Source organism: Engystomops pustulosus, chromosome 6 (genome assembly GCF_040894005.1).
Source record: "Engystomops pustulosus chromosome 6, aEngPut4.maternal, whole genome shotgun sequence".
NCBI lineage: Eukaryota > Metazoa > Chordata > Amphibia > Anura > Leptodactylidae > Engystomops > Engystomops pustulosus.
In genome coordinates this window covers 178,676,577-178,748,665 of record NC_092416.1, presented here as the reverse complement: position 1 = coordinate 178,748,665, position 72,089 = coordinate 178,676,577, and the positions used below count along the sequence as shown (strand labels likewise).

The 72,089-nt window shown below is 43.5% G+C and overlaps 1 long non-coding RNA gene across 1 annotated transcript; it reads right to left on the bottom strand.

The window, feature by feature from the left end:
• Positions 1 to 23,367: 23,367 nt before the first annotated feature.
• On the bottom strand, positions 23,368 to 59,955 carry LOC140066191 (uncharacterized). The gene is made up of 3 exons (XR_011848155.1): positions 59,837 to 59,955; positions 56,320 to 56,437; positions 23,368 to 23,447 (listed from the first exon to the last, which is right to left on the bottom strand). It is a non-coding gene; the product is annotated as an uncharacterized lncRNA (long non-coding RNA).
• Positions 59,956 to 72,089: the final 12,134 nt, after the last annotated feature.

The following is a 72,089-nucleotide window of genomic DNA, read 5'->3' as shown; positions in this document are numbered from 1 at the left end:
GACCTTTACAATGAAATGCCACATCCCCCGGGGATGCACTGATTAATGCGCCAAAGGAGGAGAAATTGTGAATTCTTTAAATTTTTTATCACTTTTAAATTAATAAGAAAAAATATATATAAAGTTTTGGAGAGGGATAGCGCTTATTAAATCACTGAAGGATTCAGACGTGTGACAGGATATCGACATTATCGATATTAGACTGTTTGCGTCTAATACTGGTTTACACTCACTAGAAAATACCGCCATATATAATATATACATTCCAGTCATTATCTTATCAACATCAAAAATATAATTATTAAAGTGAACCTGTCACTAGGAATGTGGAAGTTTCCATTAGCCGGTGCTATGCAGATAAGAGCAGTGTGTGGTGAGTCCCAGGGGAGGGGCAGCTGCAGCCTGTGTGTGCCTGTATCTCCTCATACAGTCTTCCTCTTCTCTATACAACCTCCCCCCCCCACCACCACCTTCTGAATGTACATGACAGGAAGTGCATGAGTGTGAAAGAGAGAAGACTGACCCAGGTTGCAGCTGCCCCTCCCCCAGGACTCACTACATGCTGCTGGAAGGGAGCCAGATGATATGGAACAACCTTACATAAATGACAGAAATGATTCAGAATTGCCGACAAAGGCATTTTTACAATCAGGATAGCATAGGCTAGTGGAAACTGTCAGCAGCCAAAAATGACATTCCTGGTGACAGGTTCCATTTAAAAACCTTATGCAGCATAATACTGTACAATAGTTTATAGGGTTGAAAAAAGACACATGTCCATCAAGTTCAACCAAGGAAAAGAAAGAAGTGGAATAGGAAGGGATTTAAAGGAAACCATTCTATATTACATAACTATTTATGTTATCTAGGAATAAAAAGGCATCTAGACCCTTCTTGAGGCTTTCTCCTCTCCCTGCTGTGACCAGCGCCTGAGCTCGGCTATTCCACAGATTGACAGTTCTCATAGAAAAAAAGCCCTGTCACCTCCAGTGATCAAACCTTGTTTTCTCCAGACGGAGACAGTGCCCCCTCGGCTTTTGATTTGATTAAATCTAGAATGACTTTCCACCAGATTTTTTGTACGGACCATTCATATACTTATATAAATTTATCATGTCCCCTCGTAGTCGTCTCTTTTCCAGACTAAATAAATCTAGTTGTTTTAATCTTTCCTCATAACTGAGACCCTCCATACCCCTTATCATTTTCGTGGATTTTCGTTAAACACTCTCCAGCTCCAGGGGCCGAACCATTGCCTTGTACAGCGCAATATCCCGAGAGTCCATACCTCCTCTGATACATTACAAGATATAGATGGCTTTAGAAGCAGCTGATTGACATTGTGCTGTTATTTAATTTAGGATCTACTAGTACCCTCAGGTCCTTCTCAACAAGGGACTCTCCAAGATTTACTCCGCGAAGGACATATGTTGCCTGTGGATTATTAGCCCCCAGGTGCATAACCTTACATTTATCCACATTGAACCTCATTTGACAGATGACAAAAGACTCATCCTGCAGTTTATGAACCTCCCCCATATACACTACACAGACACAATGGCCGCACTTACTAAGAACAGTGCAGTGTCCTGTGTGCAGTTAGCCTGTGTAGTGTGCAGGGGGCACCAGATTCAGAATTTCAAGTATATAACTACTATAATACTGCCCCCTATGTACAAGAATATAACTACTATAATACTGCCCCTATGTATAGGAATATGACTACTATAATACTGCTCCCTATGTACAGGAATATAACTACTATAACACTGCCCCCTATGTACAAGAATATAACTACTATAATACTGCCCCAATGTACAGGAAAATGACTACTATAATACTGCTCTCTATGTACAGGAATATAACTACTATAATACTGCCCCATATGTACAGGAATATAACTACTATAATACTGCCCCCTATGTACAAGAATATAACTACTATAATACTGCCCCCTATGTACAGGAATATAACTACTATAATACTGCCCCTATGTACAAGAATATAACTACTATAATACTGCCCCTATGTACAGGAATATAACTACTATAATACTGCCCTCTATGTACAGGAATATAACTACTATAATACTGCCCCTATGTACAGGAATATAACTACTATAATACTGCCCCCTATGTACAAGAATATAACTACTATAATACTGCTCCCTATGTACAGGAATATAACTACTATAATACTGCCCCTATGTACAAGAATATAACCACTATAATACCGCCCCCAAGTTTAAGAATATAACCACTATAATACCGCTCCCAATGTACAAGAATATACCTACTATAATACTGCTCCCTATGTACAAGAATATAACTACTATAATACTGCCCCCTATGTACAAGAATATAACTACTATAATACTACCCCCTATGTACAGGAATAAAACTACTATAATACTGCCCCCTATGTACAAGAATATAACTACTATAATACTGTCCCCTATGTACAAGTATATAACTACTATAATACTGCCCCCATGTACAAGAATTTAACTACTATAATACTGCCCCCTATGTACAAGAATATAACTACTATAATACTACCCCCTATGTACAAGAATATAACTACTATAATACTGCCCCCTATGTACAGGAATATAACTACTATAATACTGCACCCTATGTACAAGGATATAGCTACTATAGTACTGCCTCCTATGTACAAGAATATAACTACTATAATACTGCCCCCTATGTGCAGGAATATAACTACTATAATACTGCCCCTATGTACAGGAATATAACTAAAATAATACTGCCCCCTATGTACAGGAATATAACTACTATAACACTGCCCCTATGTACAAGAATATAACTACTATAATACTGCCCCTTATGTACAGGAATATAACTACTATAATACTGCCCCCTATGTACAAGAATATAACTACTATAATACTGCCCCCTATGTACAAGAATATAACTACTATAATACTGCCCCCTATGTACAAGAATATAACTACTATAATACTGCCCCCATGTACAAGAATTTAACTACTATAATACTGCCCCCTATGTACAAGAATATAACTACTATAATACTACCCCCTATGTACAAGAATATAACTACTATAATACTGCCCCCTATGTACAGGAATATAACTACTATAATACTGCCCCCTATGTACAGGAATATAACTACTATAATACTGCACCCTATGTACAAGGATATAGCTACTATAGTACTTCCTCCTATGTACAAGAATATAACTACTATAATACTGCCCCCTATGTGCAGGAATATAACTACTATAATACTGCCCCTATGTACAGGAATATAACTACTATAATACTGCCCCCTATGTACAGGAATATAACTACTATAACACTGCCCCTATGTACAAGAATATAACTACTATAATACTGCCCCTTATGTACAGGAATATAACTACTATAATACTGCCCCCTATGTACAAGAATATAACTACTATAATACTGCCCCCTATGTACAAGAATATAACTACTATAATACTGCCCCCTATGTACAAGAATATAACTACTATAATACTACCCCCTATGTACAAGAATATAACTACTATAATACTGCACCCTATGTACAAGGATATAGCTACTATAGTACTGCCTCCTATGTACAAGAATATAACTACTATAATACTGCCCCCTATGTGCAGGAATATAACTACTATAATACTGCCCCTATGTACAGGAATATAACTACTATAATACTGCCCCCTATGTACAGGAATATAACTACTATAACACTGCCCCTATGTACAAGAATATAACTACTATAATACTGCCCCCTATGTACAAGAATATAACTACTATAATACTACCCCCTATGTACAGGAATAAAACTACTATAATACTGCCCCCTATGTACAAGAATATAACTACTATAATACTGCCCCTTATGTACAGGAATATAACTACTATAATACTGCCCCCTATGTACAAGAATATAACTACTATAATACTGCCCCTATGTACAGGAATATAACTACTATAATACTGCCCCCTATGTGCAGGAATATAACTACTATAATACTGCCCCCTATGTGCAGGAATATAACTACTATAATACTGCCCCTATGTACAGGAATATAACTACTATAATACTGCCCCCTATGTACAGGAATATAACTACTATAACACTGCCCCTATGTGCAAGAATATAACTACTATAATACTGCCCCCTATGTACAAGAATATAACTACTATAATACTGCCCCCTATGTACAAGAATATAACTACTATAATACTGCCCCCTATGTACAAGAATATAACTACTATAATACTGCCCCCTATGTACAAGAATATAACTACTATAATACTGCCCCTATGTACAAGAATATAACTACTATAATACTATAACAGGTATGACCAGCATATGTGTGTTATACTGTTAGGCTGTGCAGTATTGTATTGTCCCCGGTGGGGCAGACGTGCAGTGACTGTTTGCCCTCTCGGCGGTCTGGCAGGACGCTGTGGTACTTTGCTTAAACAGATTGGAAGTGTCTCAAAAAAAGGTCATTAATCAAATGTGTGTGAGAATGTAGCCGGCAGGGTATTTAATAAGACTGAGGATTTCTATAATTTGTACATTCTCACTAGAACAATCAGTACGGATGGATCGGCAAACAAAAAAATAACGCAAATCAGCCGCTCCGAACGAAGAATAGGGGACTGCTGGGAAAACTCAAGCTAACACGTATTTACCCCAGAGCTCGCTTACTATTTGGAATATGTGATTTGTATGCAATTTAGGATTTTAACTTGTCAGAATTCTGAGCAGTCAAAGATTATGAGAAATCATAAATGTCATTGGGAGATGTTTTTATTGTGTTATTCTGGTCACATCCAGGACTCCAGGGGGCTTGGCCTGGCTGCACATTGATTCTGCTCCTGCACTCACCTCAGATTGCGACCATTGCACCCGTGTATCCAGCGGTCCCTCTCCTAATGGGTGCAAAACGGAAAAGGGGTGCCCGTGCCCCCTCGGTGCAAGTTAGATGTTCCTCCACTTCGAGGATCGGCAGATACTTGGCCGAGTTGGTGTCCACTGTGGCCATCTCCCAGCCTACCAACATTGCGAATGCCTCGCCACCTGCCTCGAGGAGCCGAGCAAAGCTCAATTGGGCTGGACAGAAACCTGAGCCGCTGGACGGCTCTAAGGACCAGGCCCTGCTCCCTGGTGTCGGCATCCCGGCGAGCCAGGGGTAAAAACAGGTGGGCCCTTGCTATGGCGACACGTGGCCAAGATGGCTTCTGCTTCGGAGGAATGCAATGGAGCTGCACACATGGAATGTCCGCAAACTTGCCTAAGAGAACGCTGATGGTTGAGGCCGAGGTACATGTTGCCCCATCGGATGGCCGTGAATGTGGCCCGGCTCAGATTCTAGAGGCTTCAGTTGCCTCCTGCTGCCCATTCCTGCCAGACCCTGTGCTGAGACACACGAAGGACTCTGCTATACAGCATCAGGTACTTGTCCCCTTCCTCCTGCTCCAGATCTTACATTGCCCAGTGCTGGGCTAGGGGGCCTGCCACAGGCTGCCCTGAGACTCTTAGAAGGGACATCTCCTCAGAGGTCTCCAATAAATGGCCCATCCTGAGAAGGTAGAGGCCCAATCTAGGGCCATGGGATGGAAGACTCCGCAGCATGACCCTGGGCAGATACCGATGTCGCCTTCCCAATCCCCAGTTTTATGGCCCGATCGAAGGATGAATGGCCAGCTACGCCCATAGCCCCATCTCCGGTTCCCTCTCCTATGCCCACTGGCCCTCTGCAGCCTCAGGGATTGGACTCTTGCTATGCTGTATATGCTGGACGAGACATGTCTCATTTAGTTTTCTCACCCGGGGGTACTCCTGGGCTTCAACACATGCTGCCCTCACAGGAATAATGGCGCTCTAGCTAAATTCAGTGGTCAGCAAGTCTGTCTGTGGTAGTGCTATTGTTATTCCCCCACAATATTATTGGTGTTATTTCTTTTCCTCTATTGTTATTACTCCTTTCTGTTCATAGGTAGGATCTGTTTTACCTTTCCCGTCGTTGTGACCCTGTTGTCCACTCTGTAGATCCTAGCCTGCCCTAGCCTCGAGGATCCAGTCTACCCCAGGTGTTTCGCCTCGGTAAGTGAGCCTTGCTCCATTGTGGACACTATTACGATCGGGTCGCTTAAACCCAGGAGAATGAATGTCCTACAGAAACGCTTCCAAATTTTATACGACATGCTCAAACAGAAGGTAAATATTCTTTTTGTGCAGGAGACACAATTCAGGTCTACAAGCGTGCCAAGAATACATGACTGCCATTACCCAAAGCCGAAGGGGGCTTCCAATGCTTTTCCTAAATCTCTGCCACATAAAGGTATTGGCTACAAGAGTAGGAGGCCCGTATGTCTTTGTGAAGGTTAAAATATGGTGACAGGTTCTCACTCTCGGTACCTGGTACTTGTCTAACCGCTTTCGGAATTTGCAATTGATAATAGTGGCAATTTTAATTTCCCTCCCTCACTAAACACCTCAGTAGTATCCCCCAAAATCCCATTTGTTCCATTAAAAAGGACCTATAGGCCCTACAACTGCTTGACATATGGTGAGTTCTCCACCCTGGGACCCGGATTATTCCTATTTTTTTCCTGCACACGGCTCTTATAGCCAGATTTATGTTTCTTATTGAGCCATAACACATTAACATGGGACCCCATGGCCTCAATTGCAAATATTCTTCTTTCTGATCATGCCCCTGTACACCTGAATCTCACAATCTTTCAAGGCTATTGCCCTCCATGGACATGGAGATTAAATGACAACCTTCTTTGTATGAAAGATTTTAGAGATCATATCAACTCCATATCAACACCATCCAGGCCTCGGGGGTTGATGACTTAAGAATTGCTGAAGAGCGATCTGCGGGGTATCTTTATCCGTCATGGCACTCGCCTTAAAAAAGAGAATTCAACCTGCAAAAATTGCTCTAAAAATCACAGATTCAGATGCTAGAGATACCTCACAAATCGTTGGCTAGAGATCCCCGACATCACTCGGAGAACAAAAATATCTTCAATATAGGACGCAGTTCTAGAGTTACCTATATGACCATGCCGATAAGTGTTGGAGTCCCCTGTCTTGTCTTCTGCATCCCCCCACTCAGGCATCCTATATTCCTAAAAAGGGACCTAGGGGAGTGGATGTCTTTTGACCTAATGGGGCTCATTTACCAAGGGTCCGCGATTGGCGCCGCATTTAACAGGGGACTTTGGCGCACCCGATCAGATTTTGCCGCATCGGCACTGGCTTGCACGTGACAGAAATCGGGGGGTTGGGCCGTCGGACAACCCGACGGATTCATACTACGTGCAGGAACTCGGGCGCACAAGCTACGTCAATCACGCCTGACTTCATCTTTGTTAGAGGGGATCGCGACAGGACCGGGTAAGTAAATTTGCTCCAATGTGTGAAAGCCTTAACTCCTTCTTTTCCTCGCTTTATGCTATAGACGACTCTAATTCGCTCCCGTGTATTCCCTCTCATATGGCTCATATCAGGGACACCGGCTTGGCAACTTTAGGCGAGGAGGTGGTTGGTCCCCCGGAGTAGGAGATTGGAGGGACGGAAGACCAATTGGGGGGACTTAAAGCTATAGAACAAATGTCGGTGGGCAAAAGCCCTGGCGCAGATGGCTTTACTCAAGACAAGCAGTTTTTGGATATCTTATCCCCATTTCTAGCCAAGGTATTTGATGCTGTCTCTAGAAGCCCATATTAGGGTCTTGCCTAAACCGGGGAAGGACCAGCTATAGTCGTCTCTCCCTAAAAATGAGGATGTCAAACTATACTCTAAAATGTTGGTGGAGAGACTGACCCCTCATTTGCTGGCGGTAATCGACACTGACCAGGTTGGGTTGGTCACTATATGTAATATAACACTTAGCCAATTCAGGAAGAATCCAAATATACGTGATATCTATGTAGGTCTTAGGCATTGCAAAGCTGCTTTGTATGCAGATGATCTGCTACTCTGTCTCCCAGGACAAAACCTCCTCCCCTTTCATTATCCAAGAATTTAAAAGATATGCGTGGTCAGTAATTTTAAGATTAATTACTCCATGTCTGAAGCCCTCAATATTTCCCATACCCCATTCAGAGGTGCCACGTATCAGGGATAGCTTCCCGTGCCGGTGACAGCAGTCTTCCTAACGTTACCTTGGGATCTCCATTCCAAATGATTTATCGAAACTCTTTGCCCTCAATTATCTGCCACTCTTAGAGCGCCCCCTGAGGGATCTATAAGCACATGACAAGAAAAAGTTGTCACGGTTCGGCAGAATCAATGTCTCAAAAATGGATTTGCTTCCCCGCTTCTTGTATATCTTTCAGGGTGTGATGATTCTTCCTCCGTCAAGCTTTATTTTTGTACCTTACGTAGGGCCATGTTATGTTTTATCTGTTGGATCACACACCCCAGAGTCGGATGGAAAAATATTAATTAGGCCTAAATCAATGGGTGGAGCGGGTCTCCCTTATCTTAGATAGTATCATCAGGCTGCAATTCTACTGCGCCTATTGGACTGGAAATATCATTCTGTGTCTAAGTGGTGGGAAGAGGTCCACTCTCTGGTTCTCCTAAAGCTTCTTCAGTGACTTCCTACAGTATTAGGCATTAAGGGGATCTTTCTGAGAGAAGTCCTACGTTTTGTGGAGACCATTGACCTCTAGAGTTTAGCTTCCTCACACCAATATTCCGGAATCCAGGTTTTCTTCCGGGAAAGGCTAGACTGTCGTTCTTAAGTTGGAAGCTTTTCAAGGACCTGTACATGTATGATATCCTACAGGGATCCTCCCTGCCTCCTTTTGGGAACTTCCATCCGCGGCAAGAAAATGTCACCATCTCTTGGTTTGAATATTCCCAGTTGTTATTGTGGGGTACACCTGACTGTTTAACCCTTTCAGGACCTGGCCCTTTTTTGTTTTTTTCATTTTCATTTTGTACTCCCCATGATCAAAAATCCATAACTTTTTTATTTTTCCATGTACAGAGCTGTGTGACGGCTTATTTTCTGCGTAACAAATTACACTTCATAGAGATGGTATTGAATATTCCATGCCGTGTACTAGGAAGCGGGAAAAAAATTCCAAATGCAGTGAAATTGGTAAAAAAACGCATTTGTGCCGCCTTCTTGTGGGCTTGGATCTTACGGATTTCACTGTGCGCCCCAAATGACATGTCTACTTTATTCTTTGGGTCGGTCCGATTACGGGGATACCAAATTTGTATAGGTTTTATAATGTTTTCATACATTTAAAAAAATTAAAACCTCCTGTACAAAAATTTTTTTGGGGATTTTGACATCTTCTGGCGCTAATAACTTTTTTATACTTTGGCGTACTGAGCTGTGGGTGGTGTCGTTTTTTGCAGATTTTGATGACGTTTACAATGTTATCAATTTTAGGACTGTTCGACCTTGTGATCACTTTTTATAGAATTTTTTAATTTTTTTAAATGACAAAAAAGTGCCATTTTCGACTTTGGGCGCGATTTTCCGTTACGGGATTAAACGCAGTGAAAAAACGTTATCATATTTTGATAGATCGGGCATTTTCGGACACGGCGATACCTGATGTGTTTATGATTTTTACTGTTTATTTATATTCACTCAGCGCGTGAGCTCTCTCCATGCACCCGCGGCCGACCCGTGACGTGCTATTACGTCACGGGTCGTGAAAGGGTTAAGGAAGGAACTCCTAGACTGGGGGCTGATGTTATTAGATGCAAAAGGGTTAAAAGTTTGGGTACTATTGCACTTTAATAGGGTTGGTGATCTGTGCCTTTAAGATGTGTTCTCCCCCTTCCCCTGTTACCTCATAACGTCCTCCCCTCCTACAGAATGTGGGGTTTATATGGCTGATGACTCAATGTTATCTCCCTCTTGGAGGCGACTCTCAAGCTATCCCACCCTCCCTCCCTCCCTAAGTTCTTGAGATGTTATGTTTTTTGTAATATTTTACCTTTGTATTTTATAGTTAATTTCAAGTCACCGCAGGCGAAATAGTGGAAGATTTGAGAAGGTGGTTGCTCAATTGGCCGACTTGCCAGCTGGGAATCCAGCTTCCAGAGCTCAAAAATGTGTGATTCTATTCCAAGTGCCTGATTTGGGGATATTATGGGTTAATATCTAAAAAAATTAAGCTGTGACCTAATTTTCCACCCAGCAAGAAGTGTCTGTCATATTTCGGAAGTTACTTATACGGTTAAAGTTTACTTATATTAGTGTTACTTGTAATTTATTAAAGTGCCCTTACCGGTGGTTTACATAAGACGTTGTGTTGCCCTCCAGTTGTACGAGTGCAAATCAGAGGTGAGACTGACTGAGGTCTGGGATTGTTCATATTCCTACTGTTTGTCTTGACATACCGCCAACAGGGACTCTGTATAGTTGAGAGACAGATAGGTTGAGGACCCAAGATAGGGTCCGAAGGTTTGTTCTTAAGTTGAATTTGTATGTAAGTCGAAACTATATATTTTATAATTGTAGCTCCAGACAAAAAAAATTTTGTCCCAGTGACAATTGGAGTTCCGAAATTTTTGGCTGTAATTGGACCAAGGATTATTAATATAACTTCATTACGGACACCTTGCAGCTGATTATTGCAATCTGGGACTATGAGCTTCACCAGACATCACAGTGGGCAGAACGGTCCGTCTTTAAATAGGGGTCGTCTGTAAGTCGGGTGTCCTTAAGTGGGGGACTGTGTGTATATAGTTTAATTTCTGGTTTATTGCTGATCTCCCGAGGTCATACCTATTGGTTATCTGTGTGGTAGACCTACAATGGGTTCCTTACCCTTGGGACCCTGATATGTATCTCTGTTGGTGGTCCTACATGTCCTGTATCTCATCAACTATTATCATGTCCTGTATCATCATCATCATCTATTATCTCATTTTATATGTTAATAAAACTGAATCAACATAATTAAGACTCCAGAAGTTAAAGGAAAACTCTGAGCAAACGTGACCCTGCTGACTGCAGCCAGTGTTAGGAATTGTCCCTAGGGGGATGTGTATGTTGTTAGTAGCAGCAGGACTGTGAAAATGGATTTAGATTCCACAATTGTAGCTTCTCCAAGTGCAAAGGGGGGATGTCCTCACACTGCTGTGCTCTGTGCTCCCTTTTACTTTGACTAGTAGTCTGTAGACGTCTCATTCAATGCATCAGACAAAGCAGAGGGTATGGACAGTCAAGCAGTTCAATGCAGGGAGCAAAGAGAACAGATGTGGACATTTTCCTAATGCACTTGGAAAAAGCTAAAGTCCTGGAATCAAATTCTGTTTCTCACTGTCTAGCTATGTAGTGGTAACAGCAGCAGCCAAATGGGAACATTATGTAACCTGATGGGCAGTGCAGGAGATGTCTAGCTGTGTAGTAGTAGTCACAGCAGTGCAGTATAGAGCATGAAGGACAGGACAGGAGGTGTCTGGCTGTGTAGTAGTAGTCACAGCAGTACAGTATAGAGCATGAAGGACAGGACAGGAGGTGTCTGGCTGTGTAGTAGTAGTCACAGCAGTACAGTACAGAGCATGATGGGCAGTGAAGGAGGTGTCTGGCTGTGTAGTAGTAGTCACAGAAGTACAGTATAGAGCATGATGGACAGTGCAGGAAATGTCTGGCTGTGTAGTAGTGGTTACAGCAGTACAGTTTAGAGCATGATGGGCAGTGCAGGAGATAGCGGGCTGTGTAGTAGTAGTCACAGCAGTACAGTATAGAGCATTATGGACAGGACAGGAGGTGTCTGGCTGTGTAGTAGTAGTCACAGCAGTGCAGTATAGAGCATGAAGGACAGGACAGGAGGTGTCTGGCTGTGTAGTAGTAGTCACAGCAGTACAGTATAGAGCATGAAGGACAGGACAGGAGGTGTCTGGCTGTGTAGTAGTAGTCACAGCAGTACAGTACAGAGCATGATGGGCAGTGAAGGAGGTGTCTGGCTGTGTAGTAGTAGTCACAGAAGTACAGTATAGAGCATGATGGACAGTGCAGGAAATGTCTGGCTGTGTAGTAGTGGTTACAGCAGTACAGTTTAGAGCATGATGGGCAGTGCAGGAGATAGCGGGCTGTGTAGTAGTAGTCACAGCAGTACAGTATAGAGCATTATGGACAGTACAGGAGGTGTCTGGCTGTGTAGTAGTAGTCACAGCAGTACAGTATAGAGCACGATGGACAGTGCAGGAGGTGTCTGCCTGTGTAGTAGTAGTCACAGCAGTACAGTATACAGCATGAAGGGCAGTGCAGGAGGTGTCTGGCTGTGTAGTAGTAGTCACAGCAGTACAGTATAGAACATGATGGACAGTGCAGGAGATGTCTGCCTGTGTAGTAGTAGTCACAGCAGTACAGTATAGAGCATGATGGACAGGACAGGAGGTGTCTGGCTGTGTAGTAGTAGTCACAGCAGTACAGTATAGAGCATGATGGACAGTACAGCAGGTGTCTGGCTGTGTAGTAGTAGTCACAGCAGTACAGTATAGAGCATGATGGACAGGACAGGAGATGTCTGGCTGTGTAGTAGTAGTTACAGCAGTACAGTATAGAGCATGATGGGCAGTACAGGAGGTGTCTGGCTGTGTAGTAGTAGTCACAGTAGTACAGTATAGAGCATGATGGACAGGAAAGGAGATGTCTGGCTCTGTAGTAGGGGTTACAGCAGTACAGTTTAGAGCATGATGGGCAGTGCAGGAGATAGCGGGCTGTGTAGTAGTAGTCACAGCAGTACAGTATAGAGCATTATGGACAGTACAGGAGGTGTCTGGCTGTGTAGTAGTAGTTACAGCAGTACAGTATAGAGCATGATGGACACTGCAGGAGGTGTCTGGCTGTGTAGTAGTAGTCACAGCAGTACAGTATAGAGCACGATGGACAGGACAGGAGGTGTCTGGGGGTGTAGTAGTAGTTACAGCAGTACAGTATAGAGCATAATGGACAGGGCAGGAGATGGCGGGCTGTGTAGTAGTAGTCACAGCAGTGTAGCACACAGCTACCCTGCTGATCACCTGCATGCTATGGTGCCATCTAGTGGCCAGTTATACGAGGAGCAGCATCATTAGTTGTGTGCAGCAAACCCTTTACGTTTATCACTGGGGCCTCACTCTCTAATCCCTAATAATCATTTATCCGCAGTTTAGGAAGAGGTACCTGTTACCCCTGTTCTGGGGGGGTGGGGATATTTAGGAAACACTTGAGAAATCATGAGTTGACTTTCCTTGGAACGACAGAAGATGAATAGTTTGTGACCTATGGAGAGAATTTTAGGAAATGGAACAAAAGAAGAAAAATTCCTCATCTTTATGTTGCACACAGATCCCTGGCACAGAGCTGGCAGTGGCTGGCACACGGGGGCTGGCACTGTCACCACCCGGCACCTGGCACACACACAACTTATAGAATACATTCTTATTTTTGGAAGACGAGAAACTTGTGAATGAAAATAGCAGCGGAGAAAGGGAGGAGGAGAAAGCACAAGTACCATATATCTGAGAGGAGAGGGGACTCAAGGACACAGAGCAGATCTCTACTGCCGGGAAATACACTGCAGCCTCCACCAGACATCCACATGTCACAGGATTATATACTGCCATACCCAACATTCACTCATGTCTAATAATGGAAGCGCTATGTACCTTACATACAGCATAGAGACAGCACCATATAGAAGTGGAGGAACTGCAGGTATAAAAGGAAGGTCAGCTGTCATGTACATAAGTACTATAATACTGCCGCCTATGTACAAGAATATAACTACTATAATACTGCCCCCTATGTACAAGAATATAACTACTATAATACTGCCCCCTATGTACAAGAATATAACTACTATAATACTGCCCCCTATGTACAAGAATATAACTACTATAATACTGCCCCCTATGTACAAGAATATAACTACTATAATACTGCCCCCTATGTAGAAGAATATAGCTACTATAATACTGCCCCCTATGTACAAGAATATAACTACTATAATACCGCCTCCTATGTACAAGATTATAACTACTATAATACTGCCCCCTATGTACAAGAATATAACTACTATAATACTGCCCCCTATGTACAAGAATATAACTACTATAATACTGCCCCCTATGTACAAGCATATAACTACTATAATACTGCCCCCTATGTACAAGAATATAACTACTATAATACTGCCCCCTATGTACAAGAATATAACTACTATAATACTGCCCCCTATGTACAAGAATATAACTACTATAATACTGCCCCCTATGTAGAAGAATATAGCTACTATAATACTGCCCCCTATGTACAAGAATATAACTACTATAATACCGCCTCCTATGTACAAGATTATAACTACTATAATACTGCCCCCTATGTACAAGAATATAACTACTATAATACTGCCCCCTATGTACAAGAATATAACTACTATAATACTGCCCCCTATGTACAAGCATATAACTACTATAATACTGCCCCCTATGTACAAGAATATAACTACTATAATGAAGGGAAAAAAGAAAAGAAAAATAATGGTATCGGCTCACCCCAATGTAGCAGCAGCTTGTGTTCGACGTGAAATCAGGCCAGGTGCACGGAATATTCCCACTCACTGGTCCGGCAGTCCACAGTGATATACTTCATGGTGAAAGGAAAACGGAGGAGAAAAGGATCGGGAATCCGGCAGCCATACAAGAATGTCCAAGGGTAAAACGACTTCTTAAAAAAGTATTCCAAAAAGGTTTATTTCAACAAAGTTAAAAACATCACTAGCCCACATGCTAGGGTATGGACACAGAGGCAGGCAGACAAAAGAAACACAGCACAGTGTGGTGGAGGTAACGCGTTTCGGACTTTGTAAGCGTCTTAGTCCTTAATCATACCAGATTAAGTATGATTAAGGACTAAGACGCTTACAAAGTCCGAAACGCGTTACCTCCACCACACTGTGCTGTGTTTCTTTTGTCTGCCTGCCTCTGTGTCCATACCCTAGCATGTGGGCTAGTGATGTTTTTAACTTTGTTGAAATAAACCTTTTTGGAATACTTTTTTAAGAAGTCGTTTTACCCTTGGACATTCTTGTATGGCTGCCCCCTATGTACAAGAATATAACTACTATAATACTGCCCCCTATGTACAAGAATATAACTACTATAATACTGCCCCCTATGTACAAGCATATAACTACTATAATACTGCCCCCTATGTACAAGAATATAACTACTATAATACTGCCCCCTATGTACAAGAATATAACTACTATAATACTGCCTCCTATGTACAGGAATATAACTACTATAATACTGCCCCCTATGTACAGGAATATAACTACTATAATACTGCCCCCTATGTACAAGAATATAACTACTATAATATTGCCCCCAATGTACAGGAATATAGCTACTATAATACTGCCCCCTATGTACAAGAATATAACTACTATAATACTGCCCCCTATGTACAGGAATATAGCTACTATAATACTGCCCCCTATGTACAGGAATATAACTACTATAATACTGCCCCCTATGTACAAGAATATAACTACTATAATACTGCCCCGATGTACAGGAATATAACTACTATAATACTGCCCCCTATGTACAAGAATATAACTACTGTAATACTACCCCCTATGTACAAGAATATAACTACTATAATACTGCCCTCTATGTACAGGAATATAACTACTATAATACCGCCCCCTATGTACAAGAATATAACTACTATAATACTGCCCCCTACGTACAGGAATATAGCTACTATAATACTGCCCCCTATGTACAGGAATATAACTACTATAATACCGCCCCCTATGTACAAGAATATAACTACTATAATACTGCCCCGATGTACAGGAATATAACTACTATAATACTGCCCCCTATGTACAAGAATATAACTACTGTAATACTACCCCCTATGTACAAGAATATAACTACTATAATACTGCCCCCTATGTACAAGAATATGACTAATATAGACTATTTATAAGTATTAAGGGAGAAATAAATATTAATACATATATTAGGAGATGTTATGGATGGTACTTAAAGGGGAGCTCTAATCACATCTGGGCTGTTACACTTCTGTACAGGAGCTGAATACAAAAATAGAGCAGGTTTTATTTGCTGACTGATAATGGACTGTGTGTCTGGCGGTGTAAATTTATGCCCCTCGCTAATACTACAGCGCTCAGCAGACTATTAAGCTGCAACTTCTCAGTAATAACCAGGGCTATAAAAAGACGTAAACTCAGAATTACCGATACTACGAGGCCATTAGGCAGATTCAGGCGGTAACATCTGGAAGTTGTTAACATCTAGTGGTGTAAGTCACGGCATTAGAAGGAGACGAGGTGGCGGTACATAAAACGAGGACAAGTGTTTAATTCTTGTATAATGAATACTGCCTCAACTTTCTATTACAATGAATTTATTAGTTCCTTCCTATTGAGAGGATCTCCACTTTTGTCTTACGGGATGACAACCATCATGTTTACATTTGTTGGGTGAAGTATACTGGGGATTTCTGGATTCTGGTCTACACATTCCCTTTAAGATAAACCGGTCCTAGATTTTAGTTGTCTCCTCAATTCTATGCTGTAGGATATTATTACCTGGATGGTTATCAAAAGTCAGCCAACTGGGCCCATAACCACATGGCGTATGCGTCGAAACTAATTTGGGCCACCACCACATTACTGAGGAATTACCTGAGGTTGGCCTCCACCTGACTTATCATGGCCCCAACCCAATGCCTTTCCATCATGGAGGTGAGCCATGTACAAGCTTTCAGAACCCGAAACCAAATGGGGAAGGACCAGCCTCATTTGGGTCCTCTCTTTGAAGGCTTAGTATTGTATGTTTCTCCTAGCTAAGTCTAGAATGGGGTAGAGAGGCGGTGAAACTAATTTGGGCCACCACCACATTACTGAGGAATTACCTTAGGTTGGCCTCCACCTGACTTATCATGGCCCCAACCCAATGCCTTTCCATCATGGAGGTGAGCCATGTACAAGCTTTCAGAACCCGAAACCAAATGGGGTAGGACCAGCCTCATTTGGGTCCTCTCTTTGAAGGCTTAGTATTGTATGTTTCTCCTAGCTAAGTCTAGAATGGGGTAGAGAGGCGGTGAAACTAATTTGGGCCACCACCACATTACCAAGGAATTACTTGAGGTTGGCCTCCACTGGACTTATCATGGCCCCAACCCAATGCCTTTCCATCATGGAGGTGGGCCATGTACAAGCTTTCAGAACCCCAAACCAAATGGGGTAGGACCAGCCTCATTTGGGTCCTCTCTTTGAAGGCTTAGTATTGTATGTTTCTCCTAGCTAAGTCTAGAATGGGGTAGAGAGGCGGTGAAACTAATTTGGGCCACCACCACATTACCAAGGAATTACTTGAGGTTGGCCTCCACTGGACTTATCATGACCCCAACCCAAGCCTTTCCATCATGGGGGTGAGCCATGTACAAGCTTTCAGAACCCCAAACCAAATGGGGTAGGACCAGCCTCATTTGGGTCCTCTCTTTGAAGGCTTAGTATTGTACGTTTCTCCTAACTAAGTCTAGAATGGGGTAGAGAGGCGGTGAAACTAATTTGGGCCACTACCACATTACCGAGGAATTACTTGAGGTTGGCCTCCACTGGACTTATCATGGCCCCAACCCAATGCCTTTCCATCATGGAGGTGAGCCATGTACAAGCTTTCAGAACTCAAAACCAATTGGAGTAGGACCAGCCTCAGTTGAGTCCTCTCTTTGAAGGCTTAGTATTATATGTTTCTCCTAGCTAAGTCTAGAATGGGGTCGAGAGGTGTTCTTTTTGACGTTGGAAACCTGTGAAAGATTTCATTGCATAGTCATGGAATGGTCTTTGGATATTCTATACTGGACCTCTTCGGCCTGGGACCAAATTCTCACCTTGCAATTTGTCTACGGAGGTTAGACGAGACAGTTCCTCACCACCCAAAGGCTAATGAGTTGTGACCAACCACTATTATATTCACTCTTGGAAAGTCCAGAATGGAATAAAGTGATGGTGTTATCAAAGATGGAAATGTTATATTGGATGGTCTCGAATTGGCCATTGCTTGTCCACTATAGGACTTCTTGTCGTTAGGAATGATTTTCACCCAAATTCATTTCCTCATGAGAAGAAATTTGTAGAAATTGTTACCATTTATCACGTGGTGTAGGGTCAACACAGTTGTGTGTTCCTTTTTGGGCCCACTATTGTATCCTAGTAGAGTCCAGAAAGGTTCTACGTAAAGGGGGACTTTTTGAAAGATTTAATTTTAAAGCCAAGGAATGACCTGTGGTGGTTCTAGCCTGGGCCTCTTATGGTTGGGATCACATCCCTGATTAATTTCCCCTCATTGAGGAGATATCCAGCCAGATTTGAAGTTCAGGGATGGAATAACATACTCGATGGTTTTGACCCTTGTTGTCACAAAAGAGGTGAAGAACATGCTTTAGTTATTAAGGAACATCTCTACCAATCTCAGCCCCTACAATGACGAAGGCTTCAAGGATCTTATCTACTTACAAAAGACCTCTTTCTCTTTGTGGCCTTAAAAGACCCCATCGACGATGAAGAAGGAAGGACTAATTGAATTAATCTTTTATGTATATAACCGCATTTATCTACGAGTGGATTCTCGAGGAGGCTCTTTTTACCGCACTTTAAGAAACATCCCTTAAACAGCTACTTCTTCTGTGCCTTTAAGTGGGATCAAAATAATACTTAAGGAAGACATCTGGGGGAGATGGGAGAGGTTGGAGTATCATTTCCATCGGATGTGCTAATCTTGGATCTTTTATTGGAGGATGAAGGGGTTTCGAATTATTTTTTTAGAAAAAATAAAACTTAAAGAAAAAATGCAAGAGGGCAGATTCTTTATTAAAAACTATTTTAAGGAACGCAAAAACAAAAGAAGCCCATAAACAATTCCAACTATTTTTTTTTCCAAAAATATCTAAAAACAAATCGAAGGTCAATAGTCATCAGAGTCTTGTGGGTGCTCTGCACTGGGTCCCACTAGTAGAACAATAAGAGACCTTAGGAGCAGAAGTAACTTGAAAGGACCTGTATTAATTTCGGTTATTAATTTATTCTGGGAGCTTAGGTCTTTATTTATAGCCTGGTCTTGGGTTCGGGTTTATTTTGGGCCTTGGTTTTGGGAGTTTAATTAAATTTGTTGTCTCAATGATCTCACTACTTTTCCTGGTTTCCAAGTTTCGGATGAATTTTGAGGTCTGGTTTGGAGTCTGAATGCATTTCTGTTCTGGTTTTGGGTCTGTATTAATTTTGGGATCTTAATTTGTTTAAAATCTTAATTTATTTTAGAGTCTTGTTATGAGAAATCTACCATCAGAAGTAGATGTGATGGTAGATTCCTTCTACTGCCTCTTCCATAATCTGTAATTTAATAATCCTGGAATGTAACCGAACCTGTTAAAAAAAAGAATTTTAGTCATATGTAAATTAACTGCAGAAGCTACTGGGGAGTGGAGTATCCTTAGCTCTCAGTGGTCGGCCAGGTTAATACACGCCCCAGTAGCCTCTGCAGTTAAAATCTTAATTTTAATAATATGTAAATTAACTTCAGAGGCTACTGGGGCGTGTACTAACCTGGCGGGCCACTGGGAGCCAAGGATACTCCACGCCTCATTAGCCTCTGCAGTAAAATTTACATATTACTAAAATTTAGTTTTTAACAGGTTAGGTTACGTTCCAGCATTATTAAATTACAGATTAGGGCAGAGGCAGGAGGAGGAAACTACCACCAGATCTACTTCTGATTGTAGATTTCTCATGGTACGTTTCCTTTAAGGGTTGGGATTAAATGATTAGGTTTCATTTGCAGTCTTTTGAGATTTGGTTGATTGTAAAAGATGCTACCATGTTTAATACATGAAATTACAGGCAGTTTAATGGTAATGAACATGGCTGCGACTATCACAATGCAAAAACACATATAAAAATGCATCCAAAAGAAAAATCATCCAAAAATGTGTTAAAAAATGGAATGTGTGAACTCGGCGGTCTGGTCTGGCCTCTGCATTTACGGGTGCGTTCTGGTCTTATCTGTGTCTGAATGTATTTAGGGGTGCGGTCTGCTCTTATCTGTATCCAAATGTATCTAGGGGTACGGTCTGTTCTTATCTGTGTCTGAATGTATTTAGGGGTGCGGTCTGGTCTTATCTGTGTCTGAATGTATTTAGGGGTGCGGTCTGCTCCATCTGTGTCTGAATGTATTTAGGTGTGCGGTCTAGTCTTATCTGTGTCCGAATGTATTTAGGGGTGCGTTCTGGTCTTATCTGTGTCTGAATGTATTTACGGGTGCGTTCTGGTCTTATCTGTGTCCGAATGTATTTAGGGGTGCGGTCTGCTCTTATCTGTATCCAAATGTATCTAGGGGTACGGTCTGTTCTTATCTGTGTCTGAATGTATTTAGGGGTGCGGTCTGGTCTTATCTGTGTCTGAATGTATTTAGGGGTGCGGTCTGCTCTTATCTGTATCCAAATGTATCTAGGGGTACGGTCTGTTCTTATCTGTGTCTGAATGTATTTAGGGGTGCGGTCTGGTCTTATCTGTGTCTGAATGTATTTAGGGGTGCGGTCTGGTCTTATCTGTGTCTGAATGTATTTAGGTGTGCGGTCTAGTCTTATCTGTGTCCGAATGTATTTAGGGTTGCGTTCTGGTCTTATCTGTGTCTGAATGTATTTACGGGTGCGTTCTGGTCTTATCTGTGTCCGAATGTATTTAGGGATGCGGTCTGCTCTTATCTGTTTTCAAATGTATCTAGGGGTACGGTCTGTTCTTATCTGTGTCCGAATGTATTTAGGGGTGCGGTCTGATCTTATCTGTGTCTGTATTTAGGGGTGCGGTGTGGTCTTATCTGAGTCCAAATGTATTTAGGGGTTCGGTCTGGTCTTATCTGTGTCCAAATGTATTTAGGGGTTCGGTCTGTTCTTATCTATGTCCAAATGTATTTAGGGGTTCGGTCTGTTCTTATCTGTGTCCAAATGTATTTAGGGGTTCGGTCTGTTCTTGTCTATCTCCGAATGTATTTAGGGGTGCGGTCTGGTCTTATCTCTGTCTAAATGTATTTAGGGATGCAGTCTGGGGTCTTCATTTATTTTGAGTCAATTTTTTAATGCCTCCCCTTTAAGAGCAGGCCCACTGTATGAATAGGGAAATAAGGAAAGTACAGGCGGGTGCTGGGGTACGAGACAGTCAGTCCAGAGGACTGGGAGCGAGACGCTGAGGACAATAACTGAAGGAGATGGAAAATGTTTAATTATGACAATAAAATTTTTATTTCCTGAGCCAAATGACATTAATAATTGTCTCGTTTCTTCAAGGACATCTCTTAAAAACATCCTCAAACCCATATATTTTCTACATCTTTCAGAAAGAACATTGTATTCATAAAATCCAACTACTTCATAACAGCAGAGCGCGTGCGGTCACACTGGACAGGACATGGACTACTACAAGTCCTGTTGTAATTTCTGGGAAAACGGGAATTGACATTTTTCCATCATTTCACAACACTAATACGTGTCCGGAACATGACCAGTCCAGTGGAGAGCATAGAGTGAAGCTCGCGAGACATCCCGAGAGCTGGGTGACCTTGTCTTGGTGAAGCTCAAGAGTTGGCTGAAGGTGCGGTAGAGTTTCTGTATGGCAGGGGCTCTGGTACTACCCCCAAAGCACTTCTGCCGAAACCCTTCCCATATTATCCTATACAGGATAAACCCACATTCCTGACTTTCCCTATCTGACCCTACATGTCACATAACATTACTCCAGGAGGGTGCAGGGAAAAAGTAGAGGAGAAAACAGCCTAATCTGTGTATTACGCCAGACATTTTACTTAACACTGCGGGTGTATTTATAACCGGGCAATAATGAGAATATCAATATTTCCATATCACACCGCGCTGCTCTGAGGAATCAAAGCCCTTTACATGTTATTATCTGAAATAGAAAGTGTTGACAGGGAACAAGACACCACCAATTACCAGAGGGTAAAAAATACCGTCCATCTGTTAACAAGTAATAATCACAGGATACAGTGGAGTATTTACTACACAACATAGGGTATTAAAGAGTCTCCAGGGAGTGACAAGTGTGATAAGTAATACTTCAGTAATGGAAAACAATTGTACAAAGGGGGCAGTATTATAGTAGTTGTATTCTTGTACATAGGGGGCAGTATTATAGTAGTTATATTCCTGTACATAGGGAGCAGTATTATAGTAGTTATATTCCTGTACATAGGGGGCAGTATTATAGTAGTTATATTCTTGTACATAGGGGCAGTATTATAGTAGTTATATTCCTGTACATAGGGGGCAATATTATAGTAGTTATATTCCTGTACATAGGGGGCAGTATTATAGTAGTTATATTGTTGTACATAGGGAGCAGTATTATAGTAGTTATATTCTTGTACATAGAGGGCAGTATTATAGTAGTTATATTCCTGTACATAGGGGGCAGTATTATAGTAGTTATATTCTTGTACATAGGGGGTAGTATTATAGTAGTTATATTCCTGTACATAGGGGCAGTGTTATAGTAGTTATATTCTTGTACATAGGGGGCAGTATTATAGTAGTTATATTCTTGTACATAGAGGGCAGTATTATAGTAGTTATATTCCTGTACATAGGGGGCAGTATTATAGTAGCTATATTCTTGTACATAGGGGGCAGTATTATAGTAGTTATATTCTTGTACATAGGGGGCAGTATTATAGTAGTTATATTCTTGTACATAGGGGACAGTATTATAGTAGTTATATTCCTGTACATAGGGGGCAGTATTATAGTAGTTATATTCTTGTACATAGGGGGCAGTATTATAGTAGTTATATTCTTGTACATAGGGGGCAGTATTATAGTAGTTATATTCTTGTACATAGGGGGCAGTATTATAGTAGTTATATTCTTGTACATAGGGGGCAGTATTATAGTAGTTATATTCCTGTACATAGGAGGCAGTATTATAGTAGTTATATTCTTGTACAAAGGGGGCAGTATTATAGTAGTTATAGTCCTGTACATAGGGGGCAGTATTATAGTAGTTATAGTCCTGTACATAGGGGACAGTATTATAGTAGTTATATTCTTGTACATAGGGGGCAGTATTATAGTAGTTATATTCCTGTACATAGGGGGCAGTATTGTCTTTAAAGTACGACTGAGGATGTGCTTATGAATGTTCTTATAAATAAGGTTTGTGTATATCGCGCTCCTCCAATATGAAAAAAGTTGGTATTTACCTTTTGTTGTTACGGTGCTTGGGTGGTAAAGAATCAGTGCACTGTTTTGCTTCTGCCACGGATCCGGCGCAGCCCCGGCCGGTGACCGCGTTCGGATGTGCGTGGACGCTGTTCGGAGTTCTCCGGTGTTTGCTTCGGTGACGTCACCACTGGAGCTACGGAAACAAAGGAGGAACAAATTTCCTACGCGTTTCGGAGACAGGGACGGTCTCCTTCGTCTCCTCCCTGACCACTGGCCACAAATGCCCTATTGAGCTCTGCCTGACCACCTCCGTCCAGCTTCCATTACCACAAAACGGGTGTGGGACATGCAGTGACTCCCAAACATTTCATAGGCAAAAACAATATGTTCCTGTGTGAAAGCACTCCAGCAGCGGTGGTCGTATCCAAGGACAACAATCTCATTTCTAAGGGATTTTCATTTTTTTCTTTTATAAATTATCTTCCTATGGTTTATTTTTTTTATAATAACATCCGATTGAAGAAATGTATGTATCTGGAAGATAATTTGAATTAAGTGTCAACGCCCAGATGAGAATACCCCATTAAGTTATGCGAGATGGACAGAATCTTTCTCTACTCATAGGTTTTCCCTGCTGATCGTCCTTGTCTGGATATCAAGAATTGGGTCCAATCACTTTCTGAACCAGGCCTCTTCGCTTGCTTTATGAATTATTAGTATGAATTTTTGAAATATCAATGTCCAAAATACTAAAAAATACTATCTAGGCTGCTGGTGAATTACTTTTATGACTATTTCCTTCATTATTTAACTTAATAGGAATAAAAGATGGAGATGTTTCTTTAATAAGACCACAGGTTTGTCAGTAACATAATTCAGGGGTTAATAGAGCCCCATCTGTATGTGTTAGAGATGATAGATGCACCATGCGCGGTATTACTATGCTGTGAGTCACAAGTCGGATCAAGGGGAATTGAAGAACATTCAGGCTTCGTCAGTGCAGAGGAAAGGTGAGAGTACAAAGAGTCAGTACACAGACTGCACTGACCTGCTGCATCTCATCCAGAGAGTATGAGGTCCGTGCTCACTGCACAGCTATGCACAATATACTATACTATAATATACTATACTATATACTAGGGGGCAAGAGACTGCCTAGCAATATACTGTGGTGCATGGGCTGGCTAGCTATATACTGGGGGAATGGGCTGGCTAGCTATATACTGGGGGGCTGCTGGCTATATATTGCGGGGCAGTGGGCTGGCTATATACCAGAGGGCATAGGCTGGCTTGCTATATACTAGGGGGCAAGAAACTGGCTAGCTATATAATGTGGTGTATGTGCTGGCTAGCTATATACTGAGGGAATTAACTGGCTAGCTATATATTGGGGGTTGCTGGCTATATATTGCGAGTCAGTGGGCTGGCTATATACTAGAGGGCATGGGCTGGATTGCTATATACTAGGGGGCAAGAGACTGGCTATCTATATACTGTGGTACATGGGCTGGCTAGCTATATACTGGGGGAATGGGCTGCCTAGCTATATACTGGGAGAATGGGCTGGCTAGCTATATACTGGGAGAATGGGCTGGCTAGCTATATACTGTGGTGTTTGGGCTGGCTAACTATATACTGGGGGAATGGACTGGCTAGCTATATACTGGGTAGCAGGGTGTTGTATAGCTATATACTGGCTGGAGGCTGTGACCAATGCCACCCACCCTAGGTTTATACTCAAGTCAGCGGGGCACATTTACTAAGGGTCCGAATCGCGTTTTTCCCCTGGGTTTCCCGAATTTTTCATATTTTTCGGCGAATTGCCCCAGGATTTTGGAGCACACGATCGGATTGTGGCGCATCGGCACCGGCTTTCACGCGACAGAAATCGGGGTGCCGCGGCCGTCGGAAAACCCGACAGATTCGGAAAAACAGCAGAATTTAAAAAACGAATTGTGTCGCAAAATGAATCAATCGGACTTCAGCGCAGCAGCGACACCTGGTGGACATCGGGCACACGACCTTAGAGAACCGCGAAAGACCCGAATCCTCGTCGGAGAACGCGCCACTGGATCACGACAGGACCGGGTAAGTAAATGACCCCCAATAGGTTTTCCCAGTTTTTTTGTGTTAAAATTTGTTTGGCTTATACTTGGGTCGGCTTATACTCCAGTATTCATGGTATATTGTTTTACTGCAAGGTAAATAATCTTTGAAGTGACCGTTCCTCTCCCCTCATGATGTAACATCTGTTCCCGGTAGATCTCCCGTCATCCCCATCTTAATGCACTTCTAACCAGAGCGTAATGAAGTCTACAAATGACTCTCATTACTGTCACGCTCTGAGATGTTTGTCATATGAAATTAATTGCTTCTAATAACTTCATGGTCTTTAGCCAGCTGCAGACCATGGCGAGTTTTGCTGGACATGGTTAACCCTTTTTGGGCGCTATTGGCCGGGGGCCAATGGATGAGGCACCATCTATCGACCCTAAGACGAGGAGAAGCCACTATGTGTGAAGTGTCTCTATCCGGCCTCCATCCGCTCCGTGTTTCCAGTGACAAACACATTTGCACATTGTAATGAATGTGATTAATCCTCCCGTTTTGATCTGTCAGATGGGAGCAGGACTTAATTAACCCTTAATTTGGGCGCCAGTGAATCGGTGACGAACTCGAGTTTCCCGTCGCATCAGAGCCAAACGACTGAACAAAGTGGACAGTACTTGACTGGACAAAACATCATCTACATGACAAGAATTCTTCTGATTTCCTATCTTCATGCCATGGAGATATGTTCATACTAGATTTACTGACGGCAAAAAGTGAGATGAGCCCCGAAACATGGTGGAAATTGGCCAAAAAATGAGAAGTCAACAAAAAATTCAAGGATTTGGTCTAACCTTTCCCCTACTTATGGTAGTTTCTGGGGATTATATACAGATCACAACTTTTTAGAACCTTCAGTAGACATAGTTCTACTGATTCTGTGGACCACATGGTTCCCAAGCAAATGAAGAACTGTTAGATGGGTGGAGACAGGTTATCTGCTCTATTCCAAAACGACCGATACGACAATAATTAACCTGAATTAACCTAGCTTGAAGTTTGTCCACAAATAATGGGGCAGATTTACTTACCCGGTACATTCGGCATCCAGTGGCACGTTCTCTGTGGTGGATTCGGGTCCGGCCGAGATTCACTAAGGTAGTTCCTCCGATGTTCACCAGGTGGCGGTGCTGCGCTGAAGTTCCCTGGCCTATTCCTAGTGAAGGTAAGCGCGAGTCCTGCAACACTTTTTTTTTTTAAAAATGCAGTGGTTTTTCCTAATCCGTCGGGTTTTCATTCGGCCATGCCCCCGATTTCCATTGCGTGCATGCCAGTGCCGATGCGCCACAATCCGATCGCGTGCACCAAAATCCCGGGGCAATTCAGGGAAAATTGTCGCAAATCGGAACTATTCGGGTAACACGTCCGGAAAACGCGAATTGGGCCCAATATGGTAATTATGTTCTCTTCTCTAAGTGGAGAAGATAACTTCAGGGGAGAAGACATCCTGGCTCCACCCATATGCAAGTTGGCATCTGAAAATAATGGCATTGGAGGACTGAAAATTTTTACTATACAGGCAGTCCCCAGGTTACATACAAGATCGGTTCTATAGGTTTGTTCTTAAGTTGAGTTTGTATGTAAGTCGGAACTCTATACTTTATTAGTGTAACCCCAGTCAAAATTTTTTTGGTCTCTGTGACAATTGGATTTTAAAAATGTTGGGTTGTCATAAGAACCAGGAGTAACACTAAAGCTTCATTACAGACACCTGTGATAACTGTTACAGCTGATCATTGTAGCCTAGGGCTAAAGTACAGTAAATTACCAACATCCAGAGATCCGTTTGTAACTAGGGGTCGTATGTAAGTCAGGTGTTCTTAAGTAGGGGACCGCCTGTACAGGAATCAGGGATGTATAAGTGGAATGTATAAGAGGATGAAGATATCTGAAGTCGTAATGAAAGGTCCTCTCTTCTACATTGTTTCTATGAGTTGCCACAACTGGAAATTTTTAAGACACTGGTGGTCATTTACTTACCCGTCCAGTCGCGATCCAGCAGTGCATTCTCCGACGAGGATTCGGGTATGCCGGGATTCACTAAGGTCTTGCGCCCGATGTCCACCAGGTGTCGCTGCTGCGCCGTGGTCCGCCGGAGTTCACCGTCCTATCCTGGGTGCATGTAAGCGCGTGTCAAGCGACACTTTTTTTTTTTTTAAAGTGCGGATTTCCGAATCCGTCGGGTTTTCAGATGGCCACGCCCCCGATTTCCGTCGCATGCATTCCGGGGCGGATGCCCCACAATCCGATTGCGTGCGCAAAAAACCTGGGGCAATTCGGCGCAAAACGGTAATTTTCGGGAAATCCGACAAAAAAGAGCGATTTGGACCCTTACTAAATGTGCCCCAATATCTCAAAAATTGTGAAAACTTATCTTGGCTGCAGCAAATTACATGTATTTGTGACTCCGGATGCCCTTTGTTTCTCCAAAAGACACCAGGAGATTCTAGATAATTCTACATGGTTGATAAAATGGTAATATCACACATAGCAATTTATTATGTTAATTTTTCCATATCTTAATGAGGATCATTTCCCCAGGCTTGTGTGTCATCCGATGTTATAACAGGCGCATTACAAGACAACCAATTTTATCAGGACATGGCAATTAGGGGTAAATATAACGGAAATTTATTATAATTACCATTAATTTATAATATATATTTGACTGTAAGGAGAGGATGACATTACATTAAGTTCCAGAGACCTCTGTCTACTACAAGAGACTGTAGAGAATTAATCTCCAGGATTCCCAACTCAAGCAAGAATACTTCTAATAAGAATATAACTTATATAATACTGCCCCCTATGTACAAGAATATAACTACTATAATACTGCCCCCTATGTACAAGAATATAACTACTATAATACTGCCTCCTATGTACAAGAATATAACTACTATAATACTGCCCCCTATGTACAGGAATATAACTACTATAATACTGCCCCCTATGTACAAGAATATAACTACTATAATACTACCCCCTATGTACAAGAATATAACTACTATAATACTGCCCCCTATGTACAGGAATATAACTACTATAATACTGCCCCCTATGTACAAGAATATAACTACTATAATACTGCCCCCTATGTACAAGAATATAACTACTATAATACTACCCCCTATGTACAAGAATATAACTACTATAATACTGCCCCCTATGTACAAGAATATAACTACTATAATACTGCCCCCTATGTACAGGAATATAACTACTATAATACTGCCCCCTATGTACAAGAATATAACTACTATAATACTGCCCCCTATGTACAGGAATATAACTACTATAATACTGCCCCCTATGTACAAGAGTATAACTACTATAATACTGCCCCCTATGTACAGGAATATAACTACTATAATACTGCCCCCTATGTACAGGAATATAACTACTATAATACTGCCCCCTATGTACAAGAATATAACTACTATAATACTGCCCCCTATGTACAAGAATATAACTACTATAATACTGCCCCCTATGTACAAGAATATAACTACTATAATACTGCCCCCTATGTACAAGAATATAACTACTATAATACTGCCCCCTATGTACCAGAATATAACAACTATAATACTGCCCCCTATGTACAAGAATATAACTACTATAATACTGCCCCCTATGTGCAAGAATATAACTACTATAATACTGCCCCCTATGTACAAGAATATAACTACTATAATACTGCCCCCTATGTACAAGAATATAACTACTATAATACTGCCCCCTATGTACAGGAATATAACTACTATAATACTGCCCCCTATGTACAGGAATATAACTACTATAATACTGCCCCCTATGTACAAGAATATAACTACTATAATACTGCCCCCTATGTACAAGAATATAACTACTATAATACTACCCCCTATGTACAAGAATATAACTACTATAATACTGCCCTCTATGTACAGGAATATAACTACTATAATACTGCCCCCTATGTACAAGAGTATAACTACTATAATACTGCCCCCTATGTACAGGAATATAACTACTATAATACTGCCCCCTATGTACCAGAATATAACTACTATAATACTGCCACCTATGTACAAGAATATAACTACTATAATACTGCCCCCTATGTACAAGAATATAACTACTATAATACTGCCCCCTATGTACAAGAATATAACTACTATAATACTGCCCCCTATGTACAAGAATATAACTACTATAATACTGCCCCCTATGTACCAGAATATAACTACTATAATACTGCCCCCTATGTACAAGAATATAACTACTATAATACTGCCCCCTATGTACAGGAATATAACTACTATAATACTGCCCCCTATGTACAAGAATATAACTACTATAATACTGCCCCCTATGTACAAGAATATAACTACTATAATACTGCCCCCTATGTACAGGAATATAACTACTATAATACTGCCCCCTATGTACAAGAATATAACTACTATAATACTGCCCCCTATGTACAGGAATATAACTACTATAATACTGCCAAAATCTAATACCATAACATACTGGTAGGATGATTAGATTGTGAGCCCCATCGGGAACAGGGATGGATGTAACAAGCTCTGTGCGGCGCTCTGGAATCTGTACTATTCAAATAAAGAATTTTTATTATTATTCTATACCTCCTCTTTTTGAAGTTGGACATAACCCTTCTATCACTCCTATGGGGATGTATATAACTGTGATACTTTGTAGAGTTGTAGTTATATATGGGACACATTGCAGTTGTGTTGTAGCCCATGTGTGTGTGTAGTGCGGTACATTATGTATGTATTGTAGGCGCTGTGTATGTTGGCAGTACACGGCAGTGATGTGAGGTCACCTCTAGTGAAATAAATGAGCTGGCTGCAAATCTTGACAAGTTATTAAATGAGGCCTACAGATGATAATGTTGTGCTTCTTCCCTTTAATGCCGATTGTTGTTCCATCTTTCTTTGAAGCGTTGCTGGGAGCATCTCATTCCTCTATGTCACCTTTGCACGTTGCGTCTCTGCGGTGCTTGTCTCTGAGCTCTATCTCTGCTTTCCTCATTGTTTTGTGCCCTTATAGATTTCATTCAATATCATCGTTGTAATCTTTACTGCCACTAATGGTCATGTTGGGGGGAGGGGGGAAATTGGGGGGGGGGGGGCGGTTGTTCCGACTTTTACATAGATATTCATGCTAGAATAACTGCTTAAAGGGTTGTCTCAAGTTTTATTTTCATCCCTCATCCAGAGTATAGGGGATAATAATCAGATCGGTGGGGGTCTGACTGCTCTGACGTCCACTGATCAAGAGAACAGGGTCTACTTCAACGTAGAGCCACAAAAATGATAAGGGGTATGGAGGGTCTTAGTTATGAGGAAAGATTAAAACAACTTGATTTATTTAGTCTGGAAAAGAGACGACTACGAGGGGACATGATTAATTTATATAAATATATGAATGGTCCATACAAAAAATATGGCGGTAAGTTGTTTCAGATTAAATCAAATCAAAAGACAAGGGGGCACTGTCTCCGTCTGGAGAAAACAAGGTTTAATCACCAGAGGCGACACAAGGCTTCTTTACTATGAGAACTGTCAATCTGTCGAATAGCCGAGCTCAGGCGCTGGTCACAGCAGGGAGAGGAGAGAGCTTCAAGAAGGGTCTAGATGCCTAAAAATACCTAAATAACATTGATGGTTATGTTATATAGAATTGTTTCCCCCAAATACCTTCCTCATCCAATCCCTTCCCTTCCTTGGTTGAACTTGATGGACAAGTGTCTTTTATCAACCGTATAAACTATGATACTCTAATATATGGAGTATGTGTCCTGCATAGTAGCAGATTATAATATCAGTGGTTTGGGCAGCTGCCCAAGGCCAAGGCTCCAAAGGGCCCATAGCCACCTAATCCAAGGGCTGAGTATTATAAAGAGAGAGGCCTCCAGCACTGCACTCCTCATACATGTGCGCTGGCTTTTGTCATACATGTCGAGGTCCTTAAACTTCAAAAATAAAAACCGTAAACTTGTTGGTGGTCACAATTTTCATTTAGTCAACGCCCATAATAATCCTAATGTACTCCTGGTTCTGCCTCTTCACTCTATACTATGGGAATGTTTGAAATTGCCAAGCATTGGGTATCAGTAGCAGGTTCATGTGTCATCTATGAGAGTGCGGGTGATGGTCAAGCGATGTCCTCAACCACTTCCAGCACAGTGAATGGAGTGATAGGACAACCTCTTGACCTGCCCCTCTTTTGGTGTTTGATTCAGGTCCATTGTTCCAGTAGTATAACATCGAGTCCCTATCATATGGTCCACCTTTACAGACCTCAATATAGATATCACACGATCCCTCCTAGATATTCCACCATCAACTATAAGGTGCATTATTGAAAAGGAACTGCAGCAACTAAGCCATGAAGTCGAGACTACGGAAACTTTTGGAGCACAGGCATCAATTACTGGGGACCATAAAATGCCCATGTGGCATGGATGTCCATGGCCGAGCAGTAGCATGCCATCCACAAAGCCGAATGCCAGGTACCGGCTGAAGTGGTGAATTACAAGTCACCACTGGACCAGTCAGCAATGGACAATTGTTCTGTGGATTGATGGCAGTCACACATCTCTATCTGGGCAAGTTCATGGATGGAAGTAAACTTTAGCCAACAAGACCTTTTAGACCATGCAATGCCTCAATCTTTTTGAGAAAAGTCGCCAGAAGACCATTCTCTGTTCCAGCATCACTAGGCATCCGTGTCCAAAACAAGGCCCATCAAGATATTGTTGACAGTCGGTTTTGACTTGATTGACCACAATGGGTCTCAACCATATCTGTCACATTCGGGACTGTCAAGAACGTTTATAACAAGGAAGGTCTTCTCATCCATAATCCATGTCTGACTTTAAAAATGGTTTCAAATTTGAAATTGAACTTCAATAAAGTTTGAAACATGCTAAAAGCTGGTATCACTTCTCTTTTTCGTTAAGAAAACTCTTTGAGGCTCGACTATATTCAGAGGAGCACCATTTTATTGGAGACCACCCTTTGGTTTGACTTAATTCCCTGAGACCAGTTGTACTTTTATCATACTGACCATCTTCTATGATCGAGAAGATATTTTTCAATGGAATTTTAGGTGGTTTTCCGAAACATAAAACTCATTGGGGCAGATTTTCTTACCCGGTCCATTCGCGATCCCGTGGCGCGTTCTCTGCGGTGGATTCGGGTCCAGCCGGGAATCACTAAGGTAGTTCCTCCGACGTCCACCAGGTGGCGCTGCTGCGCTGAAGTTCCCCGAGGCCCGCCGAAATGCACTGAAGTACACCGGCCTATTCCTAGTGAAGGTAAGTGCAAGTTCCGCGACACTTTTTTTTTAAAAAATGCCTCGGTTTCTCAGAATCCGTCGGGTTTTCGTACGGCCACGCCCCCCAATTTCTGTCGCATGCATGCCGGTGCCGATGCGCCACAATCCAATCGTGTGCACCAAAATCCTGGGGCAATACAGGGAAAATCAGCGCAAATCGGAAATATTCGAGTAACATGTCGGGAAAACGCGAATCGGGCCCTTAGTAAATGACCCCCAATATCTGAAATCCTACTTTGGAGGGACATATAAAATGAGCAGTGGTTGAGCAGGACCTACCCAAGCATCTATCTCAGCCATCACCCACAGCGTGACATATTAACCAAGGATTCAGGTGCAGTGATACTTTGTCTGCAGTTCATCCCCCCGTTGCAGATACTGCTATTGTTGATAAATGTTCTCCCAGCAGGTCTTGCTCTGTTGAACATGAATTCATTCTGGAATACAGCACACATATCATCTCGGTTTTGTTGCGGCACAAGGATTCTAAAATATATTAAGTGTCGAAAATTTTTCTTTTTTGTTCCAACTTTTCTTATTTTTAAAGAGAAACTGTCATCAGCACCCTCCGGGATGGCAAGAAAGATCTTCTTTACCTTTCATTATTTTATATGAATGGACCATTTTCTAAAAAAAAATAAAAAAATTCACCCCAAAGTCGTATACAACTGGCTTCAAAGGATTAATTTTTTTTCTAAAATAAGTCACTCTAGAGATCCTGGAGGCTTAGTGGCATTTTAGATGCTACTATCTTGGGTAGTTCACATTCCAAAATATGGGGGATAATTAACAGGGCTTGTGCACCGATTCCTGGTGCAACACTAGGCATTGCGATGATGTCCACTTTAAGCCACCTTCATGGCAAGTTGGCATTGAGGGGTATGAGGGGAGGGTGCACCTGGCAGTGGACTGGGCTGCCTGCCCCCCAAGCTGTGCACTAGCTATAGTCTGTGTATGAACGGGCACGGGTTAAAGCACAATTCTGTGTGACGACTTGCCAATTTGCGCAGCCGTTCCTCTGGTCAAAGAGTCATCAGATTCACGAAAACCTAATTAAAACAATGTTGAGACTTCTGGATGAAAGAAGAGGCTTGAAATATGCAGATAAAAGCATCATTCCACTTAAAAATTATGAGAGGTTTAGATTGTATGAAATCTAAAGTGGAAGGACTGGAAGAGGTCCATCCCAAGGCATCTGTGCTCCTGCAGGTATCTCCTTGCCTTGACAAAGCAGTTGAATCGTCAGGTAATCATCATCACCCTTCCCAGCCATACATTATCCCTGGTTCCAGAAAAACCAAACGCAGGCTGACTTGTCAGTATATATTACAAGATGTCTTTGGTTTCAAGGGTACAATGGACAGAAAGAGCCACTGATGAGGACACCGCGAAATAGAACATTTGGAACAGAGAGTGAGACATATTGAGACATGTGCTAGAAACCCAAGGAGCCTAATGCATTGATTACTGGGTTGGATAGTTAGGAAATTGGAAGAGGAACTCCATTCATATCATTTGTCTTCTGGGTTTTTAAATGACTTTACAAAAAGAATTGAAAGAGCAGGTGGTCAAACTCATTAAAGGGAACCTGTCACCAGGAGACCCATTTTTAGCACTCGCCCAGTCCCCACAGAGCATAGTACATACACTGCCAAAGTGTTTTTGTATTAAAAATTGGTTTTACAGAAAGAAAGATATGTTATATTGTACCTTTCATTAGCATCTGCTGTGTGACTAGGCAGTTGCCTTTTGGGAGGGACTGGAAAGGAGCAGTTTCCCCCCCCCACCCTTGGGGAACAGCTTCTCCATGTGACCTTTTCAAATATATGAAAACACCCATCACTGGGCTTAGCGACGCCCCCTGTTTCTCTACAGCCAATCCCGAGTGAGGGGAGTTATTCATATATTTGAAAAGGTCACATGGAGTAGCTGCTTCCCCAAGGGTAGGGGGGAAACTGCTCCTTTCCAGCCCCTCCCAAAAGGCAACTTCCTAGTCACACAGCAGATGCTAATGTAAGGTACAATATAACATATCTTTTTTTCTGTAAAACCAATTTTTAATACAAAAACACTTTGGCAGTGTATGTATTATGCTCTGTGGGGACTGGGGGAGTGCGAAAAATGGGTCACCCGGTGACAGGTTCCCTTTAAGTTAAATGCTGGTCGAACTCATGATGTGTATGTCAAAGTCTCCTTGGAGGTCAATAGAAAAAAAAAATCTGGTATCTGGCATTAGTTACAACAAAGTCTTCCAATACTGTTGAGGGTTTTGAGGGTCTTGGACTTACATCTCAGATCTTGGCATCAGGGCCGGCGCCAGCACTGGGCGTACGTGGGCAAGTGCCGGGGGCCTAGAGCCGCTAGGGGGGGCCCACATAAGTCTGTACGTAAGGAATCCATGGGGGTAAGGGTTGCTGTATCTAATTAATCCGAAGGGTGTGAGGGGGGCTTATATAAAATAAACATGAAGGGGCTGTTTGGGATGATAAACAAGGGAATATTTTAGGGAGCAGGAGACTGTTGTAGTTTCTAAATTTCTAATGCTGCCATACGAGTTCACTGCAAAGGGGCCCACTGAGGCTCTGTCACCCATGGGCCTACTGAAACCTGGAGGTGACCCTGCTTGGCAACGCCACATCTTCTGGGATTCATCATGCATGAATCGCAGTAGATACCATAAAGACGTACCTCTAGACTGGTAAAGAGTTTGAGGACCACACATATGGGAACAGAGACCTGGTAACCACAGGGAACTGTCCAAAGATGGGGTTCTTTACCCAAGTCGGAGGTCTCAGACTCCAGAAACGGGGACTTGGATCAAGTATGGAAATAATGTGTTAGCTACTGGTACGAAGACCTTTAGGATATTGATATCCATTGTGTAGGGAGAGTTCACAAACCCTGTTCAGTGACATGGGCCGCACATCCCTGATGGAGCCATATTGTTTATGAATCTTTATGCTGACTCTAATAATGTGCACAGTAGGTGAAGGAAAGGACATGATGAACATTTCTCTTTACATTTCTCATCTCCCTGTAGCTTTGTCTTCTCATCTCTTCGGTCTTGCAGAGTTTATTTAAAGTGCTGACAGTAAAATATACAGCACAGTCTGACTTATCCGGCACTAGCAGTGATGAGGATCAATATCTTTTTGTTCTGTTTCAGCGCAATTGTTGAAACGCGGAATCATAATTGGAAATACCCTTAGTCCCGATAGGTCGAATACTAACCAGCAGTTAACATAAACCATTGGTCTAGGCCTAAACTTTTTTATTGATACACAGTAACAAGTCCTCTACTTCCCTTCACAAAGCCGTAGAGTGGACCTACTCATGGAACCAATGTTGCACAACCATCTCTAGTGGTTCCAATGTTGTACAACCATCTCTAGTGGTTCCAATGTTGTACAACCATTTCTAGAGGTTCATCCACCGGAATACCCATCAATCACTCCATGTGCCCCAAGTTATAGGAGTAACTAAGATACTCTGTAAGTGCTGTGTGCCCATCAAGACCATAAAAAATGAACAAAAGCAGAAGATTTCACCTGTGGTTCCAACACCAGGACCACCGATGATCAAACACTTATCACATATCCTATCCAAATCAAGGTTCTGGGATATCCTTTTAAACCATTTTGGAAAGCAAAAGTACCTTCCAGTTCAGGTGAGGATCATCATTCAGATCACTGTCCACTATGAAGATATACACAATGGGGCAGATTTACTTACCTGGCCCATTCGCGATCCAGCGGCACGTTCTCTGCGGTGGATTCGGGTCTTCCGGCGATTCACTATGGTAGTTCCTCCGCCGTCCACCAGATGTCGCTGCTGCGCTGAAGTTCCCTGAGGCCCTCTGGAATGCCCTGAAATTCACCGGCCTATACCCGGTGAAGGTAAGTGCAGGTTTCGCGACACATTTTTTTTTTAAAAGCGCTTTCTCCGAATCCGGCGGGTTTTCGTTCGGCCACGCCCCGATTTCCGTCACGTGCATGCCAGCCCCGATGCGCCACAATCCGATCGCGTGCGCCAAAATCCCAGGGCAATACAGGGAAAATCGGCACAAATCGGAAATATTCGGGTAACACGTCGGGAAAACGCGAATCGGGCGCTTAGTAAATGACCCCCAGTATGACAAGATTACGTGGTTGTTGTTTATTAGGTCATTTGGACATCCAAGTGATGGCTCTTTCATTTTTGAGACACCTCCATGAACCATAAAGGTTCTAAAAAGAGTTGGACTAGAAGAGTTGCTTGAAAACATTGCCCATTATTTTGAAAAGTTCAGAATTTTTGGACCCATCTAGACACCCCTGCTTCTCCCAAAAACCCAGGCATATTTTGAGAGCCTTTTACTAAATTTAGAACCTACCATCTTATCCTTGTTCCTTGGGAATTGCAAATAAAGCTTGATTTGTTGTCATCATACCTCGGCGATCCGTTTTGTTTACAGAAAACATGCAAACCGAAATTACAGCTGACACATTTGCCATTTTTTTCCCCCCCAAGTTAATAAATTCATATTTTAGAAGCAGGTTTCTCACTTTGCCGCAGAGACTCGATGATTATCAGGACAGTTACAGGAGAGAAATAAGCTGTTAATGTAGAGGAAGATGATTCACAGTGACACTTCTATCTACCGGATTCCCCTGTGGAACTCTCCACTGAACCATCTAAGGGTCTTCGGAGGAACAAGAAAATTATAAAGGTTTTAGCTTTTTCGGAGTTATTGTATTTAAGATCCTTGTATAATCATATCATTAATTCCCAACATCCACTACCCACAGGTCTACATTTCCCCAATGTGTAGGACCACCAGGAGATCTGGACTTCTGGAAATTTTTCACAGGCATACACAAGTGTAATTTCAGTCCTGTGGACCCCCCACCTACAATATTAGGGGACATGGTGGCAATCTATGTAGTAACATCACTGCTGGAAGAAGGATATAAGTTTTATGTCGAACTTTTCCCGATGCTCGAGTGCTCGGTGTTCTAAGTTAGCAGATGTATGGAAACATCTGCAATGTGTTCTCCACACATATTGTTCTTCACATACTATTGTATGTACACAATAACTGCTAACTCGAAACGAGCACTCGAGCAGGCGAAATACTCGTCCGAGCAACGAGCCGTTTTGAGTACGCTAATACTCGGACGAGTATGCTCGCTCATCTCTAGTTATTAACAAGGTACAACGAGATACATGAGTCCTGGGTGGAAACATCAACACAACACAACGAGGTAAGCGTGTCCAAGATGGAAACATCCACCACCATTGTAGAAGGTCCATTTTGATCTTCGACATAGACTTCTTTCTTGCATCTATGACATTTCTCCTGATGACCCTTTCTGATCACGTCAAGACTGTCCATCCCTCATAAGGAGCATTGGGATTTTGTCTACATTTTGCCCCACTTTATCAAATATTACTCTACCTTTCTAATGGTCCTGCTAGAAAGCATGGAAGCCAATCTACAAACACAGAAGAAGTCACAAATCGGTGGAGATGAGAACTAGGACTGAAGAAGGCTCTAATTTTGAGAAGAGACTGGGGTTAAGGGAACATTTTGAAATCCCAGCCACAGGCACCAAGAGATCTTGAAGTTAAAAAATAAACATAGGTAATGTTTCGCTTTGCCTGCCTTCCCCATCCCTTTAAATATTGGAAATAAGGTGGTCGTATTTTACAAAACATACATAGAACTTTCTGTGGTTAGTCACAAGATCAGACCAAAGCCCATCCAAAAGGTCTACACATTTTCCCACAGATTGGACGATAATTTGGAAACTTTCCAAAAAGACTTTTCTACTGTTTGTAAACTCCCACAAAGACCAGGCCTATTTTCAATCGTAAGCAATCAAAGTCATGTGGTAATTTGACCCGAAATGTTTGTTTCAGTAAACAACATGTAAGACGCGTCTTCATTACCGTGTAAATTTATTTTTGGTGGTCAGAAAAAGATACACAGCTCCAGACCTTCTCATTACGATATCTTCACGACCGAGGTATTGTCTCCATGGAGAAAAGATTAAAAAAAAACAAAAAATTATGCAGAATGATCAGAATAAACAGATGGCTCTGCTCTCAGTAATATCAGTAGGTCATGATGAAAGCATTGGCTTTAAGTATGGACAAGTGAAGAAGAGTGGAGTTGGCCAACAATGGGGCCAACACACTAAAGATCATTTGTTCCCACCCTTCCCCAACTGGAAGATGCCAAAGAAATTTAGGTTCTTACTTATGTCTGGTTCCTTCAAAGGTGTTTCGTTACGCTGTTTTCCGATGATCTATTTTTGGTCCTTGGTTCCCTATTTTGTTCACCTAGACATTTTGCTGCCTCTCCTGTTGCCTAGAATTCAGATTTTCCTACTCTGCCCTGACCTCAGCTTCTACCTTGAACACTCTCGTCCTTCTCTTTCAGTGTAACGCACCAATGTCTCTCAACCTTTCTGCATCAGCTATCCCCAACACTGGAAATACAACACATCCCTACCTGGGTATTAAAGGGTTTAACAATTGGGCGAGACATGCTCTGCTCATTGAAGCTGCTTAGACAGAGATGGTGTAGCTGTAGGTCAAGGTCAGACCAGTTTGGTAACACAGTGGGGTTAAATTTATAAGAAGGCATTTTAAACTTTCCCCTGCCGGCGCTCTGGCCTCTGTTTCTACTAAGAGACTATGGCCTCTTAGTAGATTGGGCGCAATCTACGACAGTTCGGACCAGGTCTGAGGCAGCTGATACTATAGCCGAAATCTCTGCTGGTTCAGACCAGGTCTTAGGTTCTAAGTAGATACTGAAGCTGGAAAGTTTTCTGGCCCACAGTAGTTTGTGGGTCTTAGAAAAACCTTGCAGGAGATTTTTGTGCATAATGGGGCAGATTTACTTACCCGGTCCTGTCGCGATCCCGCGGTGCGTTGTTCAACGAGGATTCGGGTCTACCGGGATTCACTAAGGTCGTGCGCCCGAGTTCCTGCATCCGTTGTTTCTGCGCCGAGGTCCACTTGAGTTCACCTGCTTCTTCCTGGTGCTTGTAAGTGCGTGTCTTGCAACACAATTCTAAATGTTTAATCCTGCGCGTTGTTCCGACGGCCACCCCCCCCCCCCATTTCTGTCACGTGCAAGCTGGCGCCGATGCACCAAAATCCAAGTGCGTGCACCAAAATCCCGGGGCAATTCTGAGCAAAACGGAAAGTCGTCGGGAAACCAGACGAAAATGCGTCCGACGGACCCTTAGTAAATGATCCCCAATGAATCTACCCCAGTGGGTTCATACCTGATGGTTTCAGCATTATATAAGCTTTTTAGGTTCTCCACTGTCTGGCACCTCCCATCTGACTCATTAGCTTATTGGATGCTGAAAGTAAGGACTTTGATTTTCCAGGAAAGGTTGCGAATAGAGAAAAAATGTAAACAGTGCCTGAATCAAAAGAGCGCCACCTATTAAAGGCAAAGAATTGGAATTGGTATAGGCGCGGAAAGACCCTCTTTAAAAGAAATCTACCACCAATAATAATTCCTCATAGATCTAGGCCCCATGACTGTGGTAATCTTCTTACATTTTTTATCCGTGACCTTCTTCCTTCTAAAATCAGCTTTTAAAATTATGCTAATGAGTCTGAAAGGCTCTGGAGGTGTTAACAGTGTCCATCCTTGCTGAAGTTTCACAGGCTGATACAATGAGCAGAACGTGTCTAACACTCCCCCTGCTCTCTCCCTCCTCCCTGCATAATCTAACTGCAACAGGAAGTGCAGGGGGTGGGGAGGCCTCCTCTGCTCATTGTAACAGCTACATTGTGAAGCTACATCATAGAGAGGCTCCGGAAACACCCACGGGAGCCCTTCAGGCTCCTAAGCATAATTATAACAGTTGATGTTAGAAGGAAGATGTCATGGATAATAAATATAAGTAGATACCACAGTCACGGGGCCTGGATCTATGAGTAATGTCCCTGGTTTATCAGGCTAGATAAAGGAATTTCCTCTGGATAGTGTGTTTAGTGTCCCCAGCGAGCTTCATCCCGTTTTTGGGACGTTGGTGGCATATCCCAGTAATTTTCCATCTCTTGAAAGGACCCACTTACCCAATTACTCTCCACTAATTAGGTCAATTTTGGTTACAATAAATAACCCTGCCATGTAGTCCACGTTTCTACAGTAACAACCGTCATATAGGCTCTGCTTCTTCTGTCGGATGTTTGCATGGTGGAAGGTCCATCGTTTCATCGTTTTTGTCATATTTAATTAGCAATTATCTCGTTGCTGGTGTCACTGTGCTGGGAGAACGTAATCATAGACGTCAGATATGATTAATGACGCAGCACACACCCAGTACTATAGGGATTTTCTTTCCTTGGCCCCTACACTGTGTAATGCCTCCTAGTGGCCATATTCTTACATTCTATATGGTGCCCCCCCCCCCCAATGCTCTTAAAATGCCCTCCAATGCTCCCTATTATCTAATAACAACCATCTTCTAGTAGCTCCCTACTAATAATGCACCTCTTACTCTTGCCCCCTTCTATTCTGTTGCCTCTTTACACACTTTTGATACTTCGTTCCCCCCCGTCACACACACTATTGTCGCACCCCTTTCCATGTCCCCCCCATAGCCGGTCTCCTCCCTTCTATCCTGCTGCTGTTTGTGGCTCAAAGGCCAAAAGAATGAGGGTGGAATTTCACAGGAAAATAAAGATAAAATCTGAAATCTGTCATGACAAGACTGAGGAGCGTATACCAGGAAACCGAATGGAAGAGGGAAGATATAGAATCTGTCATTATATCAGAAACGAGGCAAGATAATAGAGACAGTTCTATTCAATACAGTAATGCCCCCATGTACAAGAATATAACTACTATAATACTACCCCTATGTACAAGAATATAACTACTATAATACTGCCCCCTATGTACAAGAATATATCTACTATAATACTGCTCCCTATGTACAAGAATATAACTACTATAATAATGACCCCTATGTACAGGAATATAACTACTATAATACTGCCCCTATGTACAAGAATATAACTACTATAATACTGCCCCCTATGTACAAGAATATAACTACTATAATACTGCCCCCTATGTACAGGAATATACCTACTATAATACTGTCCCCTATGTACAGGAATATAACTACTATAATACTGCCCCTATGTACAGGAATATAACTACTATAATACTGCCCCCTATGTACAGGAATATAACTACTATAATACTGCCCCCATGGAAAGGAATATAACTACTATAATACTGCCCCCTATGTACAAGAATATAACTACTATAATACTGCCCCCTATGTACAGGAATATAACTGCTATAATACTGCCCCCTATGTACAGGAATATAACTACTATAATACTGCCCCCTATGTACAAGAATATAACTACTATAATACTGCCCCCTATGTACAAGAATATAACTACTATAATACTGCCCCCTATGTACAAGAATATAACTACTATAATACTGCCTCCTATGTACAGGAATATAACTACTATAATACTGCCCCCTATGTACAAGAATATAACTACTATATTACTGCTCCGTATGTACAAGAATATAACTACTATAATACTGCCCCCTATGTACAAGAATATAACTACTATAATACTGCCCCCTATGTACAAGAATATAACTACTATAATACTGCCCCCTATGTACAGGAATATAACTACTATAATACTGCCCCCTATGTACAGGAATATAACTACTATAATAATGGCCCCCTAAGTACAAGAATATAACTACTATAATACTGCCCCTATGTACAAGAATATAACTACTATAATACTGCCCCTTATGTACAAGAATATAACTACTATAATACAGTCCCCTATGTACAATGATATAACTACTATAATACTGCCCCCTATGTACAAGAATATAACTACTATAATACTGCCCCTTATGTACAAGAATATAACTACTATAATACTGCCCCATATGTATAGGAATATAACTACTATAATACTGCATCCTATGTACAGGAAAATAACTACTATAATACTGCCCCCTATGTACAGGAATATAACTATTATAATACTGCCCCCTATGTAAAGAAATATAACTACTATAATACTGCCCCCTATGTAAAGGAATATAACTACTATAATACTGCCCCCTATGTAAAGGAATATAACTACTATAATACTGCTCCCTATGTAAAGGAATATAACTACTATAATACTGCCCCCTATGTACAAGAATATAACTACTATAATACTGCCCCCTATGTACAGGAATATAACTACTATTATACTGCCCCCAATGTACAAGAATATAACTACTATAATACTGCCCCCTATGTACAAGAATATAACTACTATAATACTGCCCCCTATGTACAAGAATATAACTACTATAATACTGCCCCCTATGTACAAGAATATAACTACTATAATATTGCCCCCATGTACAAGAATATAACTACTATAATACTGCCCCCTATGTACAAGAATATAACTACTATAATACTGCCCCCTATGTACAAGAATATAACTACTATAATACTGCCCCCTATGTACAAGAATATAACTACTATAATACTGCCCCCTATGTACAAGAATATAACTACTATAATACTGCCCCCTATGTACAGGAATATAACTACTATAATACTGCCCCCTATGTACAAGAATATAACTACTATAATACTGCCTCCTATGTACAAGAATATAATTACTATAATACTGCCCCCTATGTACAAGAATATAACTACTATAATACTGCCCCCTATGTACAAGAATATACCTACTATAATACTGCCCCCTATGTACAAGAATATAACTACTATAATACTGCCCCCTATGTACAAGAATATACCTACTATAATACTGCCCCCTATGTACAAGAATATACCTACTATAATACTGCCCCCTATGTACAAGGATATAACTACTATAATACTGCCCCCTATGTACTAGATGTCTTTAGATACATATGGTCTCTATTACTATGGATGGCGTCTTATGACTTGATCTCTTTGGGATATTCCTCTGTGCAGTAAGTGACTGCATTAGATGTAGATGTGTAGGGAGGGGACGTGTGATGTAGGGATCCCCTGGTGGACGCTCCCCTATGTGCTGTGCTGGCAGATCATGGAGAGGTATAGAGCCGCATACAATTTACATAGAAATCAGTGAACAATGTCGCAGTCTCTTCCTCCATGTAATATCCAGGAACCTGGTGAAAGCAGCAGAACGATCTGTAATATAATCCCTGAGATCTAGGTAATAGGGTCCTCCTATCAACCCCAGCTAGGAGGACACACTGCCCCTTGCTGGTGTGATGATGTGGGAGCCATGGTATAGGACAGTCACCCCTAGAAGTGATAGGAGGACACACTGCACCCTGCTGGTGTGATGATGTGAGGGCCATGGTATAAGACAGTCACCCCTAGTAGTGATAGGAAGACATACTGCCCGCTGCTGGTGTGATGATGTGGGGGCCATGGTATAGGACAGTCACCCCTAGAAGTGATAGGAGGACACACTGCCCCCTGCTGGTGTGATGATGTGAGGGCCATGGCATAAGACAGTCACCCCCAGTAGTGATAGGAGGACATACTGCCCGCTGCTGGTGTGATGATGTGGGAGCCATGGTATAGGACTGTCACCCCTAGTAGTGATAGAAGGACACACTGCCCCCTGCTGGTGTGATGATGTGGAGGCCATGGTATAGGACAGTCGCCCCTAGTAGTGATAGGAGGACACACTGCCCCCTGCTGGTGTGATGATGTGGGAGCCATGGTATAGGACAGTCACCCCTAGAAGTGATAGGAGGACACACTGCCCCCTGCTGGTGTGATGATGTGGGGGCCATGGTATAGGGCAGTCACCCCTAGAAGTGATAGGAGGACACACTGCCCCTTGCTGGTGTGATGATGTGGAGGCCATGGTATAGGACAGTCGCCCCTAGTAGTGATAGGAGGACACACTGCCCCTTGCTGGTGTGATGATGTGGGAGCCATGGTATAGGACAGTCACCCCTAGAAGTGATAGGAGGACACACTGCACCCTGCTGGTGTGATGATGTGAGGGCCATGGTATAAGACAGTCACCCCTAGTAGTGATAGGAAGACATACTGCCCGCTGCTGGTGTGATGTTGTGGGGGCCATGGTATAGGACAGTCACCCCTAGAAGTGATAGGAGGACACACTGCCCCCTGCTGGTGTGATGATGTGAGGGCCATGGCATAAGACAGTCACCCCCAGTAGTGATAGGAGGACATACTGCCCGCTGCTGGTGTGATGATGTGGGGGCCATGGTATAGGACAGTCACTCCTAGTAAAGATAGGAGGACACACTGCCCCCTGCTGGTGTGATGATGTGGGGAGCCATGGTATAGGACTGTCACCCCTAGTAGTGATAGAAGGACACACTGCCCCCTGCTGGTGTGATGATGTGGAGGCCATGGTATAGGACAGTCGCCCCTAGTAGTGATAGGAGGACACACTGCCCCCTGCTGGTGTGATGATGTGGGAGCCATGGTATAGGACAGTCACCCCTAGAAGTGATAGGAGGACACACTGCCCCCTGCTGGTGTGATGATGTGGGGGCCATGGTATAGGGCAGTCACCCCTAGAAGTGATAGGAGGACACACTGTCCCCTGCTGGTGTGATGATGTGGGGGCATGGTATAGGACAGTCACCCCTAGAAGTGATAGGAGGACACACTGCCCCCTGCTGGTGTGATGATGTGGGAGCCATGGTATAGGACAGGCACCCCTAGTAGTGATAGGAGGACACACTTCCCCCTGCTGGTGTGATGATGTGGGAGCCATGGTATAGGACAGTCACCCTTAGTAGTGATAGGAGGACACACTGCCCCTGCTGGTGTGATGATGTGGGGGCCATGGTATAGGACAGTCACCCTTAGTAGTGAAAGGAGGACACACTGCCCCTGCTGGTGTGATGATGTGGGGGCCATGGTATAGGACAGTCACCCCTAGCAGTGATAGGAGTACGCACTGCCCCCTGCTGGTGTGATGATGTGGGGGCCATGGTATAGGACAGTCACCCTTAGTAGTGAAAGGAGGACACACTGCCCCCTGCTGGTGTGATGATGTGGGGGCCATGGTATAGGACAGTCACCCCTAGTAGTGATAGGAGGACACACTGCCCCCTGCTGGTGTGATGATGTGGGGGCCATGGTATAGGACAGTCACCCCTAGTAGTGATAGGAGGACACACTGCCCCCTGCTGGTGTGATGATGTGGGGGCCATGGTATAGGACAGTCACCCCTAGTAGTGATAGGAGGACACACTACCCACTGCTGGTGTGATGATGTAGGGGTCATGGTATAGGAAAGTCACCCTTATTAGTGATAGGAGGACACACTGCCCCCTGCTGGTGTGATGATGTGGGGGCCATGGTATAGGACAGTCACCCCTAGTAGTGATAGGAGGACACACTGCCCCCTGCTGGTGTGATGATGTGGGGGCCATGGTATAGGACAGTCACCCCTAGTAGTGATAGGAGGACACACTGCCCCCTGCTGGTGTGATGATATGGGGTGCCATGGCGTAGGACAGTCACCTTTTAGTAGTGATAGGAGGACACAGTGCACCACCTTGTACTCCAGCCTAGGAGTGTGCAGGATCTACAGGCGAAGCTGTAACATCTGCCGGCTCCTCACCCCCACCACACATCTGTAGGACACCTGAGGTTTTCTACAATATTCTTCTCACGTCTTGTCGGATCTTAGTTTTACCTTAAGGATTTGTAGACAAAACTCTTCTGTAGGAAACACTGGCACTAAATCTCCTTTAATCCGTCTCCTGTACTCGACTATGGAGGACGCCTCTAGGTGCGTTGCGTGTGAATGAAGCCTGAGCCCGGATTTTACATTTCTATGTTGCAAATTGATTTTCATTACATTCCGGACTGATTATTACGTATCCATTATAATGTAAACTTATTACCCTCCTGCTGCACTGAGCAATGTTACAGCACTGCCCCCTAGTGGGCATGTTATATACTTGGTGATATTTATCCTCTGTGTTGTGGAGCATCGTGTAGGGTTGTAGTATAGGAGGCTACTGAAAATCTTCTTCTCGTCATACCCATTGCCTCATTATAACATAACATGGTAGAGCCGGGAGCTGATAGCTTCATGCTTCATCATTGCTGTAAATGGAGGGCATAGATAGAGCGCACCACCGGCTCTGTAGCTCATAGAACCACATTCACACCTTTTAAAAGATTAAATTCTCTTCTTTACAATGACACCAGAAGTTGGGTTCTTACTGCTATACAGCACAAGATAGAAACACAGGGACAACGAGGTAAACCCCATTCCCTGGATGGTGGGGTCCTGTACTTATTTCTATCTTGGTAATCCCTGTGGTATTGGAAGTGTGGGCCTAATCAATCCTATCCTGTTATTATCTATAAGAAAACCCATAATCTCTATATTTAGTCCCTGTTTGAGTGGACTACTGACTTTTATTGGCACTAATTTCTATTTATAGTATATTAATATGTTGTTAAATGTGTATCCTGTCACATGGTATCAGGCAGGCATCCTGAATGGCTGGTGATCCAGAGCTTTCTAGAAGCGTTTAAAAGGTTTTCGACCTGGTTCTGGTGTAAAGAGATATATAGGGTAATAATAGAGTAGAAGACCTTCACTGTCGCAGAAGCCTAATGCTTTAGCCCCAGATCAAAGGGATAATAAAGGGGGTTTTCCCACAAATCAAAGTTAGGCCCTATACACAGGATAGGCCTAACTTGCTGATCAGTGATGATACCCCTACAAATCACGACAACGAGGGGTCTGAGGGGGTCCCTGTCACCTCAGTCGGACCCCTTGGCGCTCCTTGAGAGTAATGGAGCAGACAGCCGCGCATGACCATTTTGCTCCATACATCTCAAGGGATTGCCAAGTGCTGCGCTCGTCAATCTCTGTCATCTCCATAGAGAAAACGAGGAATGACGAGGGGTCCGACAGAGGTGACTGGGACTCAATTGGACCACTCATTTTTAAAATCTTTGGGGTCTAATCACTGAAACAACCACCGATCACTGGAAAGGGCCTAACTTGATTCATGGGAAAACCCCTTTAATCCCTTAAGTAAGTGGGATTAATCCAGGTCTAAACCACAACCTCGAGTTCTACCTCAGCCCGGCCTGCTACCAGACACATCATGTACACAGCCAGTACTACCTCAGCCCAGCTGCTACCAGACACATGCTGTATACAGCCAGTACTACCTCAGCCCAGTTACTACCAGACACATCCTGTATACAGCCAGTACTACCTCATCCCAGCTACTACCAGACATATCCTGTATACAGCCAGTACTACCTCAGCCCAGCTACTACCATACACATCCTGTATACAGCCAGTACTACCTCAGCCCAGCTACTACCAGACACATCCTGTATACAGCCAGTACTACCTCAGCCCGGCTACTACCAGACACATCCTGTATACAGCCAGTACTACCTCAGCCCAGCTACTACCAGACACATCCTGTATACAGCCAGTACTACCTCAGCCCAGCTTCTACCAGACACATCCTGTATACAGCCAGTACTACCTCAGCCCAGCTACTACCAGACACATCCTGTATACAGCCAGTACTACCACAGCCCAGCTACTACCAGACACATCCTGTATACAGCCAGTACTACCTCAGCCCAGCTACTACCAGACACATCCTGTATACAGCCAGTACTACCACAGCCCAGCTATTACCAGACACATCCTGTATACAGTCAGTACTACCTCAGCCCAGCTACTACCAGACACATCCTGTATACAGCCAGTACTACCTCAGCCCAGCTACTACCAGACACATCCTGTATACAGCCAGTACTACCTCAGCCCAGCTACTACCATACACATCCTGTATACAGCCAGTACTACCTCAGCCCAGCTACTACCAGACACATCCTGTATACAGCCAGTACTACCACAGCCCAGCTACTACCAGACACATCCTGTATACAGCCAGTACTACCTCAGCCCAGCTACTACCAGACAGATCCTGTATACAGCCAGTACTACCTCAGCCCAGCTACTACCAGACACATCCTGTATACAGCCAGTACTACCTCCGCCCAGCTACTACCAGACACATCCTGTATACAGCCAGTACTACCACAGCCCAGCTACTACCAGACATATCCTGTATATAGCCAGTACTACCTCAGCCCAGCTACTACCAGACACATCCTGTATACAGCCAGTACTACCTCAGCCCAGCTACTACCAGACACATCCTGCATACAGCCAGTACTACCTCAGCCCAGCTACTACCAGACACATCCTGTATACAGCCAGTACTACCTCAGCCCAGCTACTACCAGACACATCCTGAATACAGCCAGTACTACCTCAGCCCAGCTACTACCAGACACATCCTGTATACAGCCAGTACTACCTCAGCCCAGCTACTACAAGACATATCCTGTATACAGCCAGTACTACCTCAGCCCAGCTACTACCAGACACATCCTGTATACAGCCAGTACTACCTCAGCCCAGCTACTACCAGACACATCCTATATACAGCCAGTACTACCTCAGCCCAGCTACTACCAGACACATCCTGTATACAGCCAGTACTACCTCAGCCCAGCTACTACCAGACACATCCTGTATACAGCCAGTACTACCTCAGCCCAGCTACTACCAGACACATCCTGTATACAGCCAGTACTACCTCAGCCCAGCTACTACCAGACACATCCTGTATACAGCCAGTACTACCTCAGCCCAGCTACTACCAGACACATCTTGTATACAGCCAGTACTACCTCAGCCTCGCTAGTACCAGACACATCCTGTATACAGCCAGTACTACCTCATCCCAGCTACTACCAGACACATCCTATATACAGCCAGTACTACCTCAGCCCAGCTACTACCAGACACATCCTGTATACAGCCAGTACTACCTCAGCCCAGCTACTACCAGACACATCCTGTATACAGCCAGTACTACCTCAGCCCAGCTACTACCAGACACATCCTATATACAGCCAGTACTACCTCAGCCCAGCTACTACCAGACACATCCTGTATACAGCCAGTACTACCTCAGCCCAGCTACTACCAGACACATCCTGTATACAGCCAGAACTACCACAGCCCTGCTACTACCAGACACATCCTGTATACAGCCAGTACTACCTCAGCCCAGCTACTACCAGACACATCCTGTATACAGCCAGTACTACCTCAGCCCAGCTACTACCAGACACATCCTGTATACAGCCAGTACTACCTCAGCCCGGCTACTACCAGACACATCCTGTATACAGCCAGTACTACCTCATCCCAGCTACTACCAGACACATCCTGTATACAGCCAGTACTACCTCATCCCTGCCTGCTACCAGACACATCCTGTATACAGCTAGTACTACCTCAGCCCAGCTACTACCAGACACATCCTGTATACAGCCAGTACTACCTCAGCCCGGCTACTACCAGACACATTCTGTATACAGCCAGTGCTACCTCAGCCCAGCTACTACCAGACACATCCTGTATACAGCCAGTACTACCTCAGCCCAGCTACTACCAGACACATCCTGTATACAGCCAGTAATACCTCAGCCCAGCTACTACCAGACACATCCTATATACAGCCAGTACTACCTCAGCCCAGCTACTACCAGACACATCCTGTATACAGCCAGTACTACCTCAGCCCAGCTACTACCAGACACATCCTATATACAGCCAGTACTACCTCAGCCCAGCTACTACCAGACACATCCTGTATACAGCCAGTACTACCTCAGCCCAGCTACTACCAGACACATCCTGTATACAGCCAGTACTACCTCATCCCAGCTACTACCAGACACATCCTGTATACAGCCAGTACTACCTCAGCCCAGCTACTACCAGACACATCCTGTATACAGCCAGTACTACCTCAGCCCAGCTACTACCAGACACATTCTGTATACAGCCAGTACTACCTCATCCCAGCTACTACCAGACACATCCTGTATACAGCCAGTACTACCTCAGCCCGGCTACTACCAGACACATCCTGTATACAGCCAGTACTACCTCAGCCCTGCTACTACCAGACACATCCTGTATACAGCCAGTACTACCACAGCCCAACTACTACCAGACACATCCTATATACAGCCAGAACTACCTCATCCTAGCTACTACCAGACACATCCTGTATACAGCCAGTACTACCTCAGCCCGGCTACTACCAGACACATCCTGTATACAGCCAGTACTACCTCAGCCCAGCTACTACCAGACACATCCAGTATACAGCCAGTACTACCTCAGCCCTGCTACTACCAGACACATCCTGTATACAGCCAGTAGTACCTCAGCTCATCTACTACCAGACACATCCTGTATACAGCCAGTAGTACCTCAGCCCAGCTACTACCAGATATATCCTGTATACAGCCAGTACTACCTCACTCCAGCTACTACCAGACACATCCTGTATACAGCCAGTACTACCTCAGCCCAAATACTACCAGACACATCCTGTATACAGCCAGTACTACCTCATCCCAGCTACTACCAGACACATCCTGTATACAGCCAGTAGTGCCTTAGCCTGACTACTACCAGACACATCCTGTATACAGCCAGTACTACCTCAGCCCAGCTACTACCAGACACATCCTGTATACACCCAGTACTACCACAGCCCAGCTACTACCAGACACATCCTGTATACAGCCAGTACTACCTCATCCCAGCTACTACCAGACACATCCTGTATACAGCCAGTAGTGCCTTAGCCTGACTACTACCAGACACATCCTGTATACAGCCAGTACTACCTCAGCCCAGCTACTACCAGACACATCCAGTATACAGCCAGTACTACCTCAGCCCTGCTACTACCAGACACATCCTGTATACAGCCAGTACTACCTCAGCTCAGCTACTACCAGACACATCCTGTATACAGCCAGTACTACCTCAGCCCAGCTACTACCAGATATATCCTGTATACAGCCAGTACTACCTCACTCCAGCTACTACCAGACACATCCTGTATACAGCCAGTACTACCTCAGCCCAAATACTACCAGACACATCCTGTATACAGCCAGTACTACCTCATCCCAGCTACTACCAGACACATCCTGTATACAGCCAGTAGTGCCTTAGCCTGACTACTACCAGACACATCCTGTATACAGCCAGTACTACCTCAGCCCAGCTACTACCAGACACATCATGTATACACCCAGTACTACCACAGCCCAGCTACTACCAGACACATCCTGTATACAGCCAGTACTACCTCAGCCCAGCTACTACCAGACACATCCTGTATACAGCCAGTACTACCTCACCCCAGCTACTACCAGACACACACTATATACAGCCAGTAGTACCTCAGCCCAGCTACTACCAGACACATCCTGTATACAGCCAGTACTACCTCAGCCCAGCTACTACCAGACAGATCCTGTATACAGCCAGTACTACCTCATCCCAGCTACTACCAGACACATCCTGTATACAGCCAGTCCTACCTCAGCCCAGCTACTACCAGACACATCCTGTATACAGCCAGTACTACCTCAGCCCAGCTACTACCAGACACATCCTGTATACAGCCAGTACTACCTCAGCCCAGCTACTACCAGACACATCCTATACACAGCCAGTACTACCTCACCCCAGTTACTACCAGACACATCCTGTATACAGCCAGTACTACCTCAGCCCAGCTACTACCAGACACATCCTGTATACAGCCAGTACTACCTCAGCCCAGCTACTACCAGACACATCCTGTATACAGCCAGTAGTGCCTTAGCCTGACTACTACCAGACACATTCTGCACTATTGTTCCTGCTGCGATTGGATTCCGGGTTTTGAGAATAAAAGAACTGTACATTAAAAACAAATGTCTCCACGTGTGTCTTTGGGCTAGCTGCTTCACCATCATGGCGTTCTCTTATAATCAGCCTGATACTGTTACCATTGTAAGTGCCCCATGTGGAACCAACCCCCCCCCCCCTCCTCTGTCAGCCCGGATCCTGTCGGATGCATATACAGCAGAGAACCGACAGAGGAGGTGACATTGAATTGAATTAATAAATGCAGTATATAATGTGGCCACTAGAGAGCAGTGCTGTAACATCACCCAGTGTAGCCGGAGCGTAATAATATTATATTATAATAGATTAATAATAATTAGTCTGTAATATAATGAAAATCCCCTTGCAGTGTCCAGCAGACAGAACTACAGAAGGTATTACCGGCAGATTTGGAACTATCCTGGAATGTATCAATGTATATTGAGAGATCTCATGGGCTGAGCTCTCTCCCTACAGCCTGGCACCTAAAATAGCTTCTCATGGGCGACGCCATCTTGGATGGCCGATCGCCACCCCTGTGACGTCATCGGAGAGTGACGATTGGTTACCATGGCAGCCTACAGTCTCATAGAGACACATAGGCCTGCCATGTATAATGATCTGTAAATGACAGGCTATTAGAGATCATCAGTAAAATTGCTATAAATTGCAGTACATTAGTATTGCAGTATATAGAAAAATTTGAATCCCCCCCCCTTTCCCTAGAACACATATAAAAATAAATAAATGTTAAAAATCACCAACATGGTAGGTATCGCCACATCCCAAAATGCCTGTTCAATCAAAATATTAAAAAAGATTATTCCCGGGCGTAAAACAGAAAATAGCGCCCAAATGTCCGAATTGCCACTTGGTCACCATTTTTCCATACCTGAACCTTAGGGGGTCTGATCGCTCATTCAATTTACTGCAATACAATACAATGTTCTGTTCCTGCAGGCTGTAATAGAAAGTGCTGAATGACAATCACGGGACCCTCTGAGAAGCATTGAATGCCCCGCCCTCAAAGATGGCAGCCAGGTGTATAATACAGCTGACACCTACCCAGTATATAGAGGGCACAGCCCATGATGGTACATCCATACCTCACCCTCTATACATATATAAATGTATTTAATGGATACACTTCATAGACCCATGTATTTTCTCTTGCTCCCCCTACTGCCATATATGTATCCATATAAAATTAGCCTTATTTATTTCATATTTATTTCCTATATCTATTTAATTTGTAAATATTGCCATATTCTCACCATTCCCTTTATATAGTATCCCTTTGTTTAGTTATTGTGCATTACATATACCTTTGACTTGTATTTATTGCTTCATTTTGCTTATATACAGGCAGTCCCCGGGTTACATACAAGATAGGGTCTGTAGGTTTGTTCTTAAGTTGAGTTTGTATGTAAGTCGGAACCGTATACTTTATTATTGTAACCCCAGTCAAAATTTTTTTGGTCTCTGTAACAATTGGATTTTAAATATGTTGGATTGTCATAAGAACCAGGATAAATAATAAATCTCAATTACAGGCATCATTGATAACTGTTATAGCTGTTTATTGTAGCCTAGGACTAAAGTACAGTAAATTACCCAAATCCAGAGGTCCGTTTGTAACTAGGGGTCGTATGTAAGTCAGGTGTTCTTAAGTAGGGGACCGTCTGTACTGTATTACATTACAAGCGCTATGTCATTCATAATCCAGTTATTTTTGTTTTTATATTTTTTCATGCATACCCGGGCAGGCGCCAGGGCCCAAAGCTATTGGGGGGCCCACATAAGGCTGTACATAAGGAATCTATAGGGTGTGAGGGGGGCTTATATAAAATAACCATGAGGGGGCTATTTGGGATGACAAATATGTGAGAACGTGAGACTGTTTAAGTTTCTGAATCTTGATTGCTGCCACGTGAGTTCACTGCAAAGGGGCCTACTGAGGCTCTGTCGCCCCCGGGGGCCTACTGAAACCTGGAGCCGGCCCTGCCTGTCGTTTATCCCCCCACCTATTAGTCACCAGGTCCCTTGGTAGGTGGGAACATCATTGTTGGGAGATCCTTTAGTGAATAACACTAAAATGCCTAATATTATTAAATTAAACCAAGGTGAGCTAATTACACTTGTTGGTACAGACTCATATGTAGTTGTATCTTACCATAAGTTCCTTGTGTAATTAGATGTTTAGCTCCTTAGAGGGGACCTGTCAGCAGATTTGGGGTCCCTATACAGCCAGCATACCTTTAGTTGATGGCCCCAAACCTTATTATGTACTTGGCATGGGTGGCCAGTTTCTGTAGTTATTATAGGTCAAGGTATGCCGAAAAGTGTCAGGGGTATGGTGACTTGAGCCAATGGGGCTCATTTACTAAGGGTCCGGAGGCCGCACTTTCGTTGGGTTTCCCGAATATTTCCGATTTGCGCGAATTGCCCCAGGATTTTGGTGCACGAGATCGGATTGTGTCGCGTCCGCTTTCACGTGACAGAAATCGGGAGGGGGGGGGGGTGTGGCTGTCGGATTCGGAAAAAAAGCGGAATTTAGAAAAGAATTTTGTGTTGCAAGATCAGCACTTACATCCACTGGGACGAAGAAGGTGAACTCCGGGGGACCTCGGCGCTGCAGCGACACCTGCTGGATATCGAGCGCACGACCTTAGTGAATCCCGGCAGAACCCGAATCAGCGCTGGACAACGCGCCACGGGATCGCGACTGGACCGGGTAAGTAAATCTGCCCCAATATCTGATCATTTCCTGTACATTGGGGGAGATTTATTATGCCTTACATACAAATAAATGTTTTATATGTTCCAATCAAATTACTACTACATAAGAATAATCATGGGTGAATTAAACTCTATATCACAGGGGAACAAATCAAATGTTTTTTTCTTTTGTGGTTCCTGGAGTTTTTTTCAGCTGCTGATTCTGAATATCCCTTCCATTTCTCTCTCTAGCAGATTTAGTTTATGAGATGCTGAGAGTCTCCACCAAGAAATAAGAAGAACAGAAGGACAAATCACAGGAAGTCACAGAAGATCTCTAGTCTACGGCCACAAAATATATGACATTTATTTTCAAAAATTTCTTTAGTAGGATATTGACTGACCGCTAGTTTGAGGCACTTTTAAAGGGAACCTGTCACCAGGAGACCCATTTTCAGCACTCCCCCAGTCCCCACAGAGCATAGTACATACACTGCCAAAGTGTTTTTGTATAAAAAATTGGTTTTACAGAAAAAAAGATCTGTTATATTGACAAAAGCGCCACGCAGACAAAAGCGCCACGTGTGGCGCCGGCCTTAGGGTTAGCATTTTTAGTTCGTTAGTGCGTTTTCGTTAGTGCGTTTTCAGATTGTTCAAAACGCAAGGGTTTTGTCCGGTTTTTCGAATTTGCGCAATTAAAAATGATTGTTAAAAAACGCATCAGTTTTTTAAAAACACATTTTTGTCCGTCTTTAATTGCACAAATTCGGAAAAGCGGACAAAAACACATGCGTTTTCAAAAACCACATGCGTTTTTAAAAAACGATCTGAAAACGCACTAAAAACGCAAGCATTTTTTGAAAACACATCAGTTTTTGACAGGTTTGACCAATTATCTTAATTCAAACGCATGCGTTTTTGACGGACTGCTTAAAAACGGGCCAAAAAATGCGTTCAAAACGCCACGTGTGCCATCACCCTAAGGCACTCATTAAACAACATATGGGATAGTTGGTACTAACAGGAGATACAGGATGGTTTGTGGTGATACTCACCGTGGAGCACTAGACTCACAGATAACCTGATTTGTGGGCGCGATGTACACCAGCCAGGTAGAAGTTTGTCCAGCGGCTCTTGTGGTAAACCCAGCGTCCTGACATCTGTACTGTGCCTCTGCAGATCGGTTGGTATATTAGCAGCTTGAAGGTATTGATTAATGACATTCAGAGACAAAACTCCATCTGCTGTATAATAGGTATCTATATCTATATATGATATATCAGCCATGTCTGCAGTGTATGAGGTGACTGGAACAGATACATAAGGAGACATGGTGACTACATCATCTCCTGTGGTAATAATTCCTCTATATATGATATATCAGCCATGTCTGCAGTGTATGAGGTGACTGGGAGCAGATACATGAGGAGACATGGTGACTACATGATCTCCTGTGGTAATAATTCCTCTATATATGATATATCAGCCATGTCTGCAGTGTATGAGATGACGGAGCAGATACATGAGGAGACATGGTGACTACATGATCTCCTGTGGTAATAATTCTCCTATATATGATATATCAGCCATGTCTGCAGTGTATGAGGTGACTGGAACAGATACATAAGGAGACATGGTGACTACATCATCTCATGTGGTAATAATTCCTCTATATATGATATATCAGCCATGTCTGCAGTGTATGAGGTGACTGGAGCAGATACATGAGGAGACATGGTGACTACATGATCTCCTGTGGTAATAATTCCTCTATATATGATATATCAGCCATGTCTGCAGTGTATGAGGTGACTGGGAGCAGATACATGAGGAGACATGGTGACTGCATGATTTCCTGTGGTAATAATTCCTCTATATATGATATATCAGCCATGTTTGCAGTGTATGAGGAGACTGGGAGCAGATACATGAGGAGACATGGTGACTACATGATCTCCTGTGGTAATAATTCCCCTATATATGATATATCAGCCATGTCTGCAGTGTATGAGGTGACTGGGAGCAGATACATGAGGAGACATGGTGACTACATGATCTCCTGTGGTAATAATTCCTCTATATATGATATATCAGCCATGTCTGCAGTGTATGAGGTGACTGGGAGCAGATACATGAGGAGACATGGTGACTACATGATCTCCTGTGGTAATAATTCCTCTATATATGATATATCAGCCATGTCTGCAGTGTATGAGGTGACTGGGAGCAGATACATGAGGAGACATGGTGACTACATGATCTCCTGTGGTAATAATTCCTCTATATATGATATATCAGCCATGTCTGCAGTGTATGAGGTGACTGGGAGCAGATACATGAGGAGACATGGTGACTACATGATCTCCTGTGGTAATAATTCCTCTATATATGATATATCAGCCATGTCTGCAGTGTATGAGGTGACTGGGAGCAGATACATGAGGAGACATGGTGACTACATGATCTCCTGTGGTAATAATTCCTCTATAGATGATATATCAGCCATGTCTGCAGTATATGAGGTGACTGGAGCAGATACATGAGGAGACATGGTGACTACATGATCTCCTGTGGTAATAATTCCTCTATATATGATATATCAGCCATGTCTGCAGTGTATGAGGTGACTGGAGCAGATACATGAGGAGACATGGTGACTACATGATCTCCTGTGGTAATAATTCCTCTATATATGATATATCAGCCATGTCTGCAGTGTATGAGGTAACTGGGAGCAGATACATGAGGAGACATGGTGACTACATGATCTCCTGTGGTAATAATTCCTCTATATATGATATATCAGCCATGTCTGCAGTGTATGAGGTAACTGGGAGCAGATACATGAGGAGACATGGTGACTACATGATCTCCTGTGGTAATAATTCCTCTATATATGATATATCAGCCATGTCTGCAGTGTATGAGGTGACTGGAGCAGATACATGAGGAGACATGGTGACTACATGATCTCCTGTGGTAATAATTCCTCTATATATGATATATCAGCCATGTCTGCAGTGTATGAGGTGACTGGAGCAGATACATGAGGAGACATGGTGCCTACATGATCTCCTGTGGTAATAATTCCTCTCTATATATGATATATCAGCCATGTCTGCAGTTTATGAGGTGACTGGGAGCAGAGACATGGGGGGACATTTACTATGGCGTTTCCGCCAGTTTTGTGGCGCTCTCACCACATGTTCTGCTTTTAGACCTATTTATTAGCTGGCGGCGCCAGAAAAAATGACTTTTTCCGTCGCATTAATATGTGTCGCAGCCCTTTTTGGGCGCTGTAAACTGGCGGAAAGTAGACCAAAAGAAAACTGGTCTAGCAGGGACTGTTGGACACATTTCTGGTGCTCGGGACAGATTTTGGTCCCAGGGGCAGAAAATAGTCTCGGCGCCAGAAATGTCTCTGCACAGCTCTACAATATTAAATGTGTATCTTCTTTCCGAGAGCAGGTCGGTAACAAAGCCAATGCAGACACCTACACTTTAAGTAAATGTCCCCCTATATCTATGTGAGTCTATGTACTGGTGCAGGGGCTTGCTGACTATATACTGGGGGCAGGGGCTGGCTGGCTACATACTACTGGGGGCAGGCTGGCTACATACTACTGGGGGCAGGCTGGCTATATACTACTGTAAAATTAGGGGCCTCGGCTTATACTCGGGTCGGCTTATACTCGGGTATATGCGTTACATATCATTATCACACGCCGTATACCACTAAAACATCACTCCTGCAGGATGGAAGCACTGCGCTGGTAACTAGTAGGAAAAAACTAAAGAATCCAAACATACAATGGCAGCTTACAACCTGATAACTCCCCCTTCAGTATAAAGGTATACAGCACACAGCATCCCCCAGTGTATAGCTGTATAGTATCCCTTCACTAATAACATGTCCAGCAGTGACCTCCCTTCACTAATAACATGTCCCAGCAGCGGCCCCCCTTCACTAATAACATGCCCAGCAGCGGACTTCCCTCACTAATAACATGTCCAGCAGTGGCTTTCCCTCACTAATAATATGCCAAGCAGTGGCTTCCCCTCACTAATAACAAGTCCAGCAGTGGCTTCCCCTCACTAATAACATGCCAAGCAGTGGCTTCCCCTCACTAATAACATGTCCAGCAGCGGCCTTCCCTCACTAATAACATGTCTAGCAGCGGCCTCCCCTCAATAACATGCCAAGCAGTGGCTTCCCTTCACTAATAACATGTCCAGCAGCAGCCTCCCCTCACTAATAACAAGTCCAGCAGTGGCTTCCCCTCACTAATAACATGTCCAGCAGCAGCTTCTCTTCACTTATAACATGCCTCCCTTTACAAGTCTTTATACATGGTTGTTGATGCAGGGGAGGGAGGTTGCGTGTCCTTTCCCTCAAACAACTATGGATACAGACATGTGAAATAGGAAGGGAAGGCACTTCCATATTGGGACATATGGGATGTCACCCCCACCCAATAACTTAAAAAAAGAGCTATGACAATCTGATATAGTCCCGCCCCCTGCAATAGCCCATTCCATGTTAACACCCCCCCCTAAAACCTATACACTTACCTTCTGAGACAAATTCAGTCTTGAGCGTGCTGCCTCTTCTCCTTCCCTAAAGAATGCCCAGGCTCCAGCCTCAGTGTTGCACAGGCACATGGCTTTGTTTACTTCTGTCTGATAGTGTGCATCTCAGCCAATCTCCACCAATCAGGGGGAAGTAAACAAAGTATCACTAAGTGGCCGCCCCTCTGCTGCAGATGAGTGTGTCAGCCTGATCTAATTCTGACTCATTAACAAAAAAAGCTATACTGCCGCTAATACTAACACAGTGCCCTACCATCCCCACCCGCCCCAATCTTGACCGCTCTAGGCCGGATGTCCATGGTACCTAGGCAGAAATATGACCCTGCCCTCAGTGCATAGGTAGCCAGTACAATGCTTTCCCCCACTATGTAGGTATACAGCACACTGCATCCCCCTAAGTATATAGGTAGCTGGAACACGTCAGCCCCCTCTCCCTCCAGTATATAGGTAGCCAGCACACTGTAGCCCCCTCCCCACCCAGTATACAGGTAGCCAGCACACTGCAGCCCATCGCCCTGCTCGTCTCCATGCAAGATCTCACCCAGTGGGGGGTCAAAATTATCACAAGAACAGTAATCAAAAATGCCAATACGACACGAGGAGACCTAGTGAATGACCTGCAGGAATCTAGGACAAAGGCTACCATCAGACCTGCAGTGCCAGACATGTCCCCCTACTTAAGCCAGTACATATCCGCCCCTGTGTTGGGAGGATGTCATGTAGTCAGATGAATCAAAGTAGAACTATCTTGTAGAATCACAACTCGTTGTATTTGGAGGAGAGTGGATGCTGAGTTGCATCCAAAGAACACCAGACTTACTGGGAAGAATGACGAGGGCTGTTTCTCTGCAAAGAGACCAGGACGACTGGACAGGACGATCCATGTACATGAAAGAATGAATTGGGCCATGTATTGTGAGATTTTTATTGTAAAAATTAGCAACTGCAGGATCAGACAATGTGATGTTCTGGATTTGTTTCTGGATTTTGTATCTCGCAGTTGAGTTGTGATGTCAATTACAGGCCTCTTTCATCTCAAGCTCAAGTAGAATGTTACCATCTAATGACAAGCAAGCAGAGATCTTGTCCAGAGTCCTAGATGATCCATATTACCGACCCTGACACATTATAGCAGTATATCAGTAAGTTGAAGCTTCCAGTTACATCTACTGTGTGACTGTCTCTTGCACCTGAGATGTTTACTACCCAAAAGAGTCAGGAGGTGTTTGTCCTCCAGCTTAGCTTCACATGTAAGATGCTGCCAATTGGTAAATAACATTTCAGAGACCCACACCCTACCGGTACAATGTGCGCACGGATCACAAGAACTAAGGCTGAAACTGCCATTGGGCATCAGCTCTGCCAACTGCTCTGGGCCATAGAGCGTTCCTCTAAGTAGGAGTTCAAAGAAGTTAGTGCATACTTCAAGGATTTGTCTTTCCGTCTTGCATCCTCTTTGGATCTGGTGCAAAGAACCTGAGCAAATATCTGCAGGGGAACTGTCTACATTCGAGCTACCGTCTGCACATTTCGTTCAGTGTCCCTTTGCAGCAGAAAAGCGGGTGCACGTGTGCCATCGCCCTCCATTTTGGTAAAAAGAGGATATAGAAGTGGCTGAAGCATGCTGAGAAATGTATAGAATGCTTTATACATTATAACGTGCACAAAACTGTAACCATGTGCTCCTCATATAGAAGCCATTTTCTCTGCCCATACAGTCAGTACAGCCATCTACCTCCATAGGACCCAGTTACATAACACCTCATTTGTAGAGCAGCCACGTCACCTCTGCCTCTCATTCACTACTCGGCGTTGAAACGTGTATCTTCAATCCTTCAATAAATATACTTTCTTACCAAGTTATACTGATCAATTATCACCTACACTCAACTTATTGCTAGAGCCTCTACTAGTAGCCATGTTTTCTCCCTTTGCAACTTCTATTGACTCTCTGGGTAACCTCCCCAACCCAAGGCCAGACTCTGCTCCGAAATACCCTCCAACATTACTATGATATGTGATTTTTTTCCCCCAGTGTGCACAAAGATGCCCCACTCCTCCCTTCTATACACTTTTTCTCCTCACAAACATAAAATATAATGAAGAAGTAAGAAAAACAATACAAAACAGTCTGGTCAGTTGTAGCATGAGGGGTATATATGATATATGTGGGGGGCACAGTGTGGTCAGTTGTGGTATGAGGGGTATATAAGATATATGTGGGGGGCACAGTGTGGTCAGTTGTGGTGTGAGGGGTATATATGATATATGTGGGGGCACAGTGTGGTCAGTTGTGGTGTTAAGGGTTTATATGATATATGTGGGGGCACAGTGTGGCCAGTTGTGGTGTGAGGGGTATATATGATATATGTGGGGTACAGTGTGTTCAATTGTGATGTGGGGGGTCTATATGATATATGTGCGGGCACAGTGAGATCAGTTGGGGTGTGAGGGGTATATATGATATATGTGGGGGCACAGTGTGGTCAGTTGTGTGAGGGGTATATATGATATATGTGGGGGCACAGTGTGGTCAGTTGTGTGAGGGGTTTATATGATATATGTGGGGGCACAGTGTGGTCAGTTGTGTGAGGGGTATATATGATATATGTAGGGGCACAGTGTAGTCAGTTGTGATGTGGGGGGTATATATGACAAATGTTGGGAACAGTGAGATCAGTTGTGGTGTGAGGGGTATATATGTTGTATGTGGGGGCACAGTGTGGTCAGTTGTGGTGTGAGGGGTATATATGATATATGTGGGGGCACAGTGTGGTCAATTGTGGTGTGAGGGGTATATATGATATATTTGGGGGCACAATGTGGTCAGTTGTGGTGTGAGGGGTATATATGATATATGTAGGGGGCACAGTGTGGTGAGTTGTGATGTGAAGGGTTTATATGATATATGTGGGGGCACAGTGTGATCAGTTGTGGTGTGACAAGTATATATGATAAATGTGGGTGCACTGTGTGGACAGTTGTGTTGTGAAGGGTATATATGATATATGTGGGGTACAGTGTGTTCAGTTGTGATGTGGGGGGTCTATATGTTATATGTGCGGGCACAGTGAGATCAGTTGGGGTGTGAGGGCTATATATGATATATGTGGGTGCACAGTGTGGTCAGTTGTTATGTGAGGAGTTTAAATGATATATGTGGGGGCATAGTGTGGTTAGTTGTGGTGTAAAGGGTATATATGATATATGTGGGGGCACAGTGTGGTCAGTTGTGTGAGGGGTTTATATGATATATGTGGGGGCACAGTGTGGTCAGTTGTGTGAGGGGTATATATAATATATGTGGGGGCACAGTGTAGTCAGTTGTGATGTGGGGGGTATATATGACAAATGTTGGGAACAGTGAGATCAGTTGTGGATTGAGGGGTATATATATTGTATGTGGGGGCACAGTGTGGTCAGTTGTGGTGTGAGGATATATATGATATATGTGGGGGCACAGTGTGGTCAGTTGTGGTGTGAGGGGTATATATGATATATTTGGGGGCACAGTATGGTCAGTTGTGGTGTGAGGGGTATATAAAATATATGTGGGGGCACAGTGTGGTGAGTTGTGGTGTGAGGGGACACATATACATGGGGGGACAGTGTTGTCAGTTGTGGTGTGAGGGGTATATATAATATATGTGGGGGCACAGTGTAGTCAGTTGTGATGTGGGGGGTATATATGACAAATGTTGGGAAAAGTGTGGTCAGTTGTGGTGTGAGGGGTATATATGATATATGCTGGGGCACAGTGTGGTCAGTTGTGGTGTGAGGATATATATGATATATGTGGGGGCACAGTGTGGTGAGTTGTGGTGTGAGGGGACACATATATATGGGGGGGGACAGTGTTGTCAGTTGTGGTGTGAGGGGTATATATGATATATGTGGGGACACAGTGTGGTCAGCTGTGGTGTGAGGGGTTTATATTATATATGTGGGGGCACAGTGTGGTGAGTTGTGGTGTGAGGGGGCACATATATGTGGGGGGGGGGCACTGTGTTCAGTTGTGGTGTGAGGGGTATATTTTATAAGTGTTGGGAACAGTGAGATCAGTTGTGGTGTGAGGGGCTATATATGATATATGTGGGGGGCACAGTGTGGTCACTTGTGATGTGAAGGGTATATATGAAATATGTAGGCGCTCAGTGAGATCAGTTGTGGTGTGAGGGGTATATATGATATATGTGGGGGACACAGTGTGGTCAGTTGTGCTGTGAGGGGTATATATGTTGCATGTGGGGGCACAGTGTAGTCAGTTGTGGTGTTAGGGGTATATATGATATATGCAGGGGGCACAGTGTTATCAGGTGTGGTGTGAGGGGTATATATAATATATGTGGGGGCACAGTGTGATCAGTTGTGGTATGAGGGATATATATTATATGTGGGGGGAACAGTGTGGTCAGTTGTATGAGGGGTATATGTGATATATGTGGGGACACATTGTGGTCAGTTGTGGTGTGAGGGGTATATATGATATATGTGGGCGCACAGTGTGGTCATTTGTTATGTGAGGGGTATATATCATATATGTAGGGGGCACAGTGTGATCAGGTGTGGTGTTAGGGGTATATATGATATATGTGGGGGGCACAGTGTGATCAGTTGTGGTGTGAGGGGTATATATTATATATGTGGGGGCACAGTGTGATCAGTTGTGGTATGAGGGATATATATTATATGTGGGGGGGAACAGTGTGGTCAGTTGTGTGAGGGGTATATGTGATATATGTGGGGACACATTGTGGTCAGTTGTGGTGTGAGGGGTATATATGATATATTTGGGGAAACAGTGTGGTCAGTTGTGGTGTGAGGGGTATATATGATAAATGTTGGGAACAGTGAGATCAGTTGTGGTGTGAAGGGCTATATATGAAATATGTAGCAGGCACAGTGTGGTCAGTTTAATTGTCAGGAGTATATATGATATATGTGGGCGCACAGTGTGGTCAGTTGTTATGTGAGGGGTATATATGATATATGTGGGGGCACAGTGTGATCAGTTGTTATGTGAGGGGTATATATAATATAGGTGGGGGCACAGTGTGATCAGTTGTGGTGTGAGGGGTATATATAAAATATGTGGGAGAACAGTGTGGTCAGTTGTTATGTGAGGGGTATATATCATATATGTAGGGGGAACAGTGTGATCAGGTGTGGTGTTAGGGGTATATATGATATATGTGGGGGGCACAGTGTGATCAGTTGTGGTGTGAGGGGTATATATAATATATGTGGGGGCACAGTGTGATCAGTTGTGGTATGAGGGATATATATTATATGTGGGGGGAACAGTGTGGTCAGTTGTGTGAGGGGTATATGTGATATATGTGGGGACACATTGTGGTCAGTTGTGGTGTGAGGGGTACATATGATATATTTGGGGACACAGTGTGGTCAGTTGTGGTGTGAGGGGTATATATGATAAATGTTGGGAACAGTGAGATCAGTTGTGGTGTGAAGGGCTATATATGATATATGTAGCAGGCACAGTGTGGTCAGTTTAATTGTCAGGGTTATATATGATATATGTGGGCGCACAGTGTGGTCAGTTGTGGTGTGAGGGATATATATGATATATGTTGGGGGCACAGTGTGGTCAGTTGTTATGTGAGGGTTATATATGATATATGTGGGGGCACAGTGTGATCAGTTGTTATGTGAGGGGTATATATAATATACTTGGGGGCACAGTGTGATCAGTTGTGGAGTGAGGGGTATATATAAAATATGTGGGAGAACTGTGTGGTCAGTTGTGGTGTGGGGGTATATATGATATATGTGGGGGCACAGTGTGGTCAGTTGTGTGAGGGGTACATATAATATATGTGGGGGCACAGTGTGGTCAGTTGTGGTGTGAGGGGTATATATAATATATGTGGGGGCATAGTGTGATCAGTTATGGTGTGAGAGGTATATATGATATATGTGCGCGCACAGTGTGGTCAGTTGTGATTTGAAGGAGTATATATGATGTATGTGGTGGCACAGTGTTGTCAGTTGTGATGTTAGGGTTATATATAATATATGTGGGTGCACAGTGTGATCAGTTGTGGTGTGAGGGGTGTATACAAAATATGTGGGAGCAGAGTGTGGTGAGTTGTGTGAGGGGTTTATATGATATATGCGGGGGCACAGTGTGGTCAGTTGTTTAGGGTATATATGATATATGTGGGGGTACAATGTGGGCAGTTGTGATAAGGGGGGAATATATGATATATGTGGGGGCACTGTGTGGTCAGTTGTGATGTGGGGGTATATATGATATATGTGGGGGCACAGTGTGGTCAGTTGTGTTGTGAGTGGTATATATGATATCTGTATACGTAGGGGGCACAGTTTGATCAGTTGTGTGTGGGGTATTTATGATATATGTCGGGGAACAGTGTTTTCAGTTGTGGTGTGAGGGGTATATATGATATATGTGGGGGCACAGTGTTGTTACTTGTGGTGTTAGGGGTATATATGATATATGTGGATGCACAGTGTGATCAGTTGTGGTGTGAGGGGTATATATGATATATGTGGAAGCACAGTGTGATCAGTTGTGGTGTGAGGGGTATATATGATATATGTGGGGACACAGTGTGGTCAGTTGTGATGTAAGGGGTATATATGATGTATGTGGGGGCACAGTGTGGTCAGTTTTGTGAGGGATATATATGATATATGTGGGGGCACAGTGTGGTCAGTCGTGGTGTGAGGGGTATATATAATATATGTGGGGGCTCAATGTGGTCAGTTGTGATGAGAGGTGTATATATAATATATGTGGGGGCACAGTGTGGTCAGTTGTTTGAGGGGTATATATAATATATGTGGGATGCACAGTGTGGTCAGTTGTGATGTGAGGGGTATATATGATATATATGGGGGGTACAGTGTTGTTTGTGGTGGTGTGATTGGTATATATGATATATGTGGGGGCACAGTGTAGTCAGTTGTTGTGTGATAGGTATATATGATATATGTGGCGGCACAGTGTGGTCAGTTGTGGTGTGAGGGATATATATAATATATGGGAGGGCTCAATGTGGTCAGTTGTGATGAGAGGGGTATATATAATATATGTGGGGGCACAGTGTGATCAATTGTTGTGTGAGGGGTGTATATGATATATGTGGGGGCACAGTGTGATCGATTGTGTGAGGGGTATATATGATATATGTAGGGGCACAGTGTGGTAAGTTGTGGTGTGAATGGTATATATAATACCTGTAAATGTAGGGGGCACAGTGTGGTCAGTTGTGATGTTAGGGGTATATATGATATATGTGGGGGCTCAGTGTGGTCACTTGTGGTGTTAGGGGTATATATAATATATGTGGGGGCACAGTGTGGTCAGTTGTAATGTGAGGGGTTTATATGATATATGTGGGGGCACAGTGTGGTCAGTTGTGGTGTGAGGGGGATATATAATATATGTGGGGGCACAGTGTGGTCAGTTGTGGTGTGAGGGGTATATATGATATATGTGGGGGCACAGTGTGATCGATTGTGTGAGTGGTATTTAAGATATATGTGAGGGCACAGTGTGATCAGTTGTGGTGTGAGTGGTATATATGATAAATGTGGGGGCACAGTGTGGTCAGTTGTGTGATGGGTATATATGATATATGTGGGGGCACAGTGTGGTCAGTTGTGGTGTGAGGGGTATATATGATATATGTAGGGGCACTGTGTGGTCAGTTGTGGTGTGAGGGGGATATATAATATATGTGGGGGCACAGTGTGGTCAGTTGTGGTGTGAGGGGTATATATGATATATGTGGGGGCACAGTGTGGTCAGTTGTGTGAGGGGTATTTAAGATATATGTGAGGGCACAGTGTGATCAGTTGTGGTGTGAGTGGTATATATGATAAATGTGGGGGCACAGTGTGGTCAGTTGTGTGATGGGTATATATGATATATGTGGGGGCTCAGTGTGGTCACTTGTGGTGTTAGGGGTATATATAATATATGTGGGGGCACAGTGTGGTCAGTTGTAATGTGAGGGGTTTATATTATATATGTGGGGGCACAGTGTGGTCAGTTGTGGTGTGAGGGGAATATATAATATATGTGGGGGCACAGTGTGGTCAGTTGTGGTGTGGGGGTATATATGATATATGTGGTCTCACATGCAGCGCATCATACTATACACTACATGCTAGGCTACATGTTGTGGTGTGAGGGGTATATATGTTATATGTTGGGGGCACAGTGTGGTCAGTTGTGGTGTCGGGGGTATATATGATATATGTGGTCTCACATGCAGCGCATCATACTATACACTACATGCTAGGCTACAGTTGTGGTGTGAGGGGTATATATGTTATATGTTGGGGGCACAGTGTGGTCAGTTGTGGTGTCGGGGGTATATATGATATATTTGGGGGCACAGTGTGGTCAGTTGTGGTGTGAGGGGTATATATGATATATGTAGGGGGCACAGTGTGGTCAGCTGTAATGTGAGTGGTATATATGATATATGTTAGGGGCACAGTGTGGTTAGTTGTGGTGTGAGGGTATATATGATATATGTGGGGGCACAGTGTGGTCAGTTGTGGTGTGAGGGGAATATATGATATATGTAGGGGACACAGTGTGGTCAGTTCTGGTATTAGTGTTATATATGATATATGTGGGGGAGACAGTGTGGTCAGTTGTGAAGTGAGAGGTATATATCATATATGTTGGGGCACAGTGTGGTCGGTTGTGGTGTGAGGGGTATATATGATATATGTTGGGGGCACAGTGTGGTTAGTTGTGGTGTGAGGGTATATATGATATATGTTGGGGGGCACAGTGTGTTCAGTTGTGGTATGAGGGGTTTATATGATATATTTGGGGGTACAGCGTGGTCATTTGTGAAGTGAGGGGTATATATGATATATTTGGGGGCACAGTGTGGTCAGTTGTGGTGTGAGGGTATATTTGATATATGTGGGGGGCACAGTGTGGTCAGTTGTGGAGTGAGGGGTATATATGATATATTTGGGGGCACAGTGTGGTCAGTTGTGGTGTCAGGGTATATATGATATATGTGGGGGGCACAGTGTGGTCAGTTGTGGTGTGAGGGGTATAAATGATATATGTTGGGGGACACAGTGTGGTCAGTTGTGGTGTGAGGGTTATATTTGATATATGTGGGGGCACAGTTTGGTAAGTTGTAGTGTGAGGGTTATATTTGATTTATGTTGGGGGGCACAGAGTGGTCAGTTGTGGTGTGAGGGTTATATTTGATAAATGTGTGGGCACTGTTTGGTAAGTTGTGGTCTGAGGGGTGTATATGATATATGTTGGGGGCACAGTGTGGTCAGTTGTGATGTGAGTGGTATATATGATATATGTGGGTTGCACATTGTGGTCAGTCGTGGTGTGAGGGGTATATATAATATATGTGGGGGGCACAGTGTGGTCAGTTGTGGTGTGAGGGGTATATATGATATATGTTGGGGGCACAGTGTGGTCAGTTGTGGTGTGAGCGTATATATGATATATGTTGGGGGGCACAGTGTGTTCAGTTGTGGTGTGAGGGGTATATATGATATATTTGGGGGTACAGCGTGGTCATTTGTGGAGTGAGGGGTATATATGATATATTTGGGGGCACAGTGTGGTCAGTTGTGGTGTGAGGGTATATTTGATATATGTGGGGGGCACAGTGTGGACAGTTGTGGTGTGAGGGGAATACATGATATATGTTGGGGACACAGTCTGGTCAGTTGTGGTGTGATTGTTATATATGATATATGTTGGGGGCACAGTGTGGTCAGTTGTGGTGTGAGGATATATATGATATATGTGGGGGGCACAGTGTGGTCAGTTGTGGTGTGAGGGGTATATATGATATATGTTGGGGGCAAAATGTGTTCAGTTGTGGTGTGAGGGGTATATATGATATATGTTGGGGGCACAGTGTGGTCAGTTGTGGTGTGAGGGGTATAAATGATATATGTTGGGGGACACAGTGTGGTCAGTTGCGGTGTGAGGGTTATATTTGTTATATGTGGGGGCACAGTTTGGTAAGTTGTAGTGTGAGGGTTATATTTGATATATGTTGGGGGGCACAGTGTGGTCCGTTGTGGTGTGAGGGGTATATATGATATATGTTGCGGGCACATTGTGGTCAGTTGTGGTGTGAGGGGTATGTATGATATATGTTGGGGGACACAGGGTGGTCAGTTGTGATGTGAGGGGTATATATTATATATGTCAGGGGCACAGTGTGGTCAGTTGTGGTGTGAGAGGTATATATGATATATGTCAGGGGCACAGTGTGGTCAGTTGTGTTGTGAGGGGTATATATAATATATGTGGGGGGCACAGTGTGGTCAGTTGTGGTTCGAGGGGTATTTATGATATATGTCGGGGGCGCAGTGTGGTCAGTTATGGTGTAAGGGATATATGTGATATATTTCGGGCATAGTGTGGTCAGTTGTGTTGTAAAGGATTTATATGACATATTTAAGGGGAACAGTGTGCACAATAGTGGTATGAGGGGTATGTATGATGTATGTGGGGACACAGTGTGGTCAGTTGTGGTGTGAGGGGTATATATAATATATGTTGGGGGGCACATTGTGGTCAGTTGTGGTGTGAGGGTTATATTTGATAAATGTGTGGGCACTGTTTGGTAAGTTGTGGTCTGAGGGGTGTATATGATATATGTTGGGGGCACAGTGTGGTCAGTTGTGATGTGAGTGGTATATATGATATATGTGGGTGGCACAGTGTGGTCAGTTGTGGTGTGAGGGGTATATGTAATATATGTGGGGGGCAAAGTGTGGTAAGTTGTGGTGTGAGGGGTATATATGATATTTGTGGAGGCACAGTGTGGTCAGTTGTGATGTGAGGTGTATATATGATATATGTGGTGGCACAGTGAGGTCAGTTCTGGTGTGAGAGGTATATATATTATAAATGTGTGAAGCATAGTGTGCTCAATAGTGGTCTGAGGGGTATATATGATATATGTGGGGGCACAGTGAGGTCAGTTCTGGTGTGAGTGTTATATATGATATATTTGGGGGCACAGTGAGGTCAGTTCTGGTGTGAGTGTTATATATGATATATTTGGGGGCATAGTATAGTCAGTTGTGGTGTGAGGGGTATATATGATAAATGTTGGGTTCACAGTGTTGTCAGTTGTGGTTTGAGGGTATATATGATCTATGTTGGGGGCACAGTGTGGTCAGTTGTGGTGTGAGGGGTATATATGATATATGTTAGGGGCACAGTGTGGACAGTTGTGGTGTGAGGGGTATATATGATATATGTGGGGGGCACAGTGGGTTTAGTTGTGGTGTGAGGGGTATATATGATATATGTTGGGGGGCACAGTGTGGTCAGTTGTGGTGTGAGGGGTATATATGATATGGGCGGGGGAACAGTGTGGTCAGTTGTGGTGTGAGGGGTATATATGATATATGTGGGGGCACAGTGTGGTCAGTTGTGGTGTGAGGGGTATATGTGATATATGTGGGATGCACAGTGTGGTCAGTTGTGGTGTGATGGCTATATATGATATATGTTGGGGGGCACAGTGTGATCAGGTGTGGTGTTAGGGGTATATATGATATATGTGGGGGGCACAGTGTGGTCAGTTGTGGTGTTAGGTGCATATATGATATATGTGGGGGGCACAGTGTGGTCAGTTGTGGTGTGAGGTGTATATATGATATATGTGGGGGGCACAGTGTGGTCAGTTGTGGTGTGAGGGGTATATATGATATATGTGGGGGCACAGTGTGGTCAGTTGTGGTGTGAGGGATATATATGATATATGTGGGGGCACAGTGTGGTCAGTTGTGGTGTGAGGGATATATATGATATATGTGGGGGCACAGTGTGGTCAGTTGTGGTGTGAGGGGTATATATGATATAGGTGAGGGACAGTGTGGTCAATGTGGTAGGAGGGACATATACAATATATGTGGGATGTCAAGTTTGGTCAGTTGTGGTGTGAGGGGTATATAAAATATATCTGGGGGCGCCGTGTGGTCAGTTTTGGTTCTGAGGGGAACATTTGATATATGTGAGTCATATGTATGACGTCATAGATGAGCATACGGAGCTGGGACATGCTGTGGGGGTGCTGGAAGGTGAGTACTTAGATTTATCTTTAATGGCACCACAGCCCTGCCTTCCCAGTGGCTGAAACGGACCTGGCTCCATGCAAGATCTCACCCCGTGGACTCAAAATGATCTCAAGAACATAAGAAAAATCTCAGAACTACAAGA